At 48.3% G+C, this 68874-nt stretch overlaps 6 protein-coding genes across 10 annotated transcripts; 2 read left to right on the top strand and 4 right to left on the bottom strand.

Moving 5' to 3' along the window:
• Positions 1–2051: 2051 nt before the first annotated feature.
• Positions 2052–6704, bottom strand: LOC136691319 (dual specificity protein phosphatase 13A-like). The gene is made up of 3 exons (XM_066663829.1): positions 6577–6704; positions 3223–3440; positions 2052–2263 (listed from the first exon to the last, which is right to left on the bottom strand). Exons 1-3 carry the CDS (start codon positions 6702–6704, stop codon positions 2052–2054), a joined length of 558 nt encoding a protein of 185 aa, XP_066519926.1.
• A 1811-nt stretch (positions 6705–8515) lies between these two features.
• On the bottom strand, positions 8516–13791 carry LOC136691318 (dual specificity protein phosphatase 13A-like). Its single transcript, XM_066663827.1, has 3 exons — positions 13670–13791; positions 9005–9222; positions 8516–8808 (listed from the first exon to the last, which is right to left on the bottom strand). The coding sequence occupies exons 1-3, from the start codon at positions 13789–13791 to the stop codon at positions 8579–8581; spliced, it is 570 nt and encodes a 189-aa protein (XP_066519924.1). The 3' UTR covers positions 8516–8578.
• A 674-nt stretch (positions 13792–14465) lies between these two features.
• On the top strand, positions 14466–24816 carry LOC136691312 (sphingomyelin synthase-related protein 1-like). Its single transcript, XM_066663818.1, has 7 exons — positions 14466–14644; positions 18297–18634; positions 19434–19695; positions 22172–22267; positions 22959–23076; positions 23689–23839; positions 23976–24816. Exons 2-7 carry the CDS (start codon positions 18346–18348, stop codon positions 24278–24280), a joined length of 1221 nt encoding a protein of 406 aa, XP_066519915.1. The 5' UTR covers positions 14466–14644; positions 18297–18345; the 3' UTR covers positions 24281–24816.
• A 3480-nt stretch (positions 24817–28296) lies between these two features.
• On the top strand, positions 28297–34624 carry LOC136691315 (voltage-dependent anion-selective channel protein 2-like). Of its 3 annotated transcripts, none has more exons than XM_066663824.1 (9): positions 28297–28442; positions 29887–29958; positions 31621–31670; positions 32211–32363; positions 32448–32500; positions 32648–32875; positions 33194–33344; positions 33438–33495; positions 34007–34624. In XM_066663824.1, exons 2-9 carry the CDS (start codon positions 29892–29894, stop codon positions 34096–34098), a joined length of 852 nt encoding a protein of 283 aa, XP_066519921.1. In that variant the 5' UTR covers positions 28297–28442; positions 29887–29891; the 3' UTR covers positions 34099–34624. The 3 variants fall into 3 exon arrangements, with proteins under 3 accessions (XP_066519921.1, XP_066519920.1, XP_066519922.1); XM_066663823.1 differs by lacking the exon at positions 28297–28442 and adding an exon at positions 28498–28743; XM_066663825.1 differs by lacking the exon at positions 28297–28442 and adding an exon at positions 28754–28776.
• A 35-nt stretch (positions 34625–34659) lies between these two features.
• Positions 34660–41261, bottom strand: LOC136691314 (catechol O-methyltransferase domain-containing protein 1-like). 3 transcript variants are annotated; one of them, XM_066663822.1, is made up of 8 exons: positions 41133–41261; positions 39515–39641; positions 38724–38829; positions 38423–38541; positions 37999–38053; positions 36920–37053; positions 36385–36501; positions 34660–35205 (listed from the first exon to the last, which is right to left on the bottom strand). In XM_066663822.1, the coding sequence occupies exons 2-8, from the start codon at positions 39617–39619 to the stop codon at positions 35080–35082; spliced, it is 762 nt and encodes a 253-aa protein (XP_066519919.1). In that variant the 5' UTR covers positions 39620–39641; positions 41133–41261; the 3' UTR covers positions 34660–35079. The 3 variants fall into 3 exon arrangements, with proteins under 3 accessions (XP_066519919.1, XP_066519917.1, XP_066519918.1); XM_066663820.1 differs by lacking the exon at positions 41133–41261 and adding an exon at positions 40489–40591 and having other exon boundaries at positions 34808–35205; positions 39515–39645; XM_066663821.1 differs by lacking the exon at positions 41133–41261 and adding an exon at positions 40489–40591 and having other exon boundaries at positions 35064–36501; positions 39515–39645.
• Positions 41262–48552: 7291 nt separating this feature from the next.
• LOC136690887 (zinc finger protein 503-like) lies at positions 48553–53275 on the bottom strand. The gene is made up of 3 exons (XM_066662946.1): positions 53175–53275; positions 50853–51057; positions 48553–49728 (listed from the first exon to the last, which is right to left on the bottom strand). Exons 1-3 carry the CDS (start codon positions 53273–53275, stop codon positions 48553–48555), a joined length of 1482 nt encoding a protein of 493 aa, XP_066519043.1.
• Between the last annotated feature and the right edge of the window lie 15599 nt (positions 53276–68874).

The raw sequence follows: 68874 nt of genomic DNA on the forward strand, positions 1-68874 counted from the left end.
ATACCAGAGCTGAGCTACTTTTAAACTGGACATAGTTTCATTGATTTCCACAGAGGAACACAGTTCTGTTTTTTAATGAGACGTCTGTGACCTTCTTTAGTCCAAACCCCACAGCAGTGTTCTCCCCCTGTGTAAACCGCCCACTTCAGAACAGTCTGATTTACCCTCGTTGGTGTGGACTAGGCCTCGGTGTCTGAACACTTTAACACTGCAGTCAGTCTGTTCCCTGTGCTCCACAGGATCTTAACAGTGCTTTTCACAACAGGTACGGCCTGGACCCCACAACAGCCTTCAGAGTGCTAGGGTTCTCTGTCGTCTGTTGGATCTGAGTGGAGACAACACACACCACTCCCTTATGGCGCTTTTCCACGGCATGGAACCTACTCCACTCTGTTCTTTTACTTTTCCACTATACAAATTTGGTCCTTGAAACTGGTTCTTTTTTAGTCCCTGCACTCTGATGGTTCCAGTCGAGCTGAGCAGGGACTAAATGTGAGGTGTAAACCCTGCAGAGCTCTGATCGAGGGGAGAGACCTGTCAATCACCAGGAAACACAGAGCTCCAGCACAAACTCACAGCTCGTAACATCTCTGAAGTTACAGCAGCGTTCACAATAGTTTTTATCCGACTCTCAGCAGCAGCTCGTAACATTCCCCCGAGGGGTTTCTGAAGAGGGTCAGACGCTCCTTGGGTCGGTGGCTGAGGAAAATCTCCAGCGAAAACTAAACGAGCGACAAGGAAAACTGCTCTGTGAGGAACTGGGGGCGGAGCCATGTTCAGTCCAAACAACAACAACAACACGCCACACAACGAGTAAACAGCACCTGACTTTACCGCCCGTGTTTTGGTGGTATTCAGAGCTCACGGTGACGACACCGGCTCCATTTCGTGGGGGAGCTGTGGGAGTGGAAAAGAGAGCAGCAGAAACTAGTCGGTCCCTTGCAGTGCAAAAGCACCATTATATACACTATAATGTTATGTAAACATTATGAGAAACCCTTCCCCTACTGCTGTCACCGTTGATCAGGGCCTCACCTCCTTTATCTGGATATCACTGTCAGGTTTACCACTCTCGGCCTAGTGTCACACGCTTCAGAAAAAAACTCTGTGTGGAGTAGAGCAGCTAGATAGAGGCGCTAATAAACAGACAGAGCTGCTGTACGCTGATTCAGTGTCGTGGAAATATAAGGTGGGTATAAAGTGGCCAGGTACTGTATGGGGTAGGTGTTTCTAATAAAGTGGCCAGGTACAGTATGGGGTAGGTGTTTCTAATAAAGTGACCAATGAGTGTCCATGTTCTATTCTATGGCTCAGGTATTTTAATGCTGTTTTCCTATTGGCTCAGGTGTATTAATGCTGCTATCCTATTGGCTCAGGTGTATTAATGCTGCTATCCTATTGGCTCAGGTGTATTAATGCTGCTATCCTATTGGCTCAGGTATATTAATGCTGCTATCCTATTGGCCCAGGTGTATTAATGCTGCTATCCTATTGGCTCAGGTGTATTAATGCTGCTATCCTATTGGCTCAGGTGTATTAATGCTGTTATCCTATTGGCTCAGGTGTATTACTGCTGTTATCCTATTGGCTCAGGTGTATTAATGCTTTTATCCTGTTGACTCGTGAGTTTTAATGCTGCTATCCTATTGGCTCAGGTATTTTAATGCTGTTATCCTATTGGCTCAGGTGTTTTAATGCCGCTATCCTATTGGCTCAGGTGCTTTAATGCTGCTATCCTATTGGCTCAGGTGTATTAATGCTGGTATCCTATTGGCTTAGGTGTATTAATGCCGTTATCCTATTGGCTTGTGTGTTTTAATGCCACTATCCTATTGGCTCAGGTGTTTTAATGCTGCTATCCTATTGGCTCAGGTGTATTAATGCTGCTATCCTATTGGCTCAGGTGTATTAATGCTGCTATCCTATTGGCTCAGGTGTATTAATGCTGCTATCCTATTGGCTCAGGTGTTTTATTTCTGACTTTAGTTATCTCCCATTAATAAATGAGGTGTTGTTTAAGTGTACCCAGTTACTATTGTTTGTTTGTTTGTTTACAGCAAAATGCAGGTTTTTCGTTTCTTCTTGAGCTGCAGGTCCAGGTCCAGCAGCAAGGCAAGGAAGTTCCTGTTGGGGTAAATGGCTCGTTTCTGGATGAGCCTCTGTACGGCTGAACAGAGAGACAAGTGCTGATAGAGCATCAGGTACGCCAGCACCAGGGAGGACGAGCGGCTCATACCCATAATGCAGTGCACCAGCACCTTACCTGCAGGGGGTAGTCAATACAGAACAGGTTCAGCAATTCAACAATGATCCTGTTGTTGATTTTAGAAAAACCTCTGTAGGGGTGTAGGGGTTAGGAGATACAGGGTAAGTGATATTGATTAAGACATGGGTGTTAACCTTGTTCTCAGAGTGACCCTGACACTCCTCAAAGACAGTCACCCGGAGGAAACTCACGCAGACACAGGGAGAACACACCACACTCCTCACAGACAGTCACCTGGAGGAAACCCACGCAGACATGGGGAGAACACACCACACTCCTCACAGACAGTCACCAGGAGGAAACCCACACAGACACAGGGAGAACACACCACACTCCTCACAGACAGTCACCAGGAGGAAACCCACACAGACACAGGGAGAACACACAACACTCCTCACAGACAGTCACCTGGAGGAAACCCACGCAGACACAGGGAGAACACACCACACTCCTCACAGACAGTCACCCGGAGGAAACCCACGCAGACACAGGGAGAACACACCACACTCCTCACAGACAGTCACCCGGAGGAAACCCATGGAGACACAGAGAGAACACACCACACTCCTCACAGACAGTCACCCGGAGGAAACCCATGGAGACACAGAGAGAACACACCACACTCCTCACAGACAGTCACCTGGAGGAAACCCACGCAGACACAGAGAGAACACACCACAGTCCTTACAAACAGTCACCCGGAGGAAACCCACGCAGACACAGGGAGAACACACAACACTCCTCACAGACAGTCACCTGGAGGAAACCCACACAGACACAGGGAGAACACACCACACTCCTCACAGACAGTCACCTGGAGAAAACCCACGCAGACACAGGGAGAACACACCACACTCCTCACAGACAGTCATCCGGAGGAAACCCACGCAGACACAGGGAGGACACACCACACTCCTCACAGACTTCTATAAAGAAAGATTACAGATATTCCTCACCGTCGGGAGATTTGAGGCCTCTGTGGATGAACTCTGCCGCGGGCCTGAAGTAGACATCCAGATCGAAGTGGGACGAGTCTTCGGCCGGAATCCCACAGTAAACAAAGCTGGAGCCGTAGAAACTCTGGTCTCCGACACTGCCACGTTTAGAGTGAGCAGCGTTCAGGATGTGAGTGATCCCCAGCCTCCTCAGAGCTGATCTGTTCTGAGCAATTCCCCTACAGAGAGAGACATAGAGAGAGACACAGACAGAGAGAGAGAGACAGAGACAGACAGACAAAGAGAGAGAGAGACAGAGACAGACAGAGGGAGAGACAGACAGAGAGAGAGGGAGAGAGAGAAAAAGACTTTGTTGTAGTAGTCAGGTCTGTGTACGGAGGAGTGATCAGTACTCACAGGTTTGTAAATAAATGTAGAGGTCAGGTCTGTGTACGGAGAAGTGGTCAGTTCTCACAGGTTTGTAAATAAATGTAGTGGTCAGGTCTGTGTACGGAGGAGGGGTCAGTTCTCACAGGTTTGTAAATAAATGTAGTGGTCAGGTCTGTGTACGGAGGAGTGGTCAGTTCTCACAGGTTTGTAAATAAATGTAGTGGTCAGGTCTGTGTACGGAGGAGGGGTCAGTTCTCACAGGTTTGTAAATAAATGTAGTGGTCAGGTCTGTGTACGGAGGAGGGGTCAGTTCTCACAGGTTTGTAAATAAATGTAGAGGTCAGGTCTGTGTACGGAGGAGTGATCAGTACTCACAGGTTTGTAAATAAATGTAGAGGTCAGGTCTGTGTACGGAGGAGTGGTCAGTTCTCACAGGTTTGTAAATAAATGTAGAGGTCAGGTCTGTGTACGGAGGAGTGATCAGTACTCACAGGTTTGTAAATAAATGTAGAGGTCAGGTCTGTGTACGGAGGAGTGGTCAGTTCTCACAGGTTTGTAAATAAATGTAGTGGTCAGGTCTGTTTACGGAGGAGGGGTCAGTACTCACAGGTTTGTAAATAAATGTAGTGGTCAGGTCTGTTTACGGAGGAGGGGTCAGTACTCACAGGTTTGTAAATAAATGTAGAGGTCAGGTCTGTGTACGGAGGAGTGGTCAGTACTCACAGGTTTGTAAATAAATGTAGTGGTCAGGTCTGTGTACGGAGGAGTGGTCAGTTCTCACAGGTTTATAAATAAATGTAGAGGTCAGGTCTGTGTACGGAGGAGTGGTCAGTACTCACAGGTTTGTAAATAAATGTAGAGGTCAGGTCTGTTTAAGGAGGAGGGGGCAGTACTCACAGGTTTGTAAATAAATGTAGAGGTCAGGTCTGTGTACGGAGGAGTGGTCAGTACTCACAGGTTTGTAAATAAATGTAGAGGTCAGGTCTGTGTACGGAGGAGGGGTCAGTACTCACAGGTTTATAAATAAATGTAGAGGTCAGGTCTGTGTACGGAGGAGGGGTCAGTACTCACAGGTTTGTAAATAAATGTAGTGGTCAGGTCTGTGTACGGAGGAGTGGTCAGTTCTCACAGGTTTGTAAATAAATGTAGTGGTCAGGTCTGTGTACGGAGGAGTGGTCAGTTCTCACAGGTTTGTAAATAAATGTAGTGGTCAGGTCTGTGTACGGAGGAGGGGTCAGTACTCACAGGTTTGTAAATAAATGTAGAGGTCAGGTCTGTGTACGGAGGAGTGGTCAGTTCTCACAGGTTTGTAAATAAATGTAGAGGTCAGGTCTGTGTACGGAGGAGTGGTCAGTTCTCACAGGTTTGTAAATAAATGTAGTGGTCAGGTCTGTGTACGGAGGAGGGGTCAGTACTCACAGGTTTGTAAATAAATGTAGTGGTCAGGTCTGTGTACGGAGGAGGGGTCAGTACTCACAGGTTTGTAAATAAATGTAGAGGTCAGGTCTGTGTACGGAGGAGTGGTCAGTTCTCACAGGTTTGTAAATAAATGTAGTGGTCAGGTCTGTGTACGGAGGAGGGGTCAGTACTCACAGGTTTGTAAATAAATGTAGAGGTCAGGTCTGTGTACGGAGGAGGGGTCAGTTCTCACAGGTTTGTAAATAAATGTAGAGGTCAGGTCTGTGTACGGAGGAGTGGTCAGTTCTCACAGGTTTATAAATAAATGTAGAGGTCAGGTCTGTTTAAGGAGGAGGGGGCAGTACTCACAGGTTTGTAAATAAATGTAGAGGTCAGGTCTGTTTAAGGAGGAGGGGGCAGTACTCACAGGTTTGTAAATAAATGTAGAGGTCAGGTCTGTGTACGGAGGAGTGGTCAGTTCTCACAGGTTTGTAAATAAATGTAGAGGTCAGGTCTGTTTAAGGAGGAGTGGTCAGTACTCACAGGTTTGTAAATAAATGTAGTGGTCAGGTCTGTGTACGGAGGAGTGGTCAGTACTCACAGGTTTATAAATAAATGTAGAGGTCAGGTCTGTGTACGGAGGAGTGGTCAGTACTCACAGGTTTGTAAATAAATGTAGAGGTCAGGTCTGTTTAAGGAGGAGTGGTCAGTACTCACAGGTTTGTAAATAAATGTAGTGGTCAGGTCTGTGTACGGAGGAGTGGTCAGTACTCACAGGTTTATAAATAAATGTAGAGGTCAGGTCTGTGTACGGAGGAGTGGTCAGTACTCACAGGTTTGTAAATAAATGTAGAGGTCAGGTCTGTGTACGGAGGAGTGGTCAGTTCTCACAGGTTTGTAAATAAATGTAGAGGTCAGGTCTGTGTACGGAGGAGTGGTCAGTACTCACAGGTTTGTAAATAAATGTAGAGGTCAGGTCTGTGTACGGAGGAGGGGTCAGTTCTCACAGGTTTGTAAATAAATGTAGAGGTCAGGTCTGTGTACGGAGGAGGGGGCAGTCCTCACAGGTTTGTAAATAAATGTAGTGGTCAGGTCTGTGTACGGAGGAGGGGTCAGTACTCACAGGTTTGTAAATAAATGTAGAGGTCAGGTCTGTGTACGGAGGAGGGGTCAGTTCTCACAGGTTTGTAAATAAATGTAGAGGTCAGGTCTGTTTAAGGAGGAGTGGTCAGTACTCACAGGTTTGTAAATAAATGTAGTGGTCAGGTCTGTGTACGGAGGAGGGGTCAGTTCTCACACGTTTGTAAATAAATGTAGTGGTCAGGTCTGTGTACGGAGGAGTGGTCAGTTCTCACAGGTTTTTAAATAAATGTAGTGGTCAGGTCTGTTTACGGAGGAGTGGTCAGTTCTCACAGGTTTTTAAATAAATGTAGAGGTCAGGTGTGTGTACGGAGGAGTGGTCAGTTCTCACAGGTTTTTAAATAAATGTAGAGGTCAGGTGTGTGTACGGAGGAGTGGTCAGTACTCACAGGTTTGTAAATAAATGTAGAGGTCAGGTCTGTGTACGGAGGAGTGGTCAGTACTCACACGTTCCCGATGTAAATGTTGGGCCACACCTCATCGATCTGATGAAGGTCCAGTTTACATGAGTCCAGAACTTTCTCCAGGTCTTTCACACTCAGATACTCCTTCCTCTTGTTCTTCTGAGCTGTCATCTCTGATACAGCACTGTGTGTGTGTGTGTGCGAATGAGAGAGTGATCAGAGAGAGCAGGTGAACTAATGGGACCACCACCATATTTAGAGCCCCAGTGTACTGTTACACACACACAAACACACACACACACACACGCTTTAGATGCCATATGCCAAAGTCTTTACACAAACACACACATTCTCTCTCTCTCTCTCTCTCTCTCTCTCTCACACACACACACACTCACACACACACTCACATTCTGTTCTCTCTCTCACACTCTCTCTCACACACATTCTGTTCTCTCTCTCTCTTACACACACACACTCACATTCTGTTCTTTCTCTCTCTCTCTCTCTCACACACACACACATTCTGTTCCCTCTCTCTCTCTCTCTCCCTCTCTCACACACACACTCACATTCTGTTCCCTCTCTCTCTCTCTCTCTCTCTCTCTCACACACACACACGCTTTAGACGCCATATGCCAAAGTCTTTACACAAACATACACATTTTGTTCTCTCTCTCTCTCTCTCTCTCACACACACACTCACACTCACACTCTGTACTCTCTCTTTCTCTGTCTCTCACTGTCTATACACAAACGAACACAGGGAAAAGAACGTTCTGGGCGCTGAGACAGTGCCTGAGACGTCCTGAGCGCAGAGGCGGTGTCTGAGACGTCCTGAGCGGCGAGACGATGTCTGAGACGTCCTGAGCGCCAAGACGGTGTCTGAGACGTCCTGAGCGCAGAGACAGTGTCTGAGACATCCTGAGCACAGGGACGGTGTCTGAGATGTCCTGAGCGCCGAGATCGTGTCTGAGACGTCCTGAGTGCAGGGACGCTGTTTGAGACGTCCTGAGCGCTGAGAGAGTGTCTGAGATGTCCTGAGCGCCAAGACAGTGTCTGAGACGTCCTGACTGACGAGTCGGAGTCTGAGACTTCCTGACCGACGAGACGGCGTCTGAGACGTCCTGAGCTCCGAGACGGTGTCTGAGACGTCCTGAGCATCGAGACGGTGTCTGAGACGTCCTGAGCATCGAGACGGTGTGTGAGACGTCCTGAGCGCTGAGATGGTGTGTGAGACATCCTGTGCCCAGGGACGGTGTCTGAGATGTTCTGAGCACAGGGACGGTGTGTGAGATGTCCTGAGCACCGAGATGGTGTCTGAGACGTCCTGAGCGCAGAGATGATGTGTGAGACGTCCTGAGCGCTGAGACAGTGTCTGAGACATTCTGACCGACGATTCGGTATCTGAGACATCCTGAGCGCAGGGACGGTGTCTGAGACTTCCACACCATGTCTGAGGGAATATTTCTGCATTAATTTAATTAATTAATTTTTGTTACTTTTCTGAAGAGGTGTGCGTCAGGCTGCAGCATAGGGTTCAGAAAAATACACAAGACAAACAGTGAACATTCATTCATTCATTCACTGTCTGTAACCCTTATCCATTTCAGGGTTGCAGTGGGTCCGGAGCCTAACCAGAATCACTGGGCACAAGGCAGGAATACACCCTGGAGGGGGCGCCAGTCCTTCACAGGGCAACACAGTAATTAATTCTTCATTAGAAAACCAAAAATATGAAAAAAACATAATACACATTTAAAATATACACTTCCCCAAAGTGTTTATATCTTCTACAGAACAACATTAAATTAATACCCTCATCGTGCTCAAAGTCAGAGCTGGTAAGAGGAGTAAACATCCTCCAGCACTGACACGTGGAACTGTGTTCTCTGGAGTGAGAGTTCCTCTGGGTGGTGTTTGCCATCAGATCCTCACAGCAATGTTCCAGCGTTCCCCGGGAGAGTAGAGACCGCAGCAGAATGATGTGTGAGAAGTGTCCACTGAGGTTTGGCACACAGTAGTGCAGTGGTGACTGGTGTGTGTTACGTTCTCTGAGGGGCTCGGCGTTCCGGTGCAGAATTCTCTGAGCCGTAGAGTCTGATGTCCAGCGCTCGGAGCTGTTTCAGGAATCCACGATTTGGGAAAATCCACCGGTGCTGTTTCACAGTTATAATGGCCTCCAGCAGGGGGAGCTGCTGATAGATCATCAGGTAGGCGAGCACCAACGAGGCAGAGCGGCTCACACCTACAGCACAGTGGACTAACAACCGCGCTACACACACACACACACCTGTCAGTAATTCACTCACTGGCCGTTTTATCAGAAACACCCCCCTTCTACTGATATTCACTGGCCACTTTTTCAGGTGAGATAAATGAGATCATGTGAGATAAGGTGAGATCAGGGTGAGATAAGGTGAGATAATGTGAGATCAGGGTGAGATCAGGTGAGTGGTCGGTACACTTACCTCCGGGGGAGTTCAGGACCCGGTGGATGTGGTCGGCGCAGGGCTGGAAATACCTGGACAGGTCAAAGGAGGGCGAGTCATCGGCGGGAACACCGTAGTATTCCACGGATGAGCCGTAGAACTCCGGCCCACCCTCACAGTGCTGCTTCCCATGAGCTGCGTTCAGGACGTGGGAAATACCGAGCTTCCAGAGGCTGTAGCGATCATTCGCTATTGACCTGCCCCCCCCCACACACACACACGGAGAGGGAGGACTTCAAACATCGCCCCAGAGCACTCCACCGATCTACACCCCTCTGACCCACACTGTGGCTGGGGTTATACTCCTCTGGCCTGCCCTTGGGGGAACATTAGTAGCACCTTTAATTATGGATTATATACTGTACCTTTAATTAGGAACAGAACTGTACCTTACTCTGTATTAACTGTGGATGTTAAAGTTGTGCTGATGTCATTCGTTCTTTTATTCTCCACAGTTGTATAATAAAAGATTACAGAGATCCCCCTCTCCTTCAGTAACACTCATCAGATGTCCATGAAATCTCAACCATGGGAAGGTAGGGTCCCTTCATTTTACCACGAGCTCCATCAGGAAAAAGCTGCAGAAGACTGTGATGGGTTTGTTCTGTTCTTGGGGACAATACTGTGTCCAAAAGTCCAAGTGAGTGTGGGTTTAGACGAGTTACAGATGGAGTCAGTGTCAGAGTCGGGAACAGAGCGGTGTCCTGTGAAGGTTAAGAATGATGAATATGTGAGCTTTGCTTGATGAAGGTTTGTGTTAAACAAGAAAAGGTCCAGCTGAATAGCTCTGAGTAACTCAACAAACTGTTGAAAAACAACTCCTGTTGTTTTCACACACGGGGAACATTCAAAACAAGAAAATGGACGTCATGTGAATCAGTCGGGACGGCTGGGTTAGTTTAGTGTTAGGGACCTACGTGTTTCTTACTGGTGTGTGTGTGTGTGTGTGTGTTCAGTGTGATGTCGTAGTGAAGACACCTCACTCTGCGTCTGAAATCCTCACCTAGTGAAACAGTGGCCGATGCTAACTGTGTGTCGCAGGCTGCTCTGAACGGACAAGAGCACTTCCGGAGGACCGACAGAACCAGAGAGTTCAGTCTGTAGATCTGCAGGAAAGAAGCAGGAAACTGTGGGAAAGAAGGAAGACCGACGTCCTGGATGGAGAGACAGCTGTCTGATCTGATGGGAACGGAGCCAGATCTGCAAAAACAGCTGGTGGCGCTAAAGAGACATCTGGCCTCCCTGGAGAGACTCGGAGAGGAGACACACAGAGAGATGGGCAGAGAGAAACGAAGAGGATGGAGGAGGATCTAAAGAGGGAACAGAAACACAGACTGGCTCAGGAGGAGAGAGACATGGAGGAGACAGTCAGAGAGGAGACTGAGGAAATGCTGAAGGGGCTGGAGCTGGCTCTGAGACGGATGGAGAAAGAGCTCGAAGAACAGAGGAATGAGGCAAAAGAGAGAGAGGATGCCCTTCAAGAGCCGGAGAGGAAGAGAAAGAAGGAGAAGAAAAAGATGGAGAGGCAGATCTTGAAGGAGAGAGAGAAGGCTGCCAGGGAGAGAGAGTGTTCTTCAGGAACTGGAGAGGATGAGGATGAGGGAGGGGGAGATGAAGAGGATGAGGGAGGGGGAGATGAAAGAGATGAAGAGGGAGGAGGAAAAGAAAGAGATGAAGAGGAAGAGGGAGGAGGAGAAGAAAGAGTTGACGAGGAAGAGGGAGGAGGAAAAGAAAGAGATGAAGAGGAAGCGCGAGGAAGAGAAAGAGATGAAGAGGAAGAGGGAGGAGGAGAAGAAAGAGATGAAGAGGAAGAGGGAGGAGGAGAAGAAAGAGATGAAGAGGAAAAGGGAGGAGGAGAAGAAAGATGAAGAGGAAGAAGGAGGAAAAGAAAGAGGAAGAGGAAGAAGGAGGAAAAGAAAGAGATGAAGAGGAAGAGGGAGGAGGAGACGAAAAAGATAAAGAGGAAGAGGGAGGAGGAAAAGAAAGAGGTGAAGAGGAAGAGGGAGGAGGAGAAGAAAGAGATGAAGAGGAAGAGGGAGGAGGAGAAGAAAGCGATGAAGGGGAAGAGGGAGGAGAAGAAGAAAGAGATGAAGAGGAAGGGCTCGAAGGTGACAGAGACAGCTCCTCAGGAAATGGAGGAGAACAGACAGGAGGAGAAGAAGGAGAAGAAACACATGGAGGAGAAACAGAAGAGGAGAGAAAGAGTGAATAATCTGGAGAGATTGAGGGGTAAGATAAAGAGAGCACAGGAGCGAAAGAGGTCAGTGCTGACAGAAAGAAGACCGTCAGAAGGAGACAGATTGTCCCCATCCTTCCAGAAGAAGACGAGGGAAGACAGGAAAGAGACAGAGAGGAGGGTCTCGGAGGAGCAGGAGGGCAGGCCGCGGCAGCAGATGAGAGGGCTACTGAAACTGATTATTTCCCCTGGACTCAACTTCTTCAGAAAAGAGGAGACTCTGCGAAGGGCCTCTGGAGGGCGCCAGAGGAGCAGAAAACTCAGGGAGGACCAGACGGAGGGGGACGCTGACCTGAAGGAGCAGAAGAAACAGAGCTGTCCAGCTTCTCCAGCACGAGCCAACCCCCTCCGACCCGAGGCAGCAGACCCTGAGGAGGAGGAGCCCAACAGAGAGAGCAGAGCCTCTGCTGCTGCTCTGAGATCAGCACTGCAGAAACTGCTCTATGTAACCTTTGGAGGAGGGTACCACCCCCACCTCTTTCCCTCCCCATTGATTTCGGTGCAGTGCTGTAAAAATGTATGACACTAGGGGGAGCCACAGGAGCAAAGATCCTAATCTTACATAGTGGCTCTTTAATAAAGGAACGGATTTATTAAGAACCCTGAGCTTTACTGTGGTTCTCTACGTGGTGACGGGGTTCTTTAGATTAACTGAGAATGTGCTGTAGATGGTTCTACAGAGTACCTTTCACCGAAGGGTTCTATACGGCACCAAAAATCTGTCATTCATATCATTCTCTCTGTATTCTGTCTATCATTCTGAGTAACGCGTCCCCTCTGTCTCCTCAGGTGTTGGTCGCCAGGTCCAGTGAGGGTCCTATGGGGGTCCTATGGGGGTCCTGGGTGGGTCCTGTCCTCTTTGTCGCTTTTCCACTGCATGGGTCTGACTCTACACGACTCGACACGACATGGTTCAATTAAAGCACTTGTTGTTGTTTGGACTGAACACGGCTCCGCCCCCAGTTCCTCACAGAGCAGTTTTCCTTGTCGCACATTTAGTTTTCGCTGGAGATTTTCCTCAGCCACCGACCCAAGGAGCGTCTGCCCCTCTTCAGAAACCCCTCGGGGGAATGTTACGAGCTGCTGCTGAGAGTCGGATAAAAACTAATGTGAACGCTGCTGTAACTTCAGAGATTTTACAAGCGGTGAGTTTGTGCTGGAGCTCTGTGTTTCATGGTGATTGACAGGTCTCTGGCCAATCAGAGCTCTGCAGGGTTTACACCTCACATTCAGTACCTACTCGACTCGTCTGGAACCTGGAGTGAGCTGTGACTGAAAACTTACCCGGTTCCAGGACCAGATTTGGAAAGTGGAAAAGAATAAAGAGCCGACTCAGTTCCATGTCGTAGAAAAGTGCCAATAAAGTATGCAGAGCAACAGACTCCCCAGTGTGTCTCAGACCGTCCTGAGAGGGGACAGTAGAGCTCAGACTAGCTCCTGAAGGTGGAGCAGAGGACGGACCAAGTTCACTCTCCACGGTGGCAGCAGTGACTCCGACCGGAACCAGGAACTGTCAGTGGTCAGCTGTGTGAGTACACACACACACAAACGTGAGTCCTCCAGTGTCCCTCTGTCTCTGTCCTCCCTGTAAACCTCCCTCTTTCTCACCCAGTCACAGCTGTCTATTTGCCTCTGTTTGTTGTGACACCAGTGCAGCAGGTTACAGACTGTCCACCAGGGGGAGCCACTAGATCTCAACGCTCATAACAGCAGATTTTTAAACCATGGACCTCGTGTCTCTCGTCCTCACGCTGAGGACTGTTCTCTTGCTTGTGTCTCTGCAGCAGATGAAGTGGTGATGCAGTTTGTTCAATGGAGAATGCTTTGCCCTGAACTACAGCGCCCTCTTGTGTGCACTGCAGGCCTTCACCTTTACCCTGACCATATTTAACATATGATGCCTCACACACACACTTTTTTACACGTGCTTCAGAACACACTGCAAAAAAATAAATAAAGAAAAATAAAAAATATAAAATAATTTTGTTTGTCATTTTCTTCCTCATCTGCAAAACAAACAAAAACACAAACAACAACAAAGTGAACCTCTCTCAGCTCCACTGTCCACTCCAGTCACTCTGTAGCTCTACACTTACACACTGTAGTCCATCTGTGGCTCTGCATACTTCATTACCCCCTTTCCCCATGTTCTTCAGTGCTCAGGACCCCCACAGAGCAGGTGTGATGTGGTGGTGGATCATTCTCAGCGCTGCAGTGACACTGTGTGTGTGTGTGTGTGTGTGTTGTGGGAGGAGAGCAGAGCTCCTAGAGGAAACCCACACAGACACAAGGAGAACACACCGTTCTCCTCAGAGACAGTTACTTGAGGAGAGGAACCCCCCAGGACCCTGAGACCCTGCAGCTTTGTGTGTGTGTGTGTGTGTGTGTGTGTGTTGTCCTACACTCACATGTTTCCCAGGAACAGGTTCGGCCAGACCTCGTCCACATGGTTCCCACTCCGTCTCCCACCGAACAGAACCCGCTCCAGCTCCTTCACCGTGGGAGTGTTCGCCCTCTTTCTCTCACTCATGATCAGTGTGTGTGTGTGTGTGTGTGGACTGACAGAAGCAGCTGTAGCCTGCTCTAAATATAATCCCTAATTACAAATAAACACTGAATACACATCAACTTATTAATCCTCTGATAATCAGGAGTGTGTTACTCTCACAGAACCGTCTCCACTCTACACTCCAGAGAACACAGTTCCACTGTTCCACACACCAGAGGAACTCCATCACTCCAGAGAACACAGTTCCACTGTTCCACACACCAGAGGAACCCCATCACTCCAGAGAACACAGTTCCACTGTTCCACACACCAGAGGAACCCCATCACTCCAGAGAACACAGTTCCACTGTTCCACACACCAGAGGAACTCAAATTAAACATATATAAATTAACACAAATGCTCAAATACACAGATTCACAGAGAAATAAACACACATGTTGGTTCTGATATACATGTGAGGACCTTCCACCGAACCATGATTACTGTCGCTTAATAAACACTGCACCATCACATCACCTTTATCTCAGTAACAACAGTAAACTTTTCACTCTTTCAGTTTTTCACTTTAAAAACAAAGTAAAGCTTTGGAAGTTGTGAGGACCGAGTGACACCGTCCATACATCAGGTCCTCACGAGTCTATATAAACTCACAGTCACACACGCGCAGGCGCACATACACCCAGAGGCAGGCACGCGCACGCGTACACACACGTCTGTCAGGCAGTGCGCGTGCCCGCCGCTGTGGGAGCTGAACTCAGGGCGCAATGATTCACAACCGCCTCCATCACCGAACCGAACCGAGCCCTGCCCGGACCTCCCGGCTCTAACCGGACCTGCCGGCTCTAACAAGACCTCCCGGACCCGCCGGACAGGGTAACACCCCCCTACCTCCCACCTCTCTCTCTCTCTCTCTCTCTCTCTCTCTCTCTCTCTGTCTCTGTCTCTGTCTCTCTCTCTATCACACAGCGTTAGCCACATTAGCAGGCTAACTGTGGAGCTAACTGCTGCGTGTGTATATGTGTGTGTGTGTGTGTTGAAGGGTGTAACAGCGGTTCTGAGAGCAGGGTGGAGCAGGTGGAGACACTGTTAGTGCGTTAGCTTAGCTACCGTTACCCAGCCACAACATTAAAACCACCTCAGCTCCACTGTCTCCTCACTGTCCCTCTCTCAGCTCCACTGTCTCCTCACTGTCCCTCTCTCAGCTCCACTGTCCCCTCACTGTCCCTCTCTCAGCTCCACTGTCTCCTCACTGTCCCTCTCTCAGCTCCACTGTCCCCTCACTGTCCCTCTCTCAGCTCCACTGTCCCCTCACTGTCCCTCTCTCAGCTCCACTGTCCCTTCACTGTCCGCTCACTGTCTCCTCACTGTCCCTCTCTCAGCTCCACTGTCCCCTCACTGTCTCCTCACTGTCCCTCTCTCAGCTCCACTGTCCCCTCACTCAACTCCACTGTCCCTTCACTGTCCCCTCACTCAACTCCACTGTCCCCTCTCTCAACTCCACTGTCCCCTCTCTCAGCTCCACTGTCCCCTCACTGTCCCTCTCTCAGCTCCACTGTCCCTTCACTGTCCCCTCACTGTCTCCTCACTGTCCCTCTCTCAGCTCCACTGTCCCCTCACTGTCTCCTCACTGTCCCTCTCTCAGCTCCACTGTCCCTTCACTGTCCCCTCACTGTCTCCTCACTGTCCCCTCACTGTCTCCTCACTGTCCCTCTCTCAGCTCCACTGTCCCCTCTTTCAGCTCCACTGTCCCCTCTTTCAGCTCCACTGTCCCCTCTCTCAGCTCCACTGTCCCCTCACTGTCCCCTCACTGTCTCCTCACTGTCCCTCTCTCAGCTCCACTGTCCCCTCTTTCAGCTCCACTGTCCCCTCTTTCAGCTCCACTGTCCCCTCTCTCAGCTCCACTGTCCCCTCACTGTCTCCTCACTGTCCCTCTCTCAGCTTCACTGTCCCCTCACTGTCTCCTCACTGTCCCTCTTTCAGCTCCACTGTCCCCTCTTTCAGCTCCACTGTCCCCTCTCTCAACTCCACTGTCCCCTCACTGTCCCTCTCTCAGCTCCACTGTCCCCTCTCTCAGCTCCACTGTCTCCTCACTGTCTCCTCACTGTCCCTCTCTCAGCTCCACTGTCCCCTCACTGTCTCCTCACTGTCCCTCTCTCAGCTCCATTGTCCCTTCACTGTCCCGTCACTCAACTCCACTGTCCCTTCACTGTCCCCTCACTCAACTCCACTGTCCCCTCTCTCAGCTCCACTGTCCCCTCACTGTCCCCTCTCTCAGCTCCACTGTCCCCTCTCTCAACTCCACTGTCCCCTCTCTCAGCTCCACTGTCTCCTCACTGTCCCTCTCTCAGCTCCACTGTCCCCTCACTGTCCCTCTCTCAGCTCCACTGTCTCCTCACTGTCCCTCTCTCAGCTCCACTGTCCCCTCACTGTCCCTCTCTCAGCTCCACTGTCCCCTCACTGTCCCTCTCTCAGCTCCACTGTCCCCTCACTGTCCCTCTCTCAGCTCCACTGTCCCTTCACTGTCCGCTCACTGTCTCCTCACTGTCCCTCTCTCAGCTCCACTGTCCCCTCACTGTCTCCTCACTGTCCCTCTCTCAGCTCCACTGTCCCCTCACTCAACTCCACTGTCCCTTCACTGTCCCCTCACTCAACTCCACTGTCCCCTCTCTCAACTCCACTGTCCCCTCTCTCAGCTCCACTGTCCCCTCACTGTCCCTCTCTCAGCTCCACTGTCCCTTCACTGTCCCCTCACTGTCTCCTCACTGTCCCTCTCTCAGCTCCACTGTCCCCTCACTGTCTCCTCACTGTCCCTCTCTCAGCTCCACTGTCCCTTCACTGTCCCCTCACTGTCTCCTCACTGTCCCCTCACTGTCTCCTCACTGTCCCTCTCTCAGCTCCACTGTCCCCTCTTTCAGCTCCACTGTCCCCTCTCTCAGCTCCACTGTCCCCTCACTGTCCCCTCACTGTCCCCTCACTGTCTCCTCACTGTCCCTCTCTCAGCTCCACTGTCCCCTCTTTCAGCTCCACTGTCCCCTCTTTCAGCTCCACTGTCCCCTCTCTCAGCTCCACTGTCCCCTCACTGTCTCCTCACTGTCCCTCTCTCAGCTTCACTGTCCCCTCACTGTCTCCTCACTGTCCCTCTTTCAGCTCCACTGTCCCCTCTTTCAGCTCCACTGTCCCCTCTCTCAACTCCACTGTCCCCTCACTGTCCCTCTCTCAGCTCCACTGTCCCCTCTCTCAGCTCCACTGTCTCCTCACTGTCTCCTCACTGTCCCTCTCTCAGCTCCACTGTCCCCTCACTGTCTCCTCACTGTCCCTCTCTCAGCTCCATTGTCCCTTCACTGTCCCGTCACTCAACTCCACTGTCCCTTCACTGTCCCCTCACTCAACTCCACTGTCCCCTCTCTCAGCTCCACTGTCCCCTCACTGTCCCCTCTCTCAGCTCCACTGTCCCCTCTCTCAACTCCACTGTCCCCTCTCTCAGCTCCACTGTCCTCTCACTGTCCCCTCATTCAGCTCCACTGTCCTCTCACTGTCCCCTCTCTCAGCTCCACTGTCCTCTCACTGTCCCTTCTCTCAGCTCCACTGTCCTCTCACTGTCCCCTCTCTCAGCTCCACTGTCCCCTCACTGTCCCCTCTCTCAGCTCCACTGTCCCCTCACTGTCCCCTCTCTCAGCTCCACTGTCCCCTTACTGTCCCCTCTCTCAGCTCCACTGTCCCCTCACTGTCCCCTCTCTCAGCTCCACTGTCCCCTCACTGTCCCCTCTCTCAGCTCCACTGTCCCCTTACTGTCCCCTCTCTCAGCTCCACTGTCCCCTCACTGTCCCCTCTCTCAGCTCCACTGTCCCCTCACTGTCCCCTCTCTCAGCTCCGCACACAGGAGTGCTCTTTGATCAGGACACGTTGTGGATGAAGACTTTTGCTCACCACAGAGACAGGGGGAGAGACAGCAAGGGACATGGAGAGGTGGAGGGACAGATGTGGCTGTGGTCCTGCACGTCTGCTCACAGCTGTCTGACACTCCCCAACAACAGCAGTCAAAACTGTGTGAGAGTTCCTCTGAGAAACTACGTCCAGGGTTTCACCCTCCAATCAGAACACACTCCTGAGTCTGGAGGAAGTAGGGAAGTGTGTGTGTGTGCGTGTGTGAGAGATATTGAAGGGAAGAGTAAGAGTTGAGTAACTCTGGCTTTAAATGAATCAGCTTTTTTGTGAAGGAGGAACTCACTGCGACTCTGGACTGGACTCTGGCTCTGGGTTAGATGGGCTTGGTGTTAGATGGTCCCCGGGTTAGATGGACTCGTGGTTAGATTGGCTGTTTTGCTGTGTTTAACTTAGTTTTCGTCCAAAAGGAATTTTCTTCTGTACTGTTACTATTTTTGTATTTTTACATTTTCCTATTTTTATTTTGTGGGTTTCTATTCTACTCTCTGATGTACAGCATCAAATAAAACCTAATATTAATGTCTCTCTCTCTCTCTCTCTCTCTCTCTCTCTCTCTCTCTCTCTGTGTTTGTTTGTGCAGTGTGTGTGTGTGTGTGTGTGTGTGTGTGAGAGAGAGGTACAGAGCTGCGATGGCTCAGCAGGGCGTCCGGTTCTGGACGGTAAAGCAGGTGGGCCGCTGGCTGCGGGAGGAAGGGTTCTGCGACTACGTGGATCTGCTGTGTAATAAACACCGTCTGGACGGCACCAGCCTTCTGACTCTGACCGAGTTCGACCTGCGCTCCCCTCCCCTCGAGCTCAAAGTGCTCGGGGACATCAAGAGACTGATGGTGTCCATCAGGAAACTGCAGAAACAAAACACAGACGTTCTGGAGGAGCTCGGCTTCGCCCACGACGGACACTCGCCACAGGGGGGCGCTGGTGAGTTCGCCGATATCTTGGATCATGCCTTTCAGATAATTTAACACAGACCTGAACCTCAGACACCACCTAATAGTTTAAAATTCCAACTTTAAAATCACCTTGAGGCCCACTGAGCTGTAACAGGGAGAACAGAGCCGCTGTGGCTGCTACGCTGGGGTCAGCACTGCAGAAAGTGTACTTTGTACGTTTTAGAGAAATACTGAATGATCTGCTTCGCGGCTGTTGCTCTTGGACACTTCCAGTTGTCCAGGGCAGCTCTAGCGGGGCAGAAAGCAGTGATGTTCAGTGGAGGCTGGGGTCCAGTGCTCGATATTAAGTGTGGGAGTACAGATGAACTCCGTCAGTGTGGGGGCTGTCCACCAGGGGGCGCGGTGACAGTGATACAAATAAGTTGCTCGTATTGGTGTGAAAGTCATTTTTGAAAAGAGAGAAAGTGGACAAGGCGCCGGAGGAGAGTGCGCCCCCTGCTGGCCACTAACGGAGAACAGACAGCCACCAGTTAGTCAGATTATTACTTTAATAATCAGTTTAAACGCAGTGCTACGCTGTATTTGTTTGGGTTTTGGTCAGAACGATTCTTTAAGGGAACAGAACTGTGGATTATACACAGTTATACACTGGTTCTGGTTCTGATTCTGTTTCTGGGTGGTGTCTTTAGACTCTGGCCTGTTTCTGGGAACAGAGCAGTAAAACACTTCAGTGACGTGGTGTCGATAAGAGGCTCCAAAGGCCATAAACCTCACTGTACAGGGCTGATACAGTGTAGTACAGCAGTGTGTGTGTGTGTGTGTTACAGGTGTAGAGTGGCTGTGTAACGGCGACTCTGTGCGGGACTGTGACAGTGTGGTGGATGCTCTGGGGGTGGAGCAGGGTCAGTACAGTAACGGGAAACACAAGTCGCAGAGTCGCCGTCTGGACCCCGAGTACTGGAAGACCGTCCTCAGCTCCGTGTACGTGGTCTTCGTCTTCGGCTTCACCTCCTTCGTCATGGTCATCGTACACGAGCGCGTCCCGGACATGCGCACCTACCCTCCCCTGCCCGACATCTTCCTGGACAGGTGAGTGTAGCCGATCTCCGCAAGACTGTGTTCTGAATCCGACACTGGAGCAGGACACAGTTAGTGAAGGGTTAAAGCAGTGACAGGTGAGATATAGGGTGTTCCACTCCTTTTGCTCTGGTCTGAATCAGAGAAACATCCAAGCACCAAAAACACCACCACAAACCATGTGACACTGTTCTCTCCTCTGATTGGTCATGGCTGACTGGGGCACGAGAGTGTTCTCTCCTCTGATTGGTCAGGGCTGACTGGGGCACGACAGTGTTCTGTCCTCTGAATGGTCAGAGCTGACTGGGGCACGAGAGTGTTCTCTCCTCTGATTGGTCATGGCTGACTGGGGCACGACAGTGTTCTCTCCTCTGATTGGTCAGAGCTGACTGGGGCACAAGAGTATACTCTCCTCTGATTGGTCAGAGCTGACTGGGGCACGAGAGTGTTCTCTCCTCTGATTGGTCATGGCTGACTGGGGCACGACAGTGTTCTCTCCTCTGATTGGTCAGAGCTGACTGGGGTGGGAGTGAGAGAGTAAACATAGGTGGAAGGTGCTGTGTTCTGGATGAATGCAGTTTTCTGTTTCCCTGCTCCGCTCAGTCCGACACACAGCGCCCCCTGGCTACAGGAGCATTCGGCTCAGACCTGCTGCGTTCACCTGAGGGTCGGGTTGGATTCAAACAACAACAACAACACGGCACACAACGAGAAAACAGCGCCTGACTTTACAGCCGCGTTGTTGTAGTTTCCAAACCCCATGGTTCCTGTTAGAGACTGGGTTTTGAGACAACACCAGCTCCATGTAACGTGCAGAAAAAAGGCCAGCTAAAAGCGGTCACACACTAGGGGCACTGAACACACACACACACGCTAGGGGCACTGAACACACACACACACGCTAGGGGCACTGAACACACACACACACACACACACACACGCTAGGGGCACTGAACACACACACACACACACACGCTAGGGGCACTGAACACACACACACACACACACACACGCTAGGGGCACTGAACACACACACACACACACACACTAGGGGCACTGAACATACACACACACACACACACACACACACACACACTAGGGGCACTGAACATACACACACACACACACACACACACACACTAGGGGCACTGAACATACACACACACACTAGGGGCACTGAACATACACACACACACACACAAACAAGGGGCACTGAACATACACACACACACACACACTAGGGGCACTGAACATACACACACACACTTGGGGCACTGAACATACACACACACACACTAGGGGCACTGAACATACACACACACACACTAGGGGCACTGAACATACACACACACACTAGGGGCACTGAACACACACACACACACACACACTAGGGGCACTGAACACACACAAACACACACACACACACACACTAGGGGCACTGAATACACACGCATCTGGAGCAGGGGGCTGTGACAGCCTCAGCGCCCGGGGGCAGTTTGTGGTAGTGCTGGGCGATTAATTGCCCAGCCCTAGTTTGTGGGTAAGGGGCCTTACTCAAAGGAACGTCTGCCCTGGATTAATGTTTTCCTGCTGTTTCTGGGAATTGAACCAGTGACCCTCTGGTCTCCAGCTTGATTCTTTAACCTTAAAGTCCCGGCTGCCCCCAAAAACTGCATGTCAGCCGCCGGTGCTGCCCTCCACGCCTGCACACTGCCTCCCACGCGATAGGCCCCCTGTTTAATTCCACTTCTACTGTACTTGTCTAGACCCTGAGAACACTTAACATTCTCTGGAGCATGAGGGAGTCTCCTCCACCTCCACCAGCACGCAGCGCCCCCCTGTGTATAGGCTTCACATTACCAGGCCGAAGTGACTCGGATCTGAGTTTTTCGGGGCAGTGTGAACATGTCAAATCTGATTTTAGTTTTTTTTTTAATTTTATTTTATTATTTGCAAGTCACTTTTGAAAAACTTGCATGTGCTCCCAGATCTGATTTGTGGGCATAATATATTAATCAGATTTCATGTGATTATTGCCTGTGCACATGTGCTTAGTTCTGTGGATATCAGCCAGCTCTGGCAGCAACTGCGGGCTGTGTCTAAAACGGCTACATGCTCCCTACACAGTGAACTGCTCAGGGAATAACACTAGCTTCTTCTCCAGATTACTGCACTGAACGTTGATAAAGGAGTCTTGCAGGTGCGAGCCAAATAAAAGTATCAGACCCATATCTGTGTGTTTCTGTGCAGAGTGGAACAGCTGCCCGTCCCGTCTGATCTGATACTGGGGGGATTGTCTGAATATGAAACTCGGACCTAGAACTCTTTAAGGGCTCTGTAAATAAAAGTGAAGTGAAAAGGTGTGTGTCGGTGTGATGCTGACAGTGGTGCAGTGATAACAGTGATATTAAAATCAGAGGGAAAAGCCCGGAGGACGAAGCTCAGGGTCTGTGTAAGAGGATTAACTGTCCCTCCTCTCTTTCCACAGCGTTCCCAGAATCCCCTGGGCCTTCGCCATGGCCGAGGCGTGCGGACTGATCCTGTGTAATATCTGGCTGCTCGTGCTGCTCCTGCACAAACACAGGTAAATGACTCTGTAAACACAGACGACTTATAAAGTGTGGGAGGGTTAATAATAAAAATAATAAAACCTTAGAGGAGTGGAAGAGGAGGAGCTGGAGCAGGTGGAGGAGGAGCAGGAACAGGTAGAGGAGGAGGAGGAACCGGTGGAGGAAGAGCAGGTGGAGGAGATGGAGGAGTAGGAAGAGCAGGATGTGGAGAAAGGAGCAGGTGGAGGAGGAAGAGCAGGATGTGGAGAAAGAGGAGCAGGTGGAGGAGGAGCAGGAACAAGTGGAGGAAATGGAGGAGGAGGAGGAGCAGGTGGAGGAGATGGAGGAGGAGCAGGATGTGGGGTCTACGCTGCACAGATCTTCCTCAGAGAAGCTCCCAGGGCTTGATGCGTCCTGCTCAGTCACAGCTGCCCATTTTGAACATAAAAAGCCTGAGGACTAATATCGATTCCTCCGCCTCCTCCCAGTGACACTGTCACAGCCCCTCCCCCACACCTTATTAAACCCCGCCCCCTGTGTATTTGTCAGACCCTCAGTGGGCGGGGCCGGCTCAGACAGAGTGAGTGCACACTTTAGACCTGCTTTAGATCAGAACTGGATTAAACAGAGAGAGTGTGTCTTTCTCTGTAAAGTAACAGTGGTCTAGTGAATGTCTGCATTATCCCTGACCCATTTCTCAGGGTGTGTGTGTGTGTGTGTGTGTAGGTCTATTCTGCTGAGGAGACTGTGTAGTCTGATGGGGACAGTGTTTATGCTGCGCTGCATCACCATGTTCGTCACTTCACTCTCTGTGCCAGGACAACACCTGCAGTGCACGGGCAAGGTACACACACACACACACACACACACACACACACCTGGAACACCCTCACTTTACTCTGAGAGAGATTAACTTGACATAGTGAAGTCTCTGTAATGCAGTGGTTCCCAGGTAGCGCTTTTCCACCAAAAGAGCTCTGGTTCTTGAACCGGTTCTGTTCCTGATTCTTGGAACCTTGGTTCTTTCCAGTGAAGCAGCCCGTTTTTCTACAAGTTTAGAGGGGAACAAAGGATACGTCACCAGCGGGGGGCGCTGCTGTGGCTAAATACAGCCACAGATAAATTGTCAGAGTTGATTTATGTCGGTGTAAACGCACTGAACGCTTCCAAATTTAGTTCACGTTCCTCTGAGGCCAGTTGGTCGTAGTGAATTCGAGGGGAGCATGAAGCGTGCAAAAAAACTGGGAAGTTCATGAAGCGCACCCAATGTTCTCTACAATGACCCCCTGACAAAAAAAACTAATTCTGCACACCCATTATTCCAAAGTCCACCCAATTATTTACATTCAGTATCCAGTCTGAACCTTTTTACCCTGTATGTTTCAGGTAAGAAATTCTCTCTCTCTCTCTCTCTCTCTCTCTCTCTCTCTCTCCCCCCCGCCCCCGGGGTGTGTAGATGTATGGTGACATGTGGGCGAAGCTGCAGAGGGCGGTGGCGATATGGAGTGGGTTTGGAATGACTCTGACGGGGGTCCAGACGTGTGGTGATTATATGTTCAGTGGACACACCGTGGTCCTCACCATGCTCAACTTCTTCGTCACAGAGTGTGAGTTTCTCAGCGTTCCAGTTAGAACTCTGTCCAGTGTGTGTTTGTGTGTGTTTACTCAGCATTGGTGTGTGTGTGTGTGTGTGTGTGTGTGTGTGTGTGTGTGTGTGTGTGTGTGTGTGTGTGTGTGTTACAGACACTCCTCGGAGCTGGAACTTTATCCACACTTTATCGTGGGTGCTGAACCTGTTCGGGATCTTCTTCATCCTGGCGGCTCATGAGCACTACTCCATCGACGTGTTCATCGCCTTCTACATCACCACGCGACTGTTCCTGTACTACCACACTCTCGCCAACACTCGCGCCTACCAGCACTCGCGCCGCGCACGCATCTGGTTCCCCATGTTCTCCTTCTTCGAGTGTAACGTCAACGGCCCTGTGCCCAATGAGTACTGCTGGCCTTTCAGCAGACCCACCATACTGAGGAGACTCATCGGATAACACACACACACACTCTCACACACCACCCCTCACACACACACACGCACACACTCACACACATAGTACTGCTGGCCTTTCAGCAGATCGGCCATACTAAGGAGACACATTGGATAACACACGCACACACACTGCCCCTCACACACACACACACACACACAATATGTTGCCATGGTGTTGAGGATAGTGATCAGATTTCCAGTTTTCTGCTGCCCTCTTACACACTTACTGTTTCTTTTCCTCTTTATCTCACACACACACACACACACACACACACACACTCTCACTCACACACATCCACTCTCACTCACATACACACACTCTCACTCACATACTCTCACTCTCACTCACATACACACACTCTCACTCACACACATCCACTCTCACTCACCCACTCTCACTTACACGCACATACTCTCACTCTCACTCACACACACATACACACACTCTCACTCACACACATCCACTCTCACTCACATACACACACTCTCACTCACATACTCTCACTCACACACACACACACACACACACTCTCACTCACACACATCCACTCTCACTCACATACTCTCACTCACACACACATACACACACTCTCACTCACACACATCCACTCTCACTCACACACTCTCACTTACACGCACATACTCTCACTCTCACTCACACACACACACACGCGCACACACACACACACACACACACACACACACACACACACACACACACTCTCACTCACACACATCCACTCTCACTCACATACTCTCACTTACACGCACATACTCTCACTCTCACTCACACACACACACACACACACACACACAGTATAAATGAACTGGTGTGGATGTCCTGCGCAGAACACAACTCAGGGCTCAGCACACGACGCTCTTCTTCTGATGTAAAGAGTTGTTTAGTTGTATTCTGATAAAACACTAACGCGACTGACACCGCGCCGCAGCTCAGACTCCGTCTAACCCTCGGCCCACGGTAACGCCCACGGTAACGCCCGCGGTGACGACGACGGTGACGACGATGACTGATAGTGTTGGTTAATTTTTTTCTAGCTTCTGAAAATGATGTCTAAGATTAAAGGTACAATAAGCTGTATTTTTGGTTCAGAGTTGGGAGGATATTCAGGGCGTGTCCCAGCACTTCTCTGTTTCAGAGAAACCACATCAGTCTCCAGTTTGCAGGGGGTGTCTCATCACCGGGTGTGGAGCTGTCGGACCCTTTCTCATTTCCCGCTGTGATCTGAACCCTTATTGTACCTTTAAAACAGATACGGATTAATTATGTAAATGTTTTTAAGCGTTTATTGTAAAATATTGTAACGCGACTTTAGAAGCAATACTGAACTGTTTGTACTTCCTGAGCTCCCGTAGTGTACACCCTCCTGACCTGAGTGGGGCGCTGTTGACTCTGTTCTCGATGCCATGCTTCTTCTTTAAAGCAGAAATAACATTCGTTTAGCCATGTTTGTGTTGTTAGCTCTGACCGCGTCACACACGGGCGGTTTGTAGCTCAGACCACTTCCGTGGTTGGGGGGGGGGGGGGGTCCGCTGTCCTGCTGCTTTTGGAGAGTTTGGTTTTTGTTTGTTTACTTGTTTTTGGTTTTGTTTGTTTGTAAATGAACGTTTGCCAAAACCCTGAGGATGATGCGCTTGTGTTTACCTCTCGTCCCCGACGCCAATGACCCGCCCCTGCTCTGAGGCTCTGAGGGGTGTGGTGGGGGAGAGGGGGGGGTCTCTCCTGAGCGTGTGATGTTCAGGATTCGAACCCTCTGTGTTTCACATGTTCAGAGATTTCATTTAAACTTAAAGAACATTGCTTCCTCGCTCCTTAAAATTAAACTCAGTTTTCCTCCAATCTCTCTCCACCCCCCCCTCTCTCTCTCTCTCTCTCACTCACCCACACTCACACACACTCTCTTTCTCTCTCTCTCTCACACACACACACACAAACTTTAAAGGGTTTACTATCATTAAAAGTTTTTAGGTGAAGCCTCTCATTGGGATATTGATTATAAAATAAGTCCTCTGCAATTTCACAGTTCCTGTCCCTCTCCCTCGCCCTGTCCCGCTCCCTCAACCTCGTCCTCTGCCTCATCCTGTCCCTCTCCCTCGCTCTGTCCCTCGTCCTGTCCCTCTCACTCGCTCTGTCCCTCGTCCTGTCCCTCTCCCTCGTCCTCAACCTCGTCTTGTCCCTCGTCCTGTCCCTGATCAGATAATTGATTATATTTGTGATGAATGGAGGAAAACTGTAGATTACCTTTTTCACCTAAATATTTATTTAAAATGAAATCCTGACATTTCAGAATTCCCCCATAATCCCCTGTGAGCTGTAAACACCAGGCGTCCCCTCGTCTCCAATACACTCCCAGCGTTTTATTCCCCCTCCTCCTCCAGCAGCTCCTCCTACGTCTACAGAGTCTCTGTGGAGTGATGATGATGATGATGATGTTCCTGGCTCCATTCACCTCCACTGTCCCCTGTCCACTGTCCCCCACCGTCTACTGTCCTCTCTTTCTGTGAGGGGCTTTTAGAGGAGGACGTCTGGTTCCATTCACCTCCACTGTCCTCAGTTTTCACTGAAACAGTGTCTGTGTTTACGGCTCACCAGGGGATGAAGCAGATTTTGCTGGAGTCTCATGGGGTGAGGTTTTTGTTCATTGATCTCTGTGTTTGTCGGGAGCCGTGTTTCAGTGTTTTTTGAGGGAGATTCTGTGGTGGAGGTTTTGTTTGCACAGATGTACAGAAATGTGAGAAATGTAATTTATTGGTTAAGGTTTTGCAGATGTAGAAGATGATGATGATGATGATGATAAAGTGGTTTTCTCCATTGTCCCTGGTGCTCTCTCCTTCCTCCTGTGGCCCGTATGAATGACCCACTGTGTGTGTGGCTCAGAACCACACTGAGCTCAGTCCGGCAGAGTGAGGTACTTCAGAGCTCAGTTAATCAGAGTGAGGTAGCCCGGATAAAAGAGGGAGGGCTGCTTGGTCCCCGGACAGTAGCAGCCGAAAGACGACGAAGAAGAGCTACATGTGAATTCAGGTCCATTTTTAGCTACATTTAAACTCAACAGAACCACGAGTTGTTTTTTTTATTAATCATCTGACCTCTGTGTGAGAGAGACAGTTTGAGAGAGGAGTGTGTAAGGGAGGAGTGTGTGTGTGTGTGAGACAGGAGTGTGTGTGTGTGTGTGTGTGTGTGTGTGTGTGTGTGTGTGAGAGAGAGAGAGAGAGAGAGAGAGAGAGAGTAAGGGAGGAGTGTGTGTGTGTGTGAGAGAGAGGAGTGTGTAAGGCAGGAGTGTGTGTGTGAGACAGGAGTGTGTGTGTGTGTGTGTGAGAGAGAGAGAGGAGTGTGTAAGGCAGGAGTGTGTGTGTGAGACAGGAGTGTGTGTGTGTGTGAGAGAGAGAGAGGAGTGTGTAAGGCAGGAGTGTGTGTGTGTGAGAGAGAGAGAGTGTAAGGGAGGAGTGTGTGTGTGAGAGACAGGAGTGTGTGTGTGTGTGTGTGTGTGAGAGAGAGAGAGTGTAAGGGAGGAGTGTGTGTGTGAGAGATAGTGTAAGGGAGGAGTGTGTGATGGTTTTTTAAAGTGAGGATGTTGATGAGGTCGGGTGGAGCTGATCTCATCTGTTTTTAGGTTCAGTGTGTCATTTGTGTTTCTGACATCACAAATAAAAGATCTTGAGTTTCTGAGTCGGTCTGAACTCATATGAAAATGATTATAAACAATGTGACCTAAGCTTATAAATGTACATATTTAAAAATAATCCCAAATAGCCATAAAATAAGAAAGATATACAATGTTAATAAACCAAGAAAAAAGTCTAGTATATGTATAATAGTACAATTTATTATTAGTATTTAGTTTTTCATGCAAAGCAGGCTTTTTTTATTTCTTTCCCAAATATTTTTAATAATTAAAGTATTACAATCATCGAGTCCTAGTATAATCCCAATCATTTTCAAAATCTTTTGTTTAATTCACGATAATGAATGAATTAATGAATGTTTTTCGTATTTAGATCAGGCATCATTCTGTACAGCCTCGGATGCGTCCCAAATTGTACACTACACTAACGGGTTCCCTCCCTGTAGGGGGCGCACTCTTACTGCGTTAGAGCGTGGTCTGGGACGTGCCCCGAGCCAACGGTCATCGGAGCACTGACGGGTACAGGGCGCATGCGCGAAAGGGTGCATTCCTAAATTTCCTTTCCCTTAAAATGCCTATGTAGTGCACTATTTAGGTCACAAGATAGAGGGATGTATCTAATGTTATAGATTGATATTTGTATTTGTGTATTGTTTATAATATTTAGTGATATATCTGAATGAAGAAGCATTAGATTTATGATTCAATTAGTGCACTATGTAGGGAGTAGGGTGCAGTAGGGAGTTATCTCTGCGCTTCTCTCTCTCTCTCTCTCTCTCTCTCTCTCTTTCATATCTCCCTCCTGCGACCCTCAGCTCAGGTAAGACCTCCACAGACAGATAAATAATAAACAGTAATATACACATAGTTATATTACATGTATTTATTATTATTATTATTGTTGTTGTTGTTGTTATAGAGCTGCACTCTTGTTAATTCTTATCAATTCAGATGAACTTGGCTTCTCTTTGGAATTTTCCGTTCCACCTTAATTGGCGCAGTAGTTAGTACAGAGGCTGTAATATTCCACTGGAACTGCGGCACTGTTTAAGGTGGAACGGGGAAAATCCAAAGAGATTCGATGCACTCTGAGAGACAGAAGCTTCTCGAGTTAATTTATCTTTATTTTCTTGTCTTTGCTTTATTCTGAATGACCCCAGGTTTAATTTCACTGTTCAGTTTTACGCTTTTAGCTGCTGGGTTTGTGTCAGTCTTGGGTCATCTTCAGAATAAATAATATAACGGTTTAATGCTAATTTTAATATAAAACACATTTTCAGAAGAGCACTGTGGACACTAAACTTTATCTACAGTTCTGTAGGTCCGTAATAAACTGTAATATTGTACTTTATGAGTAATATATATTTGATTAAAGATTAAAATACTTATCTGAGGTTGTGTCCTATAGTAAACAATAATCATTTGTGAATTTACTGTGAGAGATCTGTTGGATTTACGCTAATGTAGAAATAGAGGCCTGGGCTGGTTAAATATATATTAAATAGCCATTAGAAATAAAATTGCCAAGAATATACTTCAGTTAGCCACAAGATTGAAATGGTAACACTGATGATCTGTTACAGCGCCCCCTGTGGGGTTGTGGGTGGGTATATCAGTGAAGGGTCAGTTCAGAACAGAGCTCTGGGTCAGAATCTCACTGATGGAGGAGGGAGTAAAGGTCCGTCTGGTCCCATCTCATTTTACCTCGAGCCTCTGAACTCCATCTTCTCACAGACTCACTACTGAAACATCTGCATGAAACAGGGCAGGCCATATGTAAATGATATGTAAATGAACACTGGGCGGAGTTTAAGTGAACGAAGGAACTGAGGGAGGAGAAAAGCAGGAAGTAAATGAGCAGTTACTGCTCACTGCTGTTTATATTTAGAGCTGCTTACAGTGGGTAATTGGTAATTTGTTAGAGCTGATGTGACTGTGACTGTGTTGTCCGTCTCCTCTGCAGCGGTGATGGCAGTTCCTCTGGCGTACGCCGACCTCGGCAAATCTGCAAAGGACATTTTCACTAAAGGATACGGTACGACACACACACCTCCACCTTCTCCTTGACCTTTACACCTCCATCTTCTCCTTCACTCTTACACCTCCACCTTCTCCTTCACCTTTACACCTCCACCTTCTCCTTCACTTTTACTCCTCCACCTTCTCCTTCACCTTTACACCTTCACCTTCACACCTCCGTCTTCTCCTTCACCTTTACACCTCCACCTTCTTCTTCACCTTTACACCTCCACCTTCTTCACCTTTACACCTCCACCTTCTTCATCTTTACACCTCCATCTTCTCCTTCACCTTTACACCTCCATCTTCTCCTTCACCTTCACACCTCCATCTTCTCCTTCACCTTCACACCTCCACCTTCTCCTTCACCTTCACACCTCCATCTTCTCCTTCACCTTTACACCTCCATCTTCTCCTTGACCTTTACACCTCCCTCTTCTCCTTGACCTTTACACCTCCATCTTCTCCTTGACCTTTACACCTCCACCTTCTCCTTCACCTTTACACCTACACCTTCTTCACCTTTACAACTCCATCTTCTCCTTCACCTTCACACCTCCACCTTCATAGCTCCCCTTTTTAACTTCACACCTCCACCTTCTCCTTTACACCTCCATCTTCTCCTTCACCTTCACACCTCCACCTTCTCCTTCACCTTTACACCTCCACCTTCTCCTTCACCTTTACACCTCCACCTTCTCCTTCACCTTTACACCTCCATCTTCTCCTTCACCTTTACACCTCCACCTTCTCCTTCACCTTCACACCACCACATTCACCTTTACACCTCCATCTTCTCCTTCACCTTTACACCTTCACCTTCACCTTTACACCTCCACCTTCTCCTTCACCTTTACACCTCCACCTTCTCTTCACCTTTACACCTCCATCTTCTCCTTCACCTTTACACCTCCACCTTCTCCTTCACCTTCACACCACCACATTCACCTTTACACCTCCACCTTCTCCTTCACCTTCACACCTCCACCTTCTCCTTCACCTTCACACCTCCACCTTCTCCTTCACCTTTACACCTCCACCTTCTCCTTCACCTTCACACCTCCACCTTCTCCTTCACCTTTACACCTCCATCTTCTCCTTCACCTTTACACCTCCACCTTCTCCTTCACCTTTACACCTCCACCTTCTCCTTCACCTTTACACCTCCACCTTCTCCTTCACCTTTACACCTCCACCTTCTCCTTCACACCTCCACCTTCTCCTTCACCTTTACACCTCCACCTTCTCCTTCACCTTTACACCTCCACCTTCTCCTTCACGTTTACACCTCTACCTTCACACCTCCACTTTCACCTTCACACCTCCATCTTCTCCTTCACCTTTACACCTCCACCTTCACCTTCACACCTCCATCTTCTCCTTCACCTTTACACCTCCACTTTCACCTTCACACCTCCATCTTCTACTTCACCTTTACACCTCCACATTCTTCTTCACCTTTACACCTCCACATTCTTCTTCACCTTTACACCTCCATCTTCTCCTTCACCTTTACACCTCCATCTTCTCCTTCACCTTTACACCTCCATCTTCTCCTTCACCTTTACACCTCCACATTCTCCTTCACCTTCACATTCACCTTTACACCTCCACCTTCTCCTCCACCTTCTATCGGCCGCCCCTCTGTCCGTCTGCACTCAGCTCTGTGTTTCCCCAGGGTTCGGCGTGGTGAAACTGGACGTGAAAACCAAGTCTGAGAACGGAGTGGTGAGTCCCGAGGGTCGTTCCCTGCGTCTAAAAGTCTGGGGACACCCGTTTGGCCAACGTTCCTCCTGAACTGGAGGGTGCTGATGAGGGGGTAGTGTCTCTGTGAGGATCTGGTGGAGTTCAGCCTCATAATGGTCAGTGGGGTCAGGGGCTGGGGTTGTAGCCGCTCGCTCTGTTCTGGAGCCGTTGTGAGGATTTGTTTGAATATTTTTCAGAAACTAGAGTTTTGCTGAAAGGTCATTGTTCTTTAAAGAGCTGTAACTGCATTGTTATGTGATTATATTATTTAGGTCAGTGGCACAATAAAATCTTTAATAGCAGTTATTTCTGAGAAGATATTTACATACGGTTAAAGTGAAGGTCGAAGGCGAAGGGCACAGTGAGGGTAGACTCATGTGCAGCTGCTCCAGAGCGTCCCACGTTAAACACAGGGTGTGTGAGACTCAGTATGGAGGCGTCCCCAGACTTTCGGAGTGAGTGTTCTCTGAGCTGTGTGTGCGTGTGAAATTAAAGGTGTGTGTTGTGATTCTGAGTGTCCAGGAGTTTAAAACATCCGGCTCCTCCAACACAGACTCAGGCAAAGTCTGGGCCGACCTGCAGACCCGGTACCGCTGGGACGAGTACGGACTCACCTTCACCGAGAAATGGAACACAGACAACACACTCGGCACTGAGATCACCGCAGAGGACCAGGTACACACCCTGACACGCACTCACACACACACACACACACACACACACACACACGCACACACTCATTATTGTTCTGTGTTACAGATCACTGAAGGCCTGAAGTTGACTTTTGACTCGACCTTTTCCCCAAACACAGGGTGAGTGTGAGTCTGTGCAGTGGTCCACACAGGTGTGTTTACTAGGGCATAGCAGGTGGGTCACACCTCAGTGACCACAGACCAGACAACGTGTGTGTGTGTGTGTGTGTGTGTGATGATCTCTGTGTGTGTTCTCCTCTCTGACAGGAAGAAGAGTGGGAAGGTGAAGGTGGGCTATAAGCGGGACTTTTTGAATGTGGGGTGTGATGTGGACTGTGAGGTGGGGGGTCCGGTGCTGCACGCGGCGGCGGTGGTGGGGTACGAGGGGTGGGTCGTCGGGTACCAGACCACCTTCCAGTCGGCCAAGTCCAAAATCACCCGCAAAAACCTCTCCATCGGATACTGCACCCAGGACTTCCAGCTGCACACCAGTGTGTGAGTGTCCCCCTGTGCCCACTGTCTGATATAGACACACTCACACACACAACTTATATTAAAGGCATGTCTCTGGGTGTCCTCTCAGGCACAGTCACTATTATGGTGCTTTTTCACTGCACTCTACTGCTCTCTACTCTCTGATTGGTCCCTGGTTGGTTTCCATTTCCATTGGTTCCCCCTGAAATGTATCTGTTGTCGTCTCTAACCACATCTCTAAGGGGAACAGTGGGCTTTGCAGACGAGTAGAGTCCATGCAGTGGAAAAGCCCCAATAGAGATATGCAAGATTAATAGGTGTGTGTGTGTGTGTGTGCAGTAATGATGGCTCTGAGTTCGGAGGCTCTGTTTATCAGAAGGTGAATGATCATTTGGAGACGGCAGTGAATCTGAGCTGGACGTCTGGCACCAACAGCACAAACTTCAGCATCGGAGCAAAGTACCAACTCGACCCCAGCGCCTCTATCAGCGTGAGTCTCACACACACACACACACACACACACTGTCTTCTCCACTTCACCTCAGAAATGTGTAAGTGTGGAACTGTTTGTGTGTGTGTTCAGGCGAAGGTGAACAACTCCAGTCTGGTGGGAGTGGGATACACACAGACCCTCAGACCCGGTGAGTCTCCATCTACAGACTCACTCTTCACTCTCTAACTCACACTCTGTTACACTCCCCCAGCTCCGGGTACAATCAAACACACAGCGCAGGCGTCTGCAGAGGTCTGACCACCCCCTGTACAGGCGAACATTCAGAGTTTAATATTTTTTAAATGGAGCAGAACCCGTCTCTGGAGGAAGTGACCAGGGTGTACCCAAACTTTTACACACAACTGAATGTCCAAAAGTCCGTGTGAGTGTGGGTTTAGACCATTTACAGATGGAGGCAGTGTTACAGTCGGGAATGGAGCGCAGTAACACTGTGTTTTTAGGTTCTTTTCTGTTGAATACCTGCTGCGGTAAATGAGAAAAGAGCGGAGAATGTTTGAGAATTTAATTACAGTTAAACACTGTCTAAAATACACTTTTTAAACTCACTTGTACTCCTCTGTCCATCTAGATCTGCAGTGCAAATATACAATTGGGATAAAATAATGCCTGTGTGTGTGTGTGTGTGTGTGTGTGTGTAGGGGTGAAGCTGACTCTCTCTGCTCTGGTGGACGGAAAAAGCGTCAACGCTGGAGGACACAAACTGGGCCTTGGACTGGAACTGGAGGCTTAAACCAATCTCTCTCCCTGTCTCTCTCTCTCTGTGTGTCTCACTCTGTCTGTCTGTCTCTCTCTCTCTCTGTGTGTCTCACTCTGTCTGTCTCTCTCTCTCCCCCCAGTGTACAGTTAAGGACAGCGCATCTTTCTCATTGTACAAATGTGTTGATATTTATTGCAGTTTTTCACACACAGATGATGGAATGAACCGATCGATCAGATGAATTTACTCAGTGAATGTTTCTGTGTTTGGGCTGTTCTCGGACAGTGTGTGTGTGTGTGTGTGTGTGTGATGGGGTGTAAAATGCTGATGCACTGAAATTAAAATTCAGGACACAGTGAAGTAACATAAAACATAAATCAAATAAATAAACATGTGAAATACTAAAATACCTCGGGCACCTGAGCGTCCTTTTTAGACCCTGTCTGTTGTTAATGTGGCATTAAGGGGACGCCATAAAACATCCTTGTTATTTAGTTCTGCTTTATTTGTTTCCTGAAATCAGGAGGCTGAGTGAGTGAGTGAGTGAGTAGGTGTGTTACTAAATAAAGGCAGAAGCAGAAGCTCATGATTCCAGTGTTTTATTGACTGCGCAGCTTCGTCTTTAAAAACATTTACATCAAACACAGGATTAAACTTGTCTCAGACCCTCCCCCACGTCTCTGTCCTCACCACACGGTTTATCACCTTCACATCACAGAAAAATAAAGTTCAATCTACAAAAGACTGTGTCCAAAAGTTTGTAGACATTTCTAATCAGTGTAACTCAGTGCAGTCTAATCTCCAGAGAACAACTGACCTGAGCGGTGACCTCTGGAGCAGCTGCACATTATCGTACTGTTAGTTACTCCCCTGACCCTCACTGATGACTACGTGGCTGAATTCCATCATATCCTCACAGCTATGTTCCAGTGTGTGTCTACAAACTTTTGGCCACAGAGTGTAACTTCAGATGATCCTCCAGTGTAAACACATCACACATCATTCCTCTGGGTCTTAAAGGGAGCACTTTCCACGCTCCGGTTTTAAAACTCTCGTTCTGCAGTTTGTGATCTGTATAAAGAGTGTTTCCCACCAGGGGGCGCTGTAGAGGAGTCTGCCATAAGAGAGTCTGTATTCTCTCTGGAAGAGAGCAAAATCTGTTAGAGACGGAGAAGAGCTTTGAAGAGAGATCTGAAGAATGTTAAAAACCAGGTTTCAGGAAACCCGCCTTGAAGGCCTGATTGGTCCTCGGGGATTGAGGATTGGAGCATCTCTTGCTTCTGATTGGATGTTCTTTTAGACTAGAATCTCCCTTAATAGTGACATCACATTACAATCACAATTTACGACGCTGAACAAGACAAAGACTCCTGGTGACTGAGTGAGATTTCTGAATCACGCTTTTGCACTTATTAAAGATTATAAGTTACACAAAGTAATATCATTCAGACAAAACCATGTTCTACTTAATTCTTAACCAAATAACACACAGAGAATGTGACAACCTTGGTTCCTACATAAGTTCAAAGAGAAAGATCATTTTAAACACATGTAAATTAATTAATTCATTCATCTGTCAGCACAGCGCTAAATAGACGTTCAGAATCCAAATTAAAAAGAGATTTATCGAAAAGAACATAAGCTTTTTAAAGTGTGTTTTACGCCAAAAAAGAGCGAGGGAATAAATTCTAAAATGGAGTAAAGGGTGGAGCAGACACTAAAAGGTAAAGGATGGAGCAGACAGTAAAGGGTGGATCAGACGGAGTAAAAGGTGGAGTAAATGATGCAGTGTCTCAGATTATCCACTAGATGGCACTGAATAATGCTGTTAGAATGCCACTGTCTCTCTCCTTTGGTCCTGGCTATTGGAGCAGAGAGAACGGAGGACTGGAATGGGACTCACGGAGTTAACTCTCGGGTCCACGTACCTGGACTAAACCTGACCTCAGACTGAACTCAGGGTCGTGTGGAATTAACACAGTCTGAGCTCAGGTTTAAAGGAGCAGTCAGTCATTTCCTCTGCACGTCCTGTAACTGCTGCTATACTGACCCCTAGTGGCCGACCTGTGTCAAACACCCTATTTTGTATTTATTCATTCACTTTTAATTTTATATTTATCTACTGTTGTGTTTATAAATTGTGAAAATAATAAAGAGTGTGTTATGAAATTTGTTCTGGTCCCTGCTGCTAGAAAAGACGGACTGCTCCTGTGTGAGGCAAATCCTGCGACAGTGGTCAGCGTTAGCGTGTGGCTAATCCTCTTTCATTTTTATTTCTATTAGTTAGAGTTTAAAGGCTAGTGTTAGCCCGTCCCCCACCGTCAGCATGCTGAGCCCCACTCGGACGTCCGTGTGCAGTTTCTTGTTGAGTTTGTCGATGGCCAGGGTGTCCAGGTCGTCTTCAGCGGGGTTCACGACCCGCCCCCCCCACAGCACCTGAGAACACACACAGGAACCGTCAGGTAACAGTCGAAACAAGGGGACTCTTATGGTGCTTTTCCACTGCATGGGTCCGGCTCTACACGACACGACTCGACACGGTTCACTTAAAGCGTGTGGCTTTTCCACTGGCAGTTTGAGTCAGTTCCATGTCGTGGAAAAGCGCCATTATCCTGCCTTTCATTAATATCAGCTAATAACATCAGTGAATAAATATAGAACATTAATGATCTGCGGTGTGTAGATACAGAGTGGAGTTTATTGAGTGTTGTCTGTAACAGAGTTCACAACATGGCCTTAATATCAGAAATACCCCAGTGGGGGTAAAGCTGACTGTGTGGTGTCTGAAATGACGGAGCGCAGCTTTAATCCCTGGTGGAGGTACGTGTGGGTGTGGGCGGGGCTTATCCCTCACGTTGTCGATGGCGATGATGCCCCCTCTCCTCAGCAGCTGCAGCGATCTCTCGTAGTAACCTTCGTAGTTCTGTTTATCAGCGTCAATGAACACGAAGTCATACGTCTCTCCTTCCCCTGCAGCCAACAGCTCATCTAACACACACACACACAATTATATTATACACGCACACAGACACATATATATACACAAATTTTATACACACACACAATTATATTATACACGCACACACAGATACACGTTATATACACAAATTTTATACACACACACACACACATTATATACACAAATTTTACACACACACACACACAGATAAAACACACACACACATACAAACACACACATTATATACACAAATTTTACACACACACACAGAGATAAAACACACACGCACACATACAAACACACACGTTATATACACAAATTTTACACACACACACAGAGATAAAACACACACACACACATACAAACACACACGTTATATACACAAATTTTACACACACACACAGAGATAAAACACACACGCACACATACAAACACACACGTTATATACACAAATTTTACACACACACACAGAGATAAAACACACACGCACACATACAAACACACACGTTATATACACAAATTTTACACACACACACACACACACACATATACACACACATTATATACACAAATTTTACACACACACAAATTATATACACAAATTTTATACACACACACACACACACATTATATACACAAATTTTATACACACACACACACACACACACTATATACACAAATTTTACACACACACACAAATTATATACACAAATTTTATACACACACACACACATTATATACACAAATTTTATACACACACACACACACACACACATTATATACACAAATTTTACACACACGCACACATACAAACACACGTTATATACACAAATTTTATACACACACACATTATATACACAAATTTTACACAAACACACAGATAAAACACACAAGCACACATACACACACGCGCACACACAGAGATACACAAATGTTTTGGGGGTCAGCGTGATGTGAGGCAATGAGAATCTTACCCAGAGTCCTCAGCGCTGGCTGCAGACGGAGGTCGATCTTCTTCTCAACTCCGGCCTTCAACAGAGAGCAGAGGGTTCAGATCAGTGTCTCCAGAACTTGCACCACACTGGACTTCCCTCTATACCCCTGCGGCCCACGACTGGCACTGAGCAGCGTGAGGTTGCGCTCATGTGCAGCTGCTCCAGAGCATCCCACTCTCTCAGTACAGAAGGGTGTCGTACGGTAAGGGAATGACGGCTCGGAGTTGACAGAACCCCACGAGGTCCGCAGCTTTTCACTCCCACGGTTCATTAACCCTTTACCCACAGGGTTCATTAACGATACACTGTTTATTAATAAACAGAACCTGAATTAATGTTTCAGTTTGAACTGAAGAGTTCCTGAGTGGTCCATGAGGGTCTGCACACAGAAAACTGAACCCACCTCCTTCCAGAAGGGTCTCCCAATGTTGATGTATTCCTCGCTGACATCACACGCCACCACCTTCCCATCCTCCGGCAGAGCCAGCGCAATGCTCAGGGCGTTATAGCCGGTATACACTCCTGCACACACACACACCCACACCCACACACCCACACATCTATGAACAAACCAACAACATTTAAACACACACTTATTACTGAGGCTCTAACGCTGCAGGAATGTCCCACTGCAATAAACAGTAAGAGCGGGGAACACCCCCCCCCACCCAGAGTGAGCAGGGAAGAGAGAGAGAAACTCGTACCAATCTCGATGGCCTTCTTTGCTTTAATCAGCTTTGCCAAGTTTGCCATGAGCTGAGACTGTTCACACGCCACCATCATGATGTTCCACTTGTGCTCCATCGTCCTCTACACACACACACACACACACACAAAGGGTAAACAATCACAAACACTGTGTTTTGTTGTTTCTCTGTATCAGCACTGGCCGTTGTTCTCAGCTCAGCGCAGGGTTTACTCAAAGTTCCTGAGTTCAACTTTGGTGCACTATACTGTCTCTGCTCTGTCTCAGCCACCAGGGGGCAGCACTTACTGCTGCGGTGTCAGATCTGGAGAAACAACACAACTCTTGAATCTGTGGATTATTAGAATCACAGTAAACTCAGAGCGAACAGAACTCATCCCTGAGAACTCCTCACTCTGTGGACTCAGCACCAGCTCCACAGACCTGCTGATCCAAAATGGAGGACTGTTTACACGACACGAAATATGAATAAAAACTGTGACCGCAGCTGTAAAGGAACACTGAAAGTTACATAGTGCTGTTTCAGCAGTGCTGAGCCCAGAGTCGCAGCGACAGAGGCTCTATTCTCAGTTACAGCCCGGTGGAGCATCACAGTGATTTTAAAGCTGTAATTTTAAGGCAAAAATATTAAATAGTGTTCCTCTAAGTCCACTCGGCATGGACGGCTGTAGCGGGTGGAGAGCTGTGTGTTTACTCTGTGCCGGACGCGATCAGTGTGTGAGTTAATGACTCCTGCACAGGAAGCTGATAAGGAATCTGGCTGAAATAAGAAGGTGAAGGGTTAATTACAAGGCGGAGCTTCTTCAGAGATGGGTGCTCTCTCAGTGAATGGCTGATCAGGTACTGCATCACCGGGTTATCCTTGCCCCCCACGTGACTCTTAAACGTGTTCATCCTGGACCTGCCCCCCCTCAGTCTACCTGCAGAGAGAGAGAGAGAGAGAGATCAATAACAGACACAAGCTCCTCAGACCAAAAGAGGAGAAAGTCTAGCCGTTCAGTAACAAGTTGCACAGGACGCTGTCGGCTGGATGTTTTTGGTCGATGGACTATTCTCAGTGCAGCAGTGACACTGAGGGGTTTAAAAACTCCAGCAGCACTGCTGTGTCTGATCCACTCTACACCAGCACAACACACACTAACACCACCACCACCACGTCAGTGTCACTGCAGCGCTGAGAATGATCCACCACCACATCACACCTGCTCTGTGGGGGTCCTGAGCGCTGAGGAACAGGGGGGAAAGGGGGTAACAAAGTATGCAGAGCCACAGATAGACTACAGTGTGTAAGTGTAGAACTACAGAGTGACCAGAGACAGTGGAGCTGAGAGAGGGGACAGTAGCTGAAGAAACGAATAGGTGGTTTTAATGTTTTGGGTGATTGATGTGTATATTTTCTTATTTAGAGTAAATTGAGATTATATACGTGCCTGTGTCATTTTATTTAAAGCGTTTCACCCCCTCAGTTTAGTGGACTCGTGCTGGAACTCATACTCCCTATGTAGGGGCCCTATGTAGGTCATGAAACAAAGGTTTTAAAGGCGGCAACCGTGCTCTGGCGTCTGTATTTTTTATTAATGTGCAGCTGAATGTCTCCCTGTGTAAGATGCTACACAGAAGTCGTTACTTTCGTAACTTGTGATGTGCACTAAGTAGGGCGCACGAAGCCATTTGGAATACAGCCCTGACTCAGAGCCCGCGTCCCGATGGTAAAGACCTGAACTTAGCGCAAGGTCCCTGTTCTCTGTAAGGGTTCCACTTACCGATGAAGAACGTGGTTAGAACCCCCAACCCCAGCGCCGCGGAGCCGAGCAGAACCTCTGTGGAGACACGGGGGAGGAACACGGACATTTATAAACCCAAACACGGCCTCTGGGGAACTACAGAGCAGACGACACACCGGGAGTATTACCGTAAACTCCCTAATACCGGCGTGAGAGAAAGAAAGAGTGAAGGTCTGTTCTTCCACTGTACCCTGTCCTGCTATATCTACTACTGTCAAAGTGTTTGGTGCTCTTTTTATCTGTCTTCCTATTGTGTATTACACATTGTAAGCATCTTTGGGTTCCTGAAATTCTCTATATAAGTACAAGATATTATTATTATTATTAACACCCCTCCAGCCCATGCTTGCCATTGAACATGGTCGCCTTAGGCTCATGTGCAGCTGCTCCAGAACATTCTATGGCACTCCATGCATCTCTACAGAAATGATACACCTTGTCCTGACTGGAGCAGAGGGGCGTCCACAAACTTCTGGACATATTTGGGCTGTTTATTACAGACTGAGAAACCAGAGCAGAAGATAAATAAAATCATTCATTCATTGTCTGTAACCCTTATCCAATTCAGACACACACACACACATTCACTCACACCTACGGACACTTTTGAGTCGCCAATCCACCTACCAACGTGTGTTTTTGGACTGTAGGAGGAAACCGGAGCACCCGGAGGAAACCCACGCGGACACGGGGAGAACACACCAACTCCTCACAGACAGTCACCCGGAGGAAACCCACGCGGACACGGGGAGAACACACCAACTCCTTAAATAAAATCACCTGAGTAAATATAACAGTGTTTCTAAACACTTCTGGCGCTCTATAAACACTGTGCACTTATATTATACACATTACGCCAAACACTTTCTGTCAAAATAAGGGTCCTCTCACTGCTGGGAAGACTTTAATACTGAAAGGAATTTGTCTTGGAATAGATTCAGATTTTTAAAAAAATGCTACAATAAACATTGTTTCTTAAAAAAAAATAATACTGTGAACTGTTTAAATATTTATCCACAGTTGATTTCAGTGGTTAAAAGAGCACAGATATAAAACTAGTATTGCTATTTTTTTAATATATTAATGAGCAAATCAACATTTATTTGCCTCAAAAGTATGTTTTTAAACTTTTACACAGGACCGCTTTAAGGCTGAGCAGTGTGTAGATCTCTGAGCTGCAGGTTTAACTCCCCCTGGGTTTTCAACACATTTTAAACAGGAGACATTCAGCTTCTGTAGATTTCGACCGACCAGAGGTTGGACACTGCTTTGTGGATACGACCAGGACCACCACTGACTGACCGTCCGGCACCTGCACTCAGCCCTCAGCCTTACAGACAGGGTCTTGGTCTAAACTCAGTTTAAACCACAGTCGCAGTACTGATCAGAAACATGGTGATCAGAGACTCTTTTTATAAATCTATTCAAATACTGAGACTGGTCAAGACAAATGTTGCTAAAATCCCAATGTTTTTTTTTTTTTTTCTTTATAATCGAAAACTAGATTTAGAACAAATCATGCAAAGAATTCGAATCATAGTGAACATAGCAACACAGAACAGACACTATAAGCTTTTTAAAGCTTATATATTATATATAAAAGCTTTTTTACAGCTTTTTATAAGCTATAGAGTTTTTAAAAAGGTCCTCAATGTTATAAAGGCCACAAAAATGATACAATTATTCTTATTTACTGTTTTCTCATTTATATTTAACCAAAACATCACAGAAGGATCATGTGATCACCCTCTGAAAATCTTATGATCAGTAACAGGGACACTTCCATCTGTGCTTCGGGGGTCACAACATCTACACTAAACTGTCACAACAGCACTGTTACAGAGAAAGCGTTTTCTGTTAAATTGTGCTTTAAAGGAATATAAACATGCTAACAACTTCATCATCAAAATATTCTTTCAAGTGTGTTTTTTTCTGCGGTAAAATACATAGCGCCCCTATTCCACCGCTCTGTGGAACAGTCCACTTTTGAGGAACGTTATCAGTCTGGAGTCGACTCCAACTCATGACTCCTTCAACCGTCGTCAACGGAATCGACTCCTCAGTTCCATTCCATTTGAATCAACGCGTTTAATTCAATAAACTGCGTTAATTCGGCTCAACGCTCACAAACTGCGAGTGAGTCGACTCTACCCGACTCACAGACACCATCGAGTCGTAGTCGACGCCTCATCACGGTTTACGAATCGAGTTAGGTTTGTTTATAAATATTATAGTAGTTTCCCCATCGATACTTATTCTCTTTCCCTCTTAATAAAGGCATCAGTTGACTTCCACAGTCAGTTTTACTAACTTTAAAAACAATTTTAAACCCTATTTCCAGTTTTCATTATAAATGGCACAACACTGAAATTGTGAACCATTTGGATACATACATTTTCCTAAAGGAATAAGAAACAAATGACAACTAGTGATAAAGTTTATGACACAATTTCCATCAGAAATGGATACATTCTTTTATTTTTAGGTTTAAACAAAACGTCTGTCAGTGCGACAGCAGTTCCACGTCGTTAAATATCATCTGATGTATAATATGTTTGAGTTTAAACACTAACCAGTGTTACATTTAGCCCCGTCTTAGTCAAAAGCGGTCTTAGTTACCAGCTTTACCTGCATTTCCCGTTCCACCTTAAACGGAGTAGGAATTGCGCACATTCTGCTGCATCATTTAAGGTGGAACGGCGAATTTAAATGTGGGGATCTATCTTCAACTGCTTTTTATCTCATTACGCGTGTGAAAGTGAGAGTGGAGTTTGAGAGGGAACCGGATCACAGTTTTACTGCTGTGTTTAAGGAGGACTGTGTTTACTCCTGGACTGTGCAGGGGTTCATAGGGCAGTAAACACAGAGGAGCAGGTGTTCACAGGTGAAAGTGTAAAGTCTAACTGTTAATAAAGCTTTAATAAGAGAGGAATGAGATTGTAACTTACTGCTGTGCCCTGGCAGCGGCTCCTCGGTGTGTGCTCGGGTTCCTCTGGTTGTTTCGAGCTGAAGGAGGAACACTGTTCCTTTAAAACCCTCGAGGCGCTCAGTCAGAGCTCAGTCTCCCCACAGAAACTGACTTAATCTACAACAGGCTGTTACTTCAGTGTCTGGCAAAACCACCATGAAAAACAAGGTTAATATTGTATAATGAATATTTTATTATCTTTAAACTTTAAAAACCATATCAATTACTGGTGGAAGTTACAGTTATTGCTCCTGCTTCTGCATGATTTATGAGGCCAGCTTTTATAAACAAACATCTCCCTTTTTCTACACTCACTGTCCTCTCTCTCAGCTCCACTGACCACACCTGTCTCTCACAGTTCCACTGTTCCACACACCAGAGGAACCCCATCACTCCAGAGAACACGGTTCCACTGTTCCACACACCAGAGGAACCCCATCGCTCCAGAGAACACGGTTCCACTGTTCCACACACCAGAGGAACCCCATCGCTCCAGAGAACACGGTTCCACTGTTCCACACACCAGAGGAACCCCATCGCTCCAGAGAACACGGTTCCACTGTTCCACACACCAAAGGAACCCCATCGCTCCAGAGAACACGGTTCCACTGTTCCACACACCAAAGGAACCCCATCGCTCCAGAGAACACAGTTCCACTGTTCCACACACCAGAGGAACCCCATCGCTCCAGAGAACACAGTTCCACTGTTCCACACACCAGAGGAACCCCATCGCTCCAGAGAACACGGTTCCACTGTTCCACACACCAGAGGAACCCCATCGCTCCAGAGAACACGGTTCCACTGTTCCACACACCAGAGGAACTCCATCGCTCCAGAGAACACGGTTCCACTGTTCCACACACCAGAGGAACTCCATCGCTCCAGAGAACACGGTTCCACTGTTCCACACACCAGAGGAACCCCATCGCTCCAGAGAACACGGTTCCACTGTTCCACACACCAGAGGAACCCCATCGCTCCAGAGAACACGGTTCCACTGTTCCACACACCAGAGGAACCCCATCACTCCAGAGAACACGGTTCCACTGTTCCACACACCAGAGGAACCCCATCGCTCCAGAGAACACGGTTCCACTGTTCCACACACCAGAGGAACCCCATCGCTCCAGAGAACACGGTTCCACTGTTCCACACACCAAAGGAACCCCATCGCTCCAGAGAACACGGTTCCACTGTTCCACACACCAAAGGAACCCCATCGCTCCAGAGAACACAGTTCCACTGTTCCACACACCAGAGGAACCCCATCGCTCCAGAGAACACAGTTCCACTGTTCCACACACCAGAGGAACCCCATCGCTCCAGAGAACACAGTTCCACTGTTCCACACACCAGAGGAACCCCATCGCTCCAGAGAACACAGTTCCACTGTTCCACACACCAGAGGAACCCCATCGCTCCAGAGAACACGGTTCCACTGTTCCACACACCAGAGGAACCCCATCGCTCCAGAGAACACGGTTCCACTGTTCCACACACCAGAGGAACTCCATCGCTCCAGAGAACACGGTTCCACTGTTCCACACACCAGAGGAACCCCATCGCTCCAGAGAACACGGTTCCACTGTTCCACACACCAAAGGAACCCCATCGCTCCAGAGAACACGGTTCCACTGTTCCACACACCAAAGGAACCCCATCGCTCCAGAGAACACAGTTCCACTGTTCCACACACCAGAGGAACCCCATCACTCCAGAGAACACAGTTCCACTGTTCCACACACCAAAGGAACCCCATCGCTCCAGAGAACACAGTTCCACTGTTCCACACACCAGAGGAACCCCATCGCTCCAGAGAACACAGTTCCACTGTTCCACACACCAGAGGAACCCCATCGCTCCAGAGAACACAGTTCCACTGTTCCACACACCAGAGGAACCCCATCGCTCCAGAGAACACGGTTCCACTGTTCCACACACCAGAGGAACTCCATCGCTCCAGAGAACACGGTTCCACTGTTCCACACACCAGAGGAACTCCATCGCTCCAGAGAACACGGTTCCACTGTTCCACACACCAGAGGAACCCCATCGCTCCAGAGAACACGGTTCCACTGTTCCACACACCAAAGGAACCCCATCGCTCCAGAGAACACGGTTCCACTGTTCCACACACCAAAGGAACCCCATCGCTCCAGAGAACACGGTTCCACTGTTCCACACACCAGAGGAACCCCATCGCTCCAGAGAACACGGTTCCACTGTTCCACACACCAGAGGAACTCCATCGCTCCAGAGAACACGGTTCCACTGTTCCACACACCAGAGGAACCCCATCGCTCCAGAGAACACGGTTCCACTGTTCCACACACCAAAGGAACCCCATCGCTCCAGAGAACACGGTTCCACTGTTCCACACACCAGAGGAACCCCATCGCTCCAGAGAACACGGTTCCACTGTTCCACACACCAGAGGAACTCCATCGCTCCAGAGAACACGGTTCCACTGTTCCACACACCAGAGGAACCCCATCGCTCCAGAGAACACGGTTCCACTGTTCCACACACCAAAGGAAACCCATCGCTCCAGAGAACACAGTTCCACTGTTCCACACACCAGAGGAACCCCATCACTCCAGAGAACACGGTTCCACTGTTCCACACCCCAGAGGAACCCCATCACTCCAGAGAACACGGTTCCACTGTTCCACACACCAGAGGAACTCCATCACTATGTATGTATGTTAGTCCTGAAAAGACTAACATACTCACACTTAAGTCTCAGTAAACACTCCCTCTGACAAGTGTGTGTATAAATAAATGTGTGTGTGTGTGTGTATATATATATATAAATGTGTGTATAAATATGTGTGTTAATGTGTTCTTTATAAACATCAGCCTGTGTTTACGTCTCACGTTATTTCCATAAGAACCCTGTAAATGCCACAGTGCTCTGTTCTGAGGAACACAGTGTATTAAAAAAAAAAAAAGATTTATTTAACAGTTATTTCACCAGGGTTATTTCATTAAGAACAACTTCTTATTTACAACGGCAACCTGGCAACACCCCAGTGATGGAAACTTTTAAAGTAACACTAGGAAAAATGTATCCTTAAAAATACAGCTTCAAAATCACAGTGAGAACAGAGCCTCTGTTGCCGGTACTCCGGGCTCAGGATGGCAGAAACTGCACTATGGAACTATGGGGGAGGGTAGGAAACCACCCCTTCCCTCCACCTCCCCCTTGATTTCAGAACAGTGCTGTACCAGTAAGTTACGGTCTGTAGGGGGAGGCCAGGACCTAAAGATCTTACCCAGTGCTGCTTTAAACCTGTGGTTTTCTCGTCACAACACAACTCAGTAAAAATAAAATATAATATTTTTATTATTGTTTCTTTTTCATTGTAATGTTTTAAACAAACAAAGTGGACCACTGTAGATATGGGGGGGACAACAACAACAAAGTATGCAGAGCAACAGATGGACTGTGTGTAAGTGTAGAACAACAGCGTGACTGGAGTGGACAGTGAGGGGACAGTGAAGCTGAGAGAGGGGACAGTGAGGGGACAGTGGAGCTGAGAGAGGGGACAGTGAGGGGACAGTGGAGCTGAGAGAGGGGACAGTGGAGCTGAGAGAGGGACAGTGAGGGGACAGTGGAGCTGAGAGAGGGGACAGTGAGGGGACAGTGGAGCTGAGAGAGGGGACAGTGAGGGGACAGTGGAGCTGAGAGAGGGGACAGTGGAGCTGAGAGAGGGGACAGTGAGGGGACAGTGGAGCTGAGAGAGGGGACAGTGAGGGGACAGTGGAGCTGAGAGAGGGGACAGTGAGGGGACAGTGGAGCTGAAAGAGGGGACAGTGGAGCTGAGAGAGGGACAGTGAGGGGACAGTGGAGCTGAGAGAGGGGACAGTGAGGGGACAGTGGAGCTGAGAGAGGGGACAGTGAGGGGACAGTGGAGCTGAGAGAGGGGACAGTGAGAGGACAGTGGAGCCGAGAGAGGGGACAGTGAGGATACAGTGGAGCTGAGAGAGGGGACAGTGGAGATGAGAGAGAGGACAGTGAGGGGTCAGTGGAGCTGAGAGTGGGGACAGTGAGGGGACAGTGGAGCTGAGAGAGGGGACAGTGAGGGGACAGTGGAGCTGAGAGAGGGACAGTGAGGGGACAGTGGAGCTGAGAGAGGGGACAGTGAGGGGACAGTGGAGCTGAGAGAGGGGACAGTGAGGGGACAGTGGAGCTGAGAGAGGGGACAGTGAGGGGACAGTGGAGCTGAGAGAGGGGACAGTGAGAGGACAGTGGAGCCGAGAGAGGGGACAGTGAGGATACAGTGGAGCTGAGAGAGGGGACAGTGGAGATGAGAGAGAGGACAGTGAGGGGTCAGTGGAGCTGAGAGTGGGGACAGTGAGGGGACAGTGGAGCTGAGAGAGGGGACAGTGAGGGGACAGTGGAGCTGAGAGAGGGGACAGTGAGGGGACAGTGGAGCTGAGAGAGGGGACAGTGAGGGGACAGTGGAGCTGAGAGAGGGGACAGTGAGGATACAGTGGAGCTGAGAGAGGGGACAGTGGAGATGAGAGAGAGGACAGTGAGGGGTCAGTGGAGCTGAGAGTGGGGACAGTGAGGGGACAGTGGAGCTGAGAGTGGGGACAGTGAGGGGACAGTGGAGCTGAGAGTGGGGACAGTGAGGGGACAGTGGAGCTGAGAGTGGGGACAGTGAGGGGACAGTGGAGCTGAGAGAGGGGACAGTGAGGGGACAGTGGAGCTGAGAGAGGGGGACAGTGAGGGGACAGTGGAGCTGAGAGAGGGGACAGTGAGGGGACAGTGGAGCTGAGAGAGGGGGACAGTGAGGGGACAGTGGAGCCGAGAGAAAAACACGGTTAGTCATTTTTAATGAGCTCCTTTTCCTTAAAGTAGCAGTCTGTCAGTTTCACCTCTGTTTTACTAAAATGATGTTCACAGTTTCTGTAAAAAGTGGCTCTTGCGTGAATCAAACATCGCTCTCCTCCCTGAAGGAACCAGTTTCAGAACTGGATTTAGTACAGAACCTCTGACTTCAGACACTAGGGGGCAGTGTTAAGATGTAAGTCACTGCTGAAAATGACCAGGAGCCTCTGAGTCGTCACTGGTAACTCAGGCCAGACGCTGTGGTAAGTCTCTGTCCATAAGGCCCATAGTGGGTGTAATAGGAGGCCATGGTTGGGGTCTGCAGGGGGCTTTTGGGGTAAGGGTGATAGCGGCCGAGACCCAGGGTGTGATGTGGCGTTCTGAGGGCCAGCGGACTCCCACCTGGGGGAATGTGCATGTGACAGGCCACAGCGGCTAAGGAGGGGGAGCCCGGGAACCCCGGTGTGGACTTCTCCGTCCCGGCGAAGGCCGTGTGAGTCCGTAAGTGGCTCAGGAGCTCTTCCGGAGATGAGAAGCGCTTCTCGCAGGGTCCGCTCGATGAGACCCAGCTGCAGATGTGAGGCGGGGGGTCCCCGGGGAGCAGGAGGCTATAGGGATACAGGAGGGTGGAGGAAGGGACGCCGGGCAGAGGATGAGACGGGTAGAGGAGAGGATATTTCAGAGCCACAGAGGAGTCGTGTGAGGTCTGTAGATGGCAGTGGTAGCTAAGGCAGTACGGATCTCGGCACGGAGACGCTCCGGAAAGGGCTTTTGCAGATAAATGAGCGCTGATCAGCGGAGTGCTTTGCTTGGCAGGGTCCAAGCTCAGTCCCTGAGGAAAGAAGTGCTGGGGGTAACTCGAGTACGCTCCGGCTAAGCCTGGGAACGCAGGGGACAGAGGGAAAACACTGTGGCTCGGACGGAAGGGAGAAACCGGAGCCACGAGCCCGGATCCAAGAGCGGACGTCACCGAGGAAACTACAGCGGCATCGGAGGAAGATTTTGGCTCCTGCTGCTGGGCCCTGGGCTCACTGCTGATAACTGAGCTGCCTCTCGACCCCGAGCCCTCGCTCTGAGAGGCTTTAACTCGCTCCGTCTCCTTCTCCTCCTCTCGGTCCCCAGCCGGACAGTCCACACGCCTGGGAGACGACAGGCTGCTCGCCCCAGGAGACGGCGACCTGCCGGGGGCGATAGGGACCCGGAAACCGCCTTTCTGTCCACTCTTCTCCGGTGACTTCAGGTAGGGTTTAAAACCGGACCTGTCCTCAGCTCCAATGTCGCTGATCTTCAGAACAGCAGATCTGAACTCTTTGGACCCGGTGGGGGTCTTTGAGGAGGACGGAGGGTCCGGGTTCCCGATCTGAGAGCAGGTCTGGGCCAGGAGGGCTAGGGGGCTTTTCTTGGCATCCAGCTGAAAAACAGGAAATGGTTTCTAGTCAAAGAAAAAGATCATCAGTGAAAACATGACCACAGTGACCCCTAGTGGACAGAGTGTCTGCACTGAGTGATTCTACACTAAACACACACTTAACAATGAGGATTATACCATGGTTCTTTAGTAAAGGAAATGGTTCTCTGTAGAACCCTGAGCACTTGAAAAACTTCAGACTAATGGAGAACGTGCTGTAGTTGGTTCTAAACAGAACAGTTTAGAAAAGCATTTGTAGTTTTGTGTAGATTCAAGTCTTTATTGTCTTTTTAAATATAGACAAAGTACACAGTGAAACAGAGAGAGACAGATAGAAAGACAGACAGAGACAAATAGACAGAGACAGACAGACAGAGAGAGACAGATAGAGACAGACAGACACAGAGTGACAGACAGACAGACAGACACAGAGAAACAGACAGAGACAGAGAAACAGACAGACAGACACAGACAGACAGACAGACAGACAGAGACAGACAGACAGGGACAGACAGAGAGACAGTACACAAACCCAATGCAGACTGTGTGTGCTCTGTTTTTGTAGAGGATCTGAGCCACAGAAAAGTAAGAGCCCAGGAGGAAATGTGTCACAACAGAGGAACTTACTGGTGTCGTCTAGAACCGTACTATAAAAGTGCTCTATAGAACCATCTACAGCACATTCTCCAGCCCCGTCACCATGCAGAGCACCCTTTAATCACACACAAGTGCTCAGGGTTCTATACAGAACCATGCCCTTTATTAAAGAACCTGGTTCATGTCCTGGGTTTAAAAACACAGTGTTTGGAAATAAAAGGAAGAAGGGGTTAAACTCTCCCTTAGAAGCACTTTAAACTCTTCAGAGGGTACAGACTCACACACCGCAACTTTAAAGTCCCCTCAGGAAATAACACACACTACAATGGGTTTAAGGACTTCTATTGTCACTAGTTTATTTTAGTTACAGAGAGAGAGAGAGAGAAAAGAGAGACTGAGAGAGAGAAATAGAAACAGAGAAAAAAGAGAGACTGAGAGAGAGAGAGAGAGAGACAGAGAGAAAAAAGAGAGACAGAGAGAGAGAGAGACACACAGAGTGAGAGAGAAAGACAGCGAGAGACAGACTGTACCTCTATGGCGCTGTTGTGGGTGGGGGGCTGAAGGGGGTGGAGATAGTCCTGGAGTTGCCCCCCGTGCCCCCGGACTCTCAGCATGCTGCAGACCTGCAGAGGAGCGCTCTCTCTGGTCTCCTCTGAGCGCAGCTTTCCCTCTGAGCTCAGGGGTGTGTGTGTGTGTGTGTGCCACCGGCAGAAGTAAAATATAAGACTATTTACTCTTGATTTACACAGGCTCCATGAAAAAACACCGGATTAAACATTGGAAATGTTAATTATTTGTAATTATTTTAATTGTTGCTGAATTCCAGCTCCAGGAAACAGAGTATAAGTATAATCCCAGCTCCACACCCCCTCCATCCTCTCCATCTCCACAGCCTGCCCCCGCGGCTCCTGCTGCTGCTCTGAGCCCTGAGCTCCAGCTCCGAGAATAAAGCACCGCCGCCGGCCAATCACAGCGCAGCACCGACTGACGTAGGCTCTGTACTTAATTTATTTATTAAGTGTGTGTGTTGTGTTGGGAAAGTGTGAAATGAGAAATTACTTCTTCAACAACAACAATGAGGGTGATCTGAGGAACATCTTTAATCATTTATTAATTTATTCCATATGCTTTGCATAATTTAGTGTTTTAAGGACTAAAAGTATCCTGTAGAAACCAGAGGAAAATGCGTAAACATTAATCCACCAGTTAAACTCAATTCACCACAAACACGTCACGGTCTGCAGTTCGTACAAATACAGTTCCGTTTATGATTTACGTGTTTTTGTTTTTCAGACTCGTGAAGATACATATATTTAAAAGTTCGTTGTATCTTTCTGTAAGGTCTCAGTCTCGGATTTAAATGTAGTTATAAAGTGTTGACTCTGTTTGTGGATCACACTCAAATTTTTTCAGTGACGTGCTTTTGTTCATTTCCTCTCAAGGGTTTTTGGATGTTTTTTTCAGCAGAGAGGAGCTGAGAGGAGCAGAGAAGAGCAAATAAACTTTAAACCACATCTATGGAGGATTAAAAATGACAAAAGTCCAAATAAATAAATTTATACATAAATAATAAAATACAATAAATACATTTGTCCATAAATCATCATTTAGTTGAACGTTTTCTGATTTATTTATTGGTGTATTTTTAGATTTATTTGTTTACGTATTTATAACCACATCACAGAGCGTTCCTGGAATCACTGGGTGCAAGGCAGGAACACACCCTGGAGGGGGCGCCAGTCCTTCACATGGCAACACACACTCACACATTCACACTTACGGACACTTTTGAGTCTCCAATCCACCTACCATGATGTGTTTTTGGCGCGTGGGAGGAAACCGGAGCACCCGGAGGAAACCCACACAGACACAGGGAGAACACACCACACTCCTCACAGACAGTCACCCGGAGGAAACCCACGCAGACACAGGGAGAACACACCACACTCCTCACAGACAGTCACCCGGAGGAAACCCACGCAGACACAGGGAGAACACACCACACTCCTCACAGTGACGGTGTGTGTGACAGTGTGTGTGTGTGAGTGGGTGAGTTAATGAGTGAAAGAGTGAGTGAAAGAGTGTGTGTCAGGTTTGAAAGTGAAACTGTAGAGATTCGATTTTATTTTGAACTAAATTAAACAGTTCCTCTGAGTTAACGCTGTGCTCCGTACACATCAGCGCCCCCCAGCTTCCTGCGCAGACGTTACAGCGTGAATCTGATGGATCTGAAACAGCGAGACAGGCTCCTGACTTTCTCCTGCGCTTCAGTAAAGAAACGAAAGCTGAAATAAAGCTGAAAGGAAGCTGGGGGCTGTCAGACGGGGGCTGATCCTCCACAGAACGAGTGCAGAGTGGGACTGAGGGGGGCCGGGGGGGTGGGTGTGATGGTTTTGATGGTGTGCTAATGTTCCCCGCTGATGAGCTGTATGTGTGTGTGTGTGTGTGTGTGTGTGTGTGTGATGGACTCTGAGCTCGGGGGGATCTTTCAGCTCGAATGGCAGGATGTTTCACTCACGGAGAAAAGTGAGACTCTGCTGGAAAAAGGAAGCAGCAGCAGTCAGGAGACATTAGAGATAAACTCTCAGGGCTCAGGTATTTAACATCAGGTGCTCTTCAGTCTTCGGGGCCTTCTGAACTCTGCCACCGATCATCTGCCTGCATAAAAACCCTTTATCTCCCTCACGGTTCCTTTAACGCCACGCTTGTAATTTCTCTGGCAGCCTGGGTGTGATCAGACTCGGTCTTGGAGCCTCGGAGAGGTGGAAAGGAGCCGAACACTGACAGCGTTCCTGGAGAAGCCTCTTGTTCAGGGTGTCTCATTAATTTACTAAAGCTGCGGACCTCAGAACCTCAGGATTACGGACTGAAGGCCATGAGACTTGGAGCTGACGCTCCGCTCAGGAACTAAACTCCACTCCAGACCACCCTCTCCTCCTGACACCTGCCACATCTTTGTCTTAAGAACTTTCTGGAAATTGCTGATTACCTCGAGAGATCCGTCCCTCTGCTAATAGTCTTATAGCGGATCAGGGGAATCAGCGAATCAGAACACTGCTGAAACCCACCACCGATGATTTCTGACGCCGTGAAGAAACAGCAGACGTTAGAGACATTAACAGAAACCGTATACGAGACACCAATGATATATCTCACCAGTAATAAAAATAAAAGGAAGAAGAATTAGTATCACACCCAGCTGTGGTCTTTTACACTAAACAGGACGAACAAGAACACAGTCAGTTTGGATCACTGTTCATTTTAAAAAGTGATGTACACTTTAATCAAAAACACTGTATAAAGCTCTGAGTGTGTGTCCTCTCCATGTGCTGCTCTGCAGTCGGTTTGCTCTGGAAACCGCTCTAATGTGTTTACGAAGCCCCAGTGTCTGTAAATGGGTAAAAAAACAAAGGGTTTGGGTCCGGTGCTAGGCTTTCTCTCTCTCTGCTCACGGCAGAGAAATGCCATCTGGAGGTTTTTAGACAACGGAGAGACTCCAAACGCTGAAAAGCACCAACCGAGATGAGGATGTTGCTCTATTCCTGCTCCATAGGGGGGTAACACTGACTTATTGTTGCTGTTACAGTTACATTACTTAAGGTGGAACTGACTCTAAATTCAGGAGAGCGCCAACTGCATGAAAGTAAACGCAGAGGGAAAGTGCTACAAAACTAAACAGCTCGAGTTACACATGAGTTTCTGTGGGAATTCAAACAGTGAATAAACACTTACAGATAATTTACACTTCAGACACCAACAAGATACAGTCGCTTCTTACTCACACACACCGCTCCACCTTAAAAGATACGGTCACTTCTTACTCACACCCACCGCTCCACTTTAAAAGATACAGTCGCTTCTTACTCACACACACCGCTCCACCTTAAAAGATACAGTCTCTTCTTACTCACACACACTGCTCCACATTAAAAAATACAGTCTCTTCTTATTCACACACTCCGCTCCACCTTAAAAGACTAAAGAGAGAACTGAGTTTCCCCCACAGTCGTAGACGTCACTTTTAAGAACTTAAATTGTGTGATGTTGGTTATAAATTCTAAGTGAGGGAACAGATTAGCTCCTCGATGCTAGGCTTAAGGTTTATCTCTGTCATTTTACTGTGGTGAGATTTCCTGTCTCTGCTGTTCTCTCTGTGGGTCTGAAGAGTTCTGCTGAGGTTCTAACACTGGCTGGTGATCATTGTATACTCAGTTCTCTTCTCTCAGCAGTCCATCCATTGTCTCTTCTTTCTGCTAGTTTTACTTCCTCTGGTGAGGGACAGCTCCAGCCTGGAGGAACAGGGTGTCCTTAAGTGAGGGGACGACTCCCACCCTGCAGAACACTAATGAGCTCCAGAGACCACCATCGTCTCACCAGTGGTGGGACACGACGGTCAAGCATTGGTTCCCTACTTTGATATGCAGTTCATACAGAGAACAGACCAGTGGTTCCCCCGTGACAGGTTCTGCCTGAGTTCCTCTTATAGCGCTCTTCCACCAAAAGAACTCTGGTTCTTGAACAGGTTCTGTTCCTGATTTTTGGAACCTTGGTTCTTTCCAGTGAATCTACCCATGTTTAGAGGGGAACAGAGGATACGTTGTCATCAGCAGGCTGAACATCAGCTGCTGTGGCTGAACAGATAAACTGTCAGAATCATGACAGGGTCATTGTTTATTCTGTGTTTACCATGGAGTCAGATCAGTGTGAAATATAACACTGTGTAAATGTTGCTGAGTTCAGAGGCATCCTGCTGAGGTTGTGAACAGCGGAGAAACGTAACCAGGGCAGAGCCGTGGCTCTGACTAACGCTCACGGTATTCCTCCAAACACAGCCCCAGAAACACACACAAACAGAGCGTGTTCCTGCTTTATTTCCTATTGCTTATTTATATGAAACGGTGTAAATGACCACATCCAGCTCCACTGGGGGATAACGCTGTGTGTGAGGCTCTGAGCTCTTTCCTGAACTGACCCTCCACACGCCCACGGACCACATCACGGTTCGCCCTGAAGAACCTACTCTATTTTAGTATCGGCTTGGAACGAACTTTTCTGGTTCAAGTACCGGTTTATGTCGGTGTAAATGCACCGAACGCTTCCTTATTTAGTTCACAAACTGGGGCCGTTACGGTTCCTCGCTGGTGGAAAAGCGATATGTGGTTCTTCTCTCATTCTGAGGAAGGGTCTCCTTTTTGATCCTGATACTTCCAGTGGTTCTTCCTCTGTTTTGAATAAGGTTCTTATTTTGAGCATTGGGTCCTCTCAGTGGTTCCTCGTATCTTCCTACAAAGGGTTCTCATTTTCAGTTGTGGTTCCTTGCACTGGTTCTGTCATGGCCGTTTTACCACCAACATAGAACCTGTTCTGTTCCCATTCATGAACATAATTTGGAACAGTTTGGTGCGTTTCCACAGAAATAAACAGGTTTCTGAAACAGAAAAGTTAGTTCCCAAATGGAACCAAAGAACAGTGGGTTCTTCAGCATGAACCATGACGTCGTCCATGAGCAAGTGGAGATAGAGAAGCTCCAGAGCCTGAAATAAAGTGTTATGACAGTCTAGCTGGACGGTCATTTACAGAGTGTTATATCGTCCTCGATGTAGTTCTTGTGATGCGGCAGCTCACCCAGGGGTGGATTTGAACCCTAAACCCTCAGTTTGGGAAACTAGAGCAAACAGCCACCAACAGAGCACTAGAGAAATAGGACTCAAGTGCAGAGACACACAAACAACTCCTCTGGACGTAAAGAGTGCCAGGAAGAGTGAAACAAGAGAGAGGAAAACATAAGATATCAGGGGAAAACTGATCAGCTGAAAATTACTGAGCAAAAGAAAACAAAGGCAAAAAAGAGTTTCCCAAAACAGTCACTGGCAAAGAATAAGAGGGAAAAAACACAACTTATTTTATTTATATTTATTTATTTATACCAAAAATGGCAATGAAAATAAAATATTTAATTCCAAGGGAAACCAGAGAAACTCTGAGGGAAAGCTCTGGTGGAGAAACAGAAGACAGAGAGAAAGTGAGACCCAGGAGAAAACTCAAGAGTCTTTACCAAATTAACAGCCAAGGTTGTGAGGCACTGAAAAGACAAACCCAAGACTGAGCGCTGAGGTGTGTGTTGGCTTCCCTTAAGTAGGAGTAGCCCAGGTGGACCTAATTACCTCAAATTAAGAGTGTCTCTGTCTCCCTCTAGTGACTGGGGGTGGCTTAGCAGGCAGCCTCGCCCCAGCCCCAGGCAGACCTCTTACAGTTCTGGGTAAAGACCAGAGAACCAGACGCATCTGTGGAGGTTCTCCTTCTGAAACGGGGAAATGGAGAACAGGAAATGACCGGTATCTGATTTCAGATTTGGAAAAAAACAATGCAGCTGCCTGTGTGTTTCTGGACCTGAACTCAGTGTTGGTGACTTTTCTCTGATGTTCTCTCTCTGTTCTGGAACTCAGTGTGAATGACCAGACACCAGCAAATGTCCAGGCACTTTTGAAATTCACCAGTGACCATCTGGATGATCCAGAGGAGGCATGGGGGAAGGTCATGTGGTCAGATGAGACCAAAATAGAGCTTTTTAGTATAAACTCCACTCGCTGTGTTTGGAGAAAGTAGAAAGATGAGTACAACCCCAAGAACGCCGTCCCAGCCGTGAAGCATGGGGGTGGAAGCATCATATTTTGGGGGGGTGCTTTTCAGCAAAGGGGACAGGACTCCAAACCAGTGTCAGCTCCAAACCTGAAAGATCTGGAGAAGATGGGTAAGGAGGAGTGGGCCATAATCCCTGCTGCAGTGTGGGCAAAACTACAGGAAACATCTGACCTCTGTGAACATGTTTTTATGAGAAAAACAGTGAGGAAGAAGAGAAGCTGCTGGATCTGGCTGCCACTCGCCACTTACACCAAGGCCTCTCTCTCTCTCTCTCTCTCTCACACACACTCACACACACACACACACTCACTGTAATGCGCTCAATTACACCCTCTCAGGCCTCGCAGGGGGTTCCTGGGCTGCAGTGAGCAGCGTGAGAGAGGAGATTAGCGTCAGACGAGCGTCTGGTCTCTCCTCCATCTCTCGGAGTGAATGGAGGAGCCGCTCAGATCAGGGATTACCTGCCGGGAAGTGTCCGTCAGGATCAGCGGCCGAAAGGGAACAGCGTTCAGGTGTTCAGGAGTCAGATCTTAGACGGGACAAAGGCGAGACGGAGCTGAGACGACTCCTCCGTGTCATTAGCTTCAACACGGCCAGCAGCAGAGGAGCTGATCTGATGAGGCTCTGCCAAAACAATGCCACACACATTCCAGAACCCAGTAGGAGTTTACACACACACACACACACACACCCTGTAGGGATGTTAGTACGGATCCTGAGGTTCTAGAGCTATGGTTCCAGTTAAACAGCCTCTTCTGACACTGACACCACTGGAGAGCACTGTACCCCAGATAGGTGTATGAAACAGTGGAACTGTGTTCTCTGGAGTGATGGGGTTCCTCTGGTGTGTAGAACAGTGGAACTGTGTTCTCTGGAGTGATGGGGTTCCTCTGGGGTGTGGAACAGTGGCACTGTGTTCTCTGGAGTGATGGAGTTCCTCTAGTGTGTGGAACAGTGGAACTGTGTTCTCTGGAGTGATGGGGTTCCTCTGGTGTGTGGAACAGTGGAACTGTGTTCTCTGGAGTGATGGGGTTCCTCTGGGGTGTGGAACAGTGGAACTGTGTTCTCTGGAGTGATGGGGTTCCTCTGGTGTGTGGAACTGTGTTCTCTGGAGTGATGGGGTTCCTCTGGTGTGTGGAACAGTGGAACTGTGTTCTCTGGAGTGATGGAGTTCCTCTAGTGTGTGGAACAGTGGAACTGTGTTCTCTGGAGCGATGGAGTAATGTAGAAAGTGAACTATTCGGAGACTTGTGTGAGGTAGAGGTGTTGCTGTGAGTTTTGAAAAAGTGTCTTAAGTTCATCGTAAAAAACTGTAATTATGGTTAATACACACAAAGCATTCTAGTCATAACATTACTGTCCACAGAAAAACAGGTTTCCCCAGAATAGTTCACTCATAAAGATGCTACAGAGGGTTCTTTGAATGATGCCATAGAACGTCTGTTGGTTCCATAAAGAACCGTGTTTGTTTAAGCGACGTGTGAGTGTGAAGAACCTTTTAAAGGGTTAAAAATCCATCCCTCAATCTTAAGGTTGAGGTGGAAGTCAGTGTAAAAAGATGTAATTCAGAGTCGTTTTGGAGAGCTTCTATTGGTCATTCACCAGGAGATTTACACCTGTGTGTGAAGAACAGCTGCTGTGTTGCAGTAAATACACACACACACACACGCGCACGCACACACACACACACACACACACGGAGACACAGGGTTTTCTCTGAATAGCAACAATGTTATTTTCACCACTCATTTTAAATGTATTTTCTCAGCTGAGCCAGAGAAACATACTTTAGCATTATACCACTTTCACACCTGAGCCATGATCCAGAAATATTCCGGAGTTTTCTCAGAGGAGCTGCGTGTGTAAACATTGATCCCTGGCACTTTGTCCTCCTCGTCCCGGTAAAGACCCCGGGTGACGTCAGAGTCGGCGCAGGTGAGAACGGAGTGGGAAATGTTCCGGAGTTTCTCCTGCACGTGCTGCACAGGCTCTGATTTAGTACAAATTACTGATTCCAAAATAACAAAAGTACTTTAATATTTCAGCAGAATTAGAGCATCCTGTTTTTCAGATATCTGTCTTTAAATAAATAATAAATAAACCCCTGTGTATGAAGTGTCTTAGTGTGAATGTCCAGAACAACGAATAAACAACAACAACCACAACAACATCAGGGAGAAGCGAGGACATAATGGGAGATGACGGGAGACGATGGGAGACGGGGCTGTCTCCTGGAGGACTGATGGATGTTGAAGGTGCAGAGACGGCAGTGTGTGTTGCATGGGGTTTGATTTTTTTTCACTTCTCCCCGATTGAAGCCGAAACCCTGTCATTAAAAAACATTTCAGCTTTTACCCATCAGCCCCGTGCTCCCAGCATGCATTTCCCTCCTGATGGAGCAATTTATCCGTCACTTTCGTCCCTCGGCGCAGGGGAGCAGGTGAAAAAAGGAGAGATTTTAGGGGTAAGTGCCGAGGAGGTGTCAGGAGAGACGTTGTGTTCCTGCCCTGATGAGAGAGAACAAAGGAGACCTGCCGAGAAACACGAGAAATAAAAGAGCCATGTGACCCGTCACTGCTGTCAGGGGATATTCAGATCGGACGTCTTTAATACAAAGAGCTTTCATACACACACACACCCGTTTAGACACCTTTGAAGTGTGTGTGTGTGTGGGTGGGGGCAGTGCCAGTCTCAGACTCTTACTTTTGTTGAAAACGATGTGAGAAAATGCCAAATATTTTGAGAAATACAAAATTAAAAGAATCATAAAAATTTTTTTCCTGGACATAGGTAGTGTCGCAGTCACACAGCTCCAGGGACCTGGAGGTTGTGGGTTCGATTCCCGCTCCGGGTGACTGTCTGTGAGGAGTGTGGTGTGTTCTCCCTGTGTCTGCGTGGGTTTCCTCTGGGTGACTGTCTGTGAGGAGTGTGGTGTGTTCTCCCTGTGTCTGCGTGGGTTTCCTCCGGGTGACTGTCTGTGAGGAGTGTGGTGTGTTCTCCCTGTGTCTGCGTGGGTTTCCTCCGGGTGCTCCGGTTTCCTCCCACAGTTCAAAAACACACGTTGGTAGGTGGATTGGCGACTCAAAAGTGTCCATAGGTGTCCGTAGGTGTGTGTGTGTTGCCCTGTGAAGGACTGGCGCCCCCTCCAGGGTGTATTCCCGCCTTGCGCCCAGTGATTCCAGGTGGGCTCTGGACCCACCGCGACCCTGAACTGGATAAGCGTTACAGATAATGAATGAATGTTTGGGGAAATGGTGACCCCTCTGGTGGAAGTAGGTAATTATGCCACTGGGTCAACGCTGGTGTGTCTGGTTGTCGCTACCCATTCTGAGTTTTATTATTGTTTTTGTTATTTTCCTGAAAATTACTTTTAAAACTACACCATGGTAAACCTTAAGGTGCCGTGGTGGGTTACATATTCCGCCCTTCTGTCCTCTATCGCTGCTACTACCATACTGATACTCACTGGATGAATTATACCGGCTACGGACACACTACAAACCACTGCAAAAACTTCAGTTCCATAAAGATGTCCCCCTCCAGCGTCCAAAGTACAGCCACCACGCATCTTGTTGCAATCTCAGGTTTCGTGGCGGTGATGCCGGGACTATCTCCACTCTCCACTATCGCCACTCTCGTTACCTGATCAGATGTCATTTGAACTGTTGGCTGTAGAGCTCTGTGGATCCACACCCCCAAGTCATCATCAAGCAGTTTCATTAATGAACTATCAACACCTCTAACCGCTCTTAGTGCAATGTCACCTAATATCATTCTAATGGGAGACTTAATATTCATTTTGATAACACTGAAAACAAAAGATTTTAAAGTAACATTAGACTGCTTTGGGCGGCACGGTGGCGCAGCAGGTAGTGTCACAGTCACGCAGCTCCAGGGGCCAGGAGGTTGTGGGTTCGATTCCCGTTCCGGGTGACTGTCTGTGAGGAGTTGGTGTGTTCTCTCTGTGTCTGCATGGGTTTCCTCCGGGTGACTGTCTGTGAGAAATGTGGTGTGTTCTCCATGTGTCTGCGTGGGTTTCCTCCGGGTGACTGTCTGTGAGGAGTGTGGTGTGTTCTCCCTGTGTCTGCGTGGGTTTCCTCCGGGTGACTGTCTGTGAGGAGTGTGGTGTGTTCTCCCTGTGTCTGCATGGGTTTCCTCCGGGTGACTGTCTGTGAGAAATGTGGTGTGTTCTCCCTGTGTCTGCGTGGGTTTCCTCCGGGTGACTGTCTGTGAGGAGTGTGGTGTGTTCTCCCTGTGTCTGCGTGGGTTTCCTCCGGGTGACTGTCTGTGAGAAATGTGGTGTGTTCTCCCTGTGTCTGCGTGGGTTTCCTCCGGGTGACTGTCTGTGAGGAGTGTGGTGTGTTCTCCATGTGTCTGCGTGGGTTTCCTCCGGGTGACTGTGAGGAGTTGGTGTGTTCTCCCAGTGTCTGCGTGGGTTTCCTCCGGGTGACTGTCTGTGAGGAGTGTGGTGTGTTCTCCCTGTATCTGCGTGGGTTTCCTCCGGGTGACTGTGAGGAGTTGGTGTGTTCTCCCAGTGTCTGCGTGGGTTTCCTCCGGGTGACTGTCTGTGAGGAGTGTGGTGTGTTCTCCCTGTATCTGCGTGGGTTTCCTCCGGGTGACTGTCTGTGAGAAATGTGGTGTGTTCTCCATGTGTCTGCGTGGGTTTCCTCCGGGTGACTGTCTGTGAGGAGTGTGGTGTGTTCTCCTTGTATCTGCGTGGGTTTCCTCCGGGTGACTGTCTGTGAGAAATGTGGTGTGTTCTCCCTGTGTCTGCGTGGGTTTCCTCCGGGTGACTGTCTGTGAGGAGTGTGGTGTGTTCTCCCTGTGTCTGCGTGGGTTTCCTCCGGGTGACTGTCTGTGAGGAGTGTAGTGTGTTCTCCCTGTGTCACAGGTTACAGATAATGAATGAATGAATTAGACTGCTCTGATCTCTCCACACAATAAGGGCCATATTCTTGATTTAGTTTGCTGCTGGTCTGGCATTTCACCTTATGACATTTCTTCAGCTGAATTACCCATCTCAGATTCTAAAGCTGTGCTATTTAATGCTAATTTGCCAATTGGTAAATCAAAGGTGCATCGTATGATGTCATATCGAAACATCAGACATGTTAATCCAGAGGACATTACCAGGTTAATTATCTCTAGTCCCATTTCTGCCTCAGTTTCCTCTCCCATGGACCTGGCGGAATACTACAGTAACAACCTATACTCAGCGCTTGACTCTTTGGCTCCACTGAAAACACGAGCACTCTCATTTGCTCATACTGCCCCCTGGTAAAAACCTGAACTACGCAAACTTAAGATGGCTGACCAGACTGGACTATGCATAAACAAATATACTTTGGTCACATGCTGCACTACAAGCATGTTGTCTCCGTGGTGAAAAGCTCTCGTTATGCAAATATCATCAATACAGGTGAAGGGAAACCTCTCTTTTCAACCGTGAAAACACTAATCCAGCCACATCCCCTTATTAAAGGCTTGTTTGCCTCCAATCATTTCCATCATAATTAGAACTATTAACTCTTCTTTAACACAGTGATAGTTCCCCTTCATTGAAAGTTGCCATAATCCGATCAACTCTGAACAAAACCTGGTCTAGACCGTTCTGATTTAACACCAGATTTATAAAAATGGTGTGTGTATGTGTGTGTGTGACAGAGAGAGAGAGAGAGGGAGAGAGAGAGAGGGTGTGAATGAATGTGTGTATGAGTGTGTGTGAATGTGTATGTGTGTCTGTGTGTATATGAATGTGTGAGAGAGTGTGTGAATGTGTGTGTGTGTGTGTGTGAGAGTGTATGGATATGTGTGTGTGTGAGAATGTGAGTGTCAGTGTGTGTGTGTGAGTGTGTTTGTGTATGAATGAGTAAGAGTGTGTGAATGAATGTGTGCATATGTGTGTGTGTGTGAGGGGGAGAGAGAGAGAGAGAGAGAGAGCGAGAGAGTGTTGTGTGTATGAATGTGTATGTGTGTGTGTGAATGAGTGTGTGTGGGTGAGAATGTGTGAGTGAGTATGTGTGTGTGTGTGAATGAGTGTGTGTGGGTGAGAATGTGTGAGTGAGTATGTGTGTGTGTGAGAGAGAGAGAGAGAGAGAGAGAGAGAGAGAGAGAGAGAGAGAGCATGTTGGTATTCACTCATTCATTCATCAATCACTCCTTCTCTCAGAAGGGCTCAGATTTTCTGAGGTAAAATAAAACTTCTCCAATGTCTCATAATGGACTCACCTTTTGGTCTGATGAGCCTCCTGAGAAATGTTATGAGTGTCATCTTTAAATCTCCTGAGCCCTTTCAGAGCAACATCTAAGAAATTAAATATTCCATGAGCGGCTGTGTACGCCGCCTCCTCAACAGCAACAGCATCATTATCCGGAACCCATGAGAACGTCCCTGTGAGAACACGAGAACCCTCCTGAGATCAGAGACTCGAGGAGACACTGGGAGAAGTAACAACCCTGTAAGTATCAGTGAGAAACTCCAATCTCTGGAGCATTAGATGTCCACAGAGAACAGGAAATCTCAGACACACACACACACACTCTCTCTCCCACACACACTCATTCACACACACAAACACACACACACACACACTCACTGGAAGGATCATGGTGAAAAGATATGACAACAGCAGCAGCTTCTAATCATGAGTCGACAAATTTAGAGAGAGAGAGAGAGAGAGAGTGAGAGAGTGTTGTGTGTGTAAAAGCTTTAGTTTCGTATTCAGGGTGAAAACAGGGCTCACCCAGAGAGAGCTGAGACAATTCTAAACATTGTGAGATGAGACAGATGGAGATCAGTTGGAGACAAAAGGAGATCTAGAGTTTCTCTAGAGATTCTCTGGAGTTCACTGGCAAAAGAGGCTTTAGAGTGAAGTCATTCCCTCTGTGTTCTACCCCCAACCCCCAGCTGTGGATGACCCCCCACCCTCCACCCCCAGCTGTTTATCCCTCCTCCCCCAGCTGTAGATGCCCCCTCCCCCCATGTTAATGTCAGTGTTAGTGTTTATTTAATTATGTGAGTTTTGCTGTGAGCGAAATAATCTCATTCCTCTCTCCGTACGGGTTCCATCATCCTGTTACACACGGGATTATCCTCCAGCAGAAACAGATACAGCTGTAAACACACACACACACACACCTATTTACAAACACACAAAAACACACACACACACACACATACACATCTATATACACAAAAACACACCTATATATAAACACACACCTACACACACACCAATATGCACAAACACAAACACACACACTCCTATATACAAACACTTATATACAAACACACAAACCTATATACACACACACAAACACACTCCTATATACAAACACACACTCCTATATACAAACACACACACTTATATGCACAACACACACACCTATATACAAACACTTATATACAAACAAACACACAAACCTATATACACACACACAAACACCTATATACAAACAAACACACACACACACAAACACCTATATACAAACAAACACACACACCTATATACAAACACACTCCTATATACAAACACACACACACACACAAGCACAAACCACACACACACCTATTTGCACAAACACACACAGACCCTCATTATGAGCATCTTCATACAATCAGCATTAATATAACTGACCCCCACGCGGAGTGTGTCCACAGCTCAGAGACAGAGAGAGAGAGAGAGAGAGAGAGAGAGAGAGAGAGAGAGAGAGAGAGAGAGAGAGAGAGAGCAAGAGAGAGAGAGAGAGAGAGGGAGAGAGAGCAAGAGAGAGAGAGAGAGAGAGAGAGAGAGAGAGAGAGAGAGAGTGGTCTTTCTCTCCACTCTGAGAGACAGGAAGAGCCAAGGAGAGACTTGGCAGTGTCTCAGTGGCTCCTCTGCAGCCTGCGTTAATAACAACGCTCCTATTGCTGGGAATTCTGGAAGTTCTCCCATCCCCCAACATCTCGGCAGGACGTCCTGGACATTTATCAGCGGGAGCAGCGTCCAGACGACTGATTTATGACCAACGAGGGGCGCTAGAGGAGCTCTGAGATGTTTATCACCTTAAGCACCGACTCAAAGATAAGCATGAAATATTAACACCTTCACACCGAGCGGGGCCAAGGAACGACAAGTAAGAGATCTCCTTTATATCTCTACAGTTCCACCTTAAGATCTCTGTAGTGTCTCCTTTATATCTCTACAGTTCCACCTTAAGATCTCTGTAGTGTCTCCTTTATATCTCTACAGTTCCACCTTAAGATCTCTGTAGTGTCTCCTTTATATCCCTACAGTTCCACTTTAAGATCTCTGTAGTGTCTCCTTTATATCCCTACAGTTCCACTTTAAGATCTCTGTAGTGTCTCCTTTATGTCTCTACAGTTCCATTCATTCATTGTCTGTAACCCTTATCCAGTTCAGGGCAGCGGTGGGTCCGGAGCCTATCCGGAATCACTGGGCGCAAGGCAGGAACACACCATGGAGGGGGCGCCAGTCCTTCTCAGGCGACACCACCTGCTTCTCCACCATGCCGCCCCGATCTCTGTAGTGTCTCCTTTATATCTCTCCTTTATATATAATCTCCTCTTCTGTCCTCTCATCTTCTCTCCTCTCTTATCCTGTCCTCTTCCCTTATCATCTTCTCTCTTCTCTTTTCCTCTCCTCTCCTGCACTCTGCTCTGCTACACACTCCTCTCTTCTCTTCTCTTCTCTTCTCTTCTTGTCTCTTCTCCAGGAGCAGTGGAGTGTGGTGGTGGTCAGAGGTGTATCAGATGGTGACCCGTGTCTGAGAAGCTCTGTATGACCGTGGTGTTGATGGAGATGCCGGTGAGTGAACGAGGAGCTAATTCGTGATGATGACACAGTGAGTGTGGACTCTGTGTGTCTCACTGCTGAGAGATGATCCCACAGAGGTCACCCACCCTGACTCCATGGATCAAGGTAAGGAGCAGTAACTAAAAACCCTTGTGCAAGTACGGTTTGTAGTTCAGGAGTAAGAGCTGCAGTGTGTTCTCAGGGAGGAAGAGACGGTTTGAGAACAAATTCCTGCACAGCTCTGGACACACCCTGAACCATGCCCCCATCAGCCCTACCCCATCTCCCAGAAATGTGACAGGCCGGGACTGTGAGCCCTGTCTGAACAGAGCCGGGAATGTTTCAGAGAATTCTGCTGTATCTCCTGTACAGGCTCTGCCCCCTGCCTGAACCACATGCTGCACAGGCTCCTCCCCCTGCCTGAACCACATGCTGCACAGGCTCCTCCTCCTGCCACTGGTAAACACTGACCCTGCTCTGACATGGGGGCCGACGAAACACGTGCAGGGATTGTAAAGGAGCACTCAGCTGCTCCTGTATACCGCCCCCTGCAGGAAGACCCTGGAGATTGGAGAGGTTTGGCTTCTGTGCTGTTTATAAACTCACACGTCTAGTTTAGAAAAGGGGAGGACTGTTGTTTTATTGCTGTGTTTACTTGTCTCTTTTGTGTTTGCTCATTTCCATGCGCTCCTCTCGGCCTCGTTTGCAGTCGAGTTGTGACGGAGCAGTGGATTCTGCAGCTCCTCCAAACAATGCAGTGACTGAGAAAGAAAGAGGACCGGTGTCCTGAGGTTTAGTCCCCGTCCTTGCCCCTCTGTCCACTCAGACGTTCCGGAGGATCCGACCTGTCTCTGAATCAGAACACAATACACTTCGCTTCACTCCATGACGGACAGAGCTTCAGGAAACAGCAGCTAATAATGAGGACGGTGTCTCAGCCTCTGGACACGACATGTCCACTTTAATGAGACTGTTTCAGAAATAATGGGGACGCTGCTCTTTCTCCTGTCGATGAGACCACAGTCCACTTCATACACACCCCACCCTCACTCATCACAGTAATTAGGACAGAGGAGTCATGTCTGTGTGTGTGTGTGTGGAACAGTGGAACTGTTCTCTGGAGTGATGGGGTTCCTCTGGTGTGTGGAACAGTGGAACTGTGTTCTCTGGAGTGATGGAGTTCCTCTGGTGTGTGGAACAGTGGAACTGTGTTCTCTGGAGTGATGGGGTTCGTCTGGTGTGTGGAACAGTGGAACTGTGTTCTCTGGAGTGATGGAGTTCCTCTGGTGTGTGGAACAGTGGAACTGTGTTCTCTGGAGTGATGGAGTTCCTCTGGTGTGTGGAACAGTGGAACTGTGTTCTCTGGAGTGATGGGGTTCCTCTGGTGTGTGGAACAGTGGAACTGTGTTCTCTGGAGCGATAGAGTTCCTCTGGTGTGTGGAACAGTGGAACTGTGTTCTCTGGAGTGATGGGGTTCGTCTGGTGTGTGGAACAGTGGAACTGTGTTCTCTGGAGTGATGGAGTTCCTCTGGTGTGTGGAACAGTGGAACTGTGTTTTCTCGAGTGATGGGGTTCCTCTGGTGTGTGGAACAGTGGAACTGTGTTCTCTGGAGTGATGGGGTTCCTCTGGTGTGTGGAACAGTGGAACTGTGTTCTCTGGAGTGATGGAGTTCCTCTGGTGTGTGGAACAGTGGAACTGTGTTCTCTGGAGTGATGGGGTTCGTCTGGTGTGTGGAACAGTGGAACTGTGTTCTCTGGAGTGATGGAGTTCCTCTGGTGTGTGGAACAGTGGAACTGTGTTCTCTGGAGTGATGGGGTTCGTCTGGTGTGTGGAACAGTGGAACTGTGTTCTCTGGAGTGATGGGGTTCGTCTGGTGTGTGGAACAGTGGAACTGTGTTCTCTGGAGTGATGGAGTTCCTCTGGTGTGTGGAACAGTGGAACTGTGTTCTCTGGAGTGATCGAGTTCCTCTGGTGTGTGGAACAGTGGAACTGTGTTCTCTGGAGTGATGGAGTTCCTCTGGTGTGTGGAACAGTGGAATTGTGTTCTCTGGAGTGATGGGGTTCGTCTGGTGTGTGGAACAGTGGAACTGTGTTCTCTGGAGTGATGGAGTTCCTCTGGTGTGTGGAACAGTGGAACTGTGTTCTCTGGAGTGATGGAGTTCCTCTGGTGTGTGGAACAGTGGAACTGTGTTCTCTGGAGTGATGGGGTTCCTCTGGTGTGTGGAACAGTGGAACTGTGTTCTCTGGAGCGATGGGGTTCGTCTGGTGTGTGGAACAGTGGAACTGTGTTCTCTGGAGTGATGGAGTTCCTCTGGTGTGTGGAACAGTGGAACTGTGTTTTCTCGAGTGATGGGGTTCCTCTGGTGTGTGGAACAGTGGAACTGTGTTCTCTGGAGTGATGGGGTTCCTCTGGTGTGTGGAACAGTGGAACTGTGTTCTCTGGAGTGATGGAGTTCCTCTGGTGTGTGGAACAGTGGAACTGTGTTCTCTGGAGTGATGGGGTTCGTCTGGTGTGTGGAACAGTGGAACTGTGTTCTCTGGAGTGATGGAGTTCCTCTGGTGTGTGGAACAGTGGAACTGTGTTCTCTGGAGTGATCGAGTTCCTCTGGTGTGTGGAACAGTGGAACTGTGTTCTCTGGAGTGATGGGGTTCGTCTGGTGTGTGGAACAGTGGAACTGTGTTCTCTGGAGTGATGGGGTTCCTCTTGTGTGTGGAACAGTGGAACTGTGTTTTCTCGAGTGATGGGGTTCCTCTGGTGTGTGGAACAGTGGAACTGTGTTCTCTGGAGTGATGGGGTTCCTCTGGTGTGTGGAACAGTGGAACTGTGTTCTCTGGAGTGATGGAGTTCCTCTGGTGTGTGGAACAGTGGAACTGTGTTCTCTGGAGTGATGGGGTTCGTCTGGTGTGTGGAACAGTGGAACTGTGTTCTCTGGAGTGATGGAGTTCCTCTGGTGTGTGGAACAGTGGAACTGTGTTCTCTGGAGTGATGGAGTTCCTCTGGTGAGTGGAACTGTGTTCTCTGGAGTGATGGAGTTCCTCTGGTGTGTGGAACAGTGGAACTGTGTTCTCTGGAGCGATAGAGTTCCTCTGGTGTGTGGAACAGTGGAACTGTGT

The sequence above is a fragment of the Hoplias malabaricus genome, chromosome 3, assembly GCF_029633855.1.
Source record: "Hoplias malabaricus isolate fHopMal1 chromosome 3, fHopMal1.hap1, whole genome shotgun sequence".
NCBI classification, from domain to species: Eukaryota; Metazoa; Chordata; class Actinopteri; order Characiformes; family Erythrinidae; genus Hoplias; species Hoplias malabaricus.

What these genes read in the sequence shown, in the direction of transcription:
- LOC136691319 (XM_066663829.1), bottom strand. Translation starts at nt 6,704, where the DNA reads ATGACAGCTCAGAAGAACAAGAGGAAGGAGTATCTGAGTGTGAAAGAC. An exon ending in AACATTTACATCGGGAACGT is followed by an intron (nt 3,441 to 6,576) that starts GTGAGTACTGAC and finishes CTCTCTCTGTAG; the next exon opens with GGGAATTGCTCAGAACAGAT. An exon ending in AGGCCTCAAATCTCCCGACG is followed by an intron (nt 2,264 to 3,222) that starts GTGAGGAATATC and finishes TACCCCCTGCAG; the next exon opens with GTAAGGTGCTGGTGCACTGC.
- LOC136691318 (XM_066663827.1), bottom strand. Translation starts at nt 13,791, where the DNA reads ATGAGTGAGAGAAAGAGGGCGAACACTCCCACGGTGAAGGAGCTGGAG. An exon ending in AACCTGTTCCTGGGAAACAT is followed by an intron (nt 9,223 to 13,669) that starts GTGAGTGTAGGA and finishes GGGGGGGGGCAG; the next exon opens with GTCAATAGCGAATGATCGCT. An exon ending in GGTCCTGAACTCCCCCGGAG is followed by an intron (nt 8,809 to 9,004) that starts GTAAGTGTACCG and finishes GTGTGTGTGTAG; the next exon opens with CGCGGTTGTTAGTCCACTGT.
- LOC136691312 (XM_066663818.1), top strand. Translation starts at nt 18,346, where the DNA reads ATGGCTCAGCAGGGCGTCCGGTTCTGGACGGTAAAGCAGGTGGGCCGC. An exon ending in CTCGCCACAGGGGGGCGCTG is followed by an intron (nt 18,635 to 19,433) that starts GTGAGTTCGCCG and finishes TGTGTGTTACAG; the next exon opens with GTGTAGAGTGGCTGTGTAAC. An exon ending in ACCTGCAGTGCACGGGCAAG is followed by an intron (nt 23,077 to 23,688) that starts GTACACACACAC and finishes CGGGGTGTGTAG; the next exon opens with ATGTATGGTGACATGTGGGC.
- LOC136691315 (XM_066663824.1), top strand. Translation starts at nt 29,892, where the DNA reads ATGGCAGTTCCTCTGGCGTACGCCGACCTCGGCAAATCTGCAAAGGAC. An exon ending in CATTTTCACTAAAGGATACG is followed by an intron (nt 29,959 to 31,620) that starts GTACGACACACA and finishes GTGTTTCCCCAG; the next exon opens with GGTTCGGCGTGGTGAAACTG. An exon ending in ACCCCAGCGCCTCTATCAGC is followed by an intron (nt 33,345 to 33,437) that starts GTGAGTCTCACA and finishes GTGTGTGTTCAG; the next exon opens with GCGAAGGTGAACAACTCCAG.
- LOC136691314 (XM_066663820.1), bottom strand. Translation starts at nt 40,576, where the DNA reads ATGTCCGTGTTCCTCCCCCGTGTCTCCACAGAGGTTCTGCTCGGCTCC. An exon ending in TCTAACCACGTTCTTCATCG is followed by an intron (nt 39,646 to 40,488) that starts GTAAGTGGAACC and finishes CTCTCTCTGCAG; the next exon opens with GTAGACTGAGGGGGGGCAGG. An exon ending in GGAGACCCTTCTGGAAGGAG is followed by an intron (nt 38,054 to 38,422) that starts GTGGGTTCAGTT and finishes TCTCTGTTGAAG; the next exon opens with GCCGGAGTTGAGAAGAAGAT.
- LOC136690887 (XM_066662946.1), bottom strand. Translation starts at nt 53,275, where the DNA reads ATGTGGCAGGTGTCAGGAGGAGAGGGTGGTCTGGAGTGGAGTTTAGTT. An exon ending in CTTCAGTCCGTAATCCTGAG is followed by an intron (nt 51,058 to 53,174) that starts GTTCTGAGGTCC and finishes GTGTAAATCAAG; the next exon opens with AGTAAATAGTCTTATATTTT. An exon ending in CCCACAACAGCGCCATAGAG is followed by an intron (nt 49,729 to 50,852) that starts GTACAGTCTGTC and finishes CCTGTTTTTCAG; the next exon opens with CTGGATGCCAAGAAAAGCCC.